The sequence below is a fragment of the Myotis nattereri genome, assembly GCF_964212035.1.
Source record: "Myotis nattereri genome assembly, chromosome: 1".
In the NCBI taxonomy this organism is placed as follows: Eukaryota; Metazoa; Chordata; class Mammalia; order Chiroptera; family Vespertilionidae; genus Myotis; species Myotis nattereri.
Window position 1 is genome coordinate 36,879,392 of NC_138075.1, and position 72,089 is coordinate 36,951,480.

The 72,089-nt window shown below is 39.8% G+C and overlaps 1 protein-coding gene and 1 pseudogene across 3 annotated transcripts; both read right to left on the bottom strand.

Annotated features, from left to right (window-relative positions):
• Positions 1-13,419: 13,419 nt before the first annotated feature.
• On the bottom strand, positions 13,420-40,040 carry NAA30 (N-alpha-acetyltransferase 30, NatC catalytic subunit). 2 transcript variants are annotated; one of them, XM_081096215.1, is made up of 6 exons: positions 39,874-40,040; positions 38,846-39,608; positions 33,854-33,977; positions 31,156-31,211; positions 15,889-15,976; positions 13,420-13,637 (listed from the first exon to the last, which is right to left on the bottom strand). In XM_081096215.1, exons 2-5 carry the CDS (start codon positions 39,605-39,607, stop codon positions 15,920-15,922), a joined length of 999 nt encoding a protein of 332 aa, XP_080952341.1. In that variant the 5' UTR covers position 39,608; positions 39,874-40,040; the 3' UTR covers positions 13,420-13,637; positions 15,889-15,919. The 2 variants fall into 2 exon arrangements, with proteins under 2 accessions (XP_080952341.1, XP_080952340.1); XM_081096214.1 differs by lacking the exons at positions 13,420-13,637; positions 15,889-15,976 and adding an exon at positions 18,866-22,241.
• Positions 40,041-69,681: 29,641 nt separating this feature from the next.
• Positions 69,682-69,995, bottom strand: LOC308515919 (large ribosomal subunit protein eL36-like; annotated as a pseudogene). Its single transcript has one exon. The product of its transcript is annotated as a large ribosomal subunit protein eL36-like (transcript).
• Positions 69,996-72,089: the final 2,094 nt, after the last annotated feature.

The window sequence follows — 72,089 nt, forward strand, 5'->3', positions numbered from 1 at the left end:
GGTATTGGCATCTTAGGGGAGTGGGAGTGGGGTGGAGGGGCACTTGCTGTAGCTCTGTCTGATCAATCAGGGTTCTGGCTTTGATGCCACCCCTTTTCAGACACATGAGCACAGACTTGACCCATGAATATTGATAAACAGCTGGCACATTTGTCCTGTGATTGCAGGTGTTGGCAGCCAAGTTTCAACACACTGATTTGCTTGTTGATTTTGAAGGCTTGGACAGGTTCTAATGACCAATTCAACCTTGCATAGGACCAGGAAAAATCAACTGTAGCTTCTAAACTAGAACTCCCCTGGTCTTGAGTAAAAAACATGCCAATCCAGTGTTTCTCAAGGTGTGGTCCCTGGGTCACCCACTCCTGACCTGCTGGGGATCTCATTAAGATGCAAATACTGAATCAGAATCTCTGAGTGTGGGCCCAGGTATCAGCATTGTTAACCAGCACCACAGGAGTTTGGATGCTCATTCCAGTTTGAGGACTGGTTAAACAAACCGAGGGTCAAACTACTAAAGCTATCCTATCTAATAATAGAGAAATATGGTAATTAACCATAACTTCGCTACCCTTCCCATTGGCTAATCAGCGAGATATGCAAATTAACTGCCAACCAAGATGGCAGCCGGCAGCCAGGCAGCTGAAGTGAACAGGAGGCTTGCTTGCTCCAGTGATAGAGGAAGCCAAGGTTCCCCGCCTGCCGCTGCCAGCCTCTGAGCTTGCACTCTAAGCAACTATGTTGCAATTACAGAAGTTAAACAATCCCCAGAAACCTGCTTTCAGCTGTCAGAGCTGGAGCAAGCAGGACAGAAACAATGTTACAATTATAGAACCCAAACAAACCCAGATACCTGGCTCTCAGCTCCAGTGACAGCCATAGAAAGTAAATAAATCCCAGAATAAAAAAAGAAAAGAAAAAAAGGAGAGATTGGGAGCTTCAGTCACCCGCCAGCCTGAAAACGGCCCTCAGCCCCTCACCCAGACTAGCCAGGCACCCCAGTGAGGACCCCCACCCTGAAGGGGGTGTGACCAGCTGCAAACAGCCATCATCCCTTCACCCAGGCTGGCCAGGCACCCCAGTGGGGACCCCCACCCTGAAGGGGGTGTGACCAGCTGCAAACACCCATCACCCCTCATCCAGGCTGGCCAGGCATCCAAGCGGGACCCCTACCCTGATCTGGGACACCCTTCCCATGCACCAGGCCACTATCCTATATAGTAAAAGGGTAATATGAAAACTGACCCTAACAGCAGAAAGACTAGGAATGACTGATCACTATGACACACACTGACCACCAGGGGGCAGATGCTCAATGCAGGATCTGCTCTCTGGTGGTCAGGGCGCTCTCACATGGGAGGAGCTCTGCTCAGCCACAAGCCATGCTGATGGCTGCCAGTACAGCAGTGGTGGTAGGAGCCTCTCCTGCCTCCTTAGCAGCACTAAGGATGTCTGACTGCAGTTTAGGCCTGCTCCCTGCTGGCAAGTGGACATCCCCCGAGGGCTGCCGGGCTGCCAGAGGGATGTCTGATTGCCATCTTAAGCCCAATCCCCCAGGGAGCGGGCCTAAGCCAGCAGGTGGTCATCCCCTGAGTGGTCCCAGACTGCGAGAGGGCACAGGCCGGGCTGAGGGACCACCCCCCCCCCGCCCCCCTGAGTACACAAATTTTTTGTGCACTGGACCTCTAGTCCTATATAATAAAAAGGCAATATGCAAATTGACCATCACTTCAACACACAAGATAGCCGCCCCCATGTGGACACAAGATGGCCGCCACCAGTAGGCCTGCAGGGGAGGGCAGTTGGGGGCGATCAGGCCTGCAGGGGAGGGCAGTTAGGGATGACTGGGCCAGGAGAGGAGGGCAGTTGGGGGTGGACCCAGGCCTGCAGGGAGGGCAGTTGGAGGCGACCAGGCTGGCAAGGGAGGGCAGTTGGGGGCAACCAAGCCGGCAGGGGAGGGCAGTTAGCGGCAATCATGCCAGCAGAGGAGCAGTTAGTCGTCGATCAGGCTGGCAGGGGAGTGGTTAGGGGGTGATCAGGCTGACAGGCAAAAGCGGTTAGGGGCAATTAAGCAGGCAAGCAGGCGAGCGGTTGGGAGCCAGCAGTCCTGGATTGTGAGAGGGATCCCAGATTGGAGAGGGTGCAGGCAGGACTGAGGGACACACACACAAACACACACCCCTCCCCCATGCACAAATTTTGTGCACTGGGCCTCTAGTATAATAAATAATATTTCAAGCTAGAACATTTAAGTATATTGAAGTGTTGAGTCCCAATGATAAAAAAAGAGTGCAATCTGAGAATTTTAAGCTGTGGCAAGCCCTATCCAGTTTGGCTCAGTGGATAGAGCATTGGCCTTTGGACCAAAGGGTCTCAGGTTCGATTTCAATCAAGGGATGTACCTTGGTTGTAGACTTCTCCCGGGCCCAGGCCTTGGTCAGGACTTGTACAGGAGGCAACCAATCGATGTGTTTCTCTCACATCAATGTTTCTCTCTGTCTTTCCCTCTCTCTTCCACTCTCCCTAAAAATCAATGGAAAAATATCCTCAGGTGAGGACTAACAAAAATAAAATAAAATAATAAACTGGTGGCAAAATCTGATTTTCATAATTTTACATACATTAATTAAGCATATTGGTTGCACTAAAAAGGGCATATCTGTCTATTATGCAATGAAATGATTGACTTTAATGGCTTCAACAGGGTGTTACATTGCCTCAGATAATAAAATTAAGCAGAGCAGATAATCACTTACCAAGTCAATCATTAACTAACAATTGAATGTGAATCTTCACTTTGCATTTTTACTTGTCTGTTTTAAACTTAGAATTTGATTTTAGCAGGAAAAACACTTATATTACATTGAGCAGCAGAACTATTTTAGGCTTCATTAAAGAAAATGTATACCATCTCTTCCCCTTCCATTTCCCTTAGTCAAGGTCAAGAACTTGGCTGGTGTAGATAGCATAGTCAGTGGGGCTGGGGTCAAAGAGGTAGCCGGTATGGTTAGGACATTGATTACACACAGGAAAAATGACAAACTAAGCAAACATATTGAAGCTAATGGGAGCCAAGTTTTTTAGTGCTGAAGAAGGGCATTACAAATAGGTAAAAGAGGAAAGCATAAAAAGCCCTGTGGTGTTGGATTGGAATTGAAGGTATCAAGTGTGAATTCGTGGTATTTTAATATAGACAGATGATAGAGAGATAGATAGACAGATATGGATATCTGCGAGTGTGTACATACGTATTTCCTACTCTGCTGAGAAGAATTAAAAGTAATTACACACCCTGCAGGGCTGGCATGGCTCAGTGGTTGAGCACTGACCTATAAACCAGGAGGTCACAGTTTGGTTCCCAGTCAGGCCACATGCCTGGGTTGCAGGCTCGGTCCCTGGTGTGGGGCAGGCAGGAGGCAGCCAATCAATGATTCTCTTCCATCATGGATGTTTCTATCTCTCTCTCCCACTTTCTTCCTCTCTTAAACCAATAAAAATATATTTTAAAAAGAAAGTAATGACATCCCAATATCAATGAGCATTGAGATCATGTTTTCTAAATTACATTCTCCCTTAAAAGGAACCAGGACTCTTTAAAGAAATGACTGATTCCAGGGCTGTGACAGGAAATGGCAGGTGAGCCTGGAACATTGTGTTGTGCCAGAAAGTAAGGAAATGCTTCAAAGAATGATGGGAACACATTAAAACAACATAGGAGCCAGCTTGAGAGGGCTAATAAATAATCATAGTAACAGACAATAACATATGGAACAAAACAGAAGCCCAGAAGTCCATATTTATATAAATAAATGAGAGGCCCAGTGCACAAAATTGGTGCATGGGTAGGGTCCCTAGCGGCTGCCGGCCGGGGCCTTCCTTCATTCTGCACCACCCCCTGGTGGTCAGCGCACATCATAGTGAGTGATCGAACGCCTGGTCTCCTGGTCGAACTCCCAAGGGGACACTTTGCATATTAGGCTTTTAAAAATATAGATGAATTACTGTATAAATAAATGAGGAGAAAGGAAAAGTTCTACCTTATAAGAGAATGCCAAATAAAAAAACATAAAGGTAAGCCCTGGCTGGTGTGGCTCAGCTGGTGTGAGTGTCGTCCCATACACCAAAGGGTGGTGGGTTAGATTCTGGGTCAGGGCACATACCCAGATTGAGGGCTTGATCCCCAGTTGGGGCATGTATGGGAGGCAACTGATCGAGGTTTCTCTCACACATCAATGTTTTTTTTTTTCTCTCTCCCTCCCTTCCTCTCTCTAAAATAATATATCCATGGGTGAGAAATACATATCTATAGAGAGGGGGAGGTAATAATGAAATTATAAAATTACCATTTGGCGACTGTCATTATAATAATTGATTTAATCATGAATCGTCACTAGCTGTTAAAACAAGTAGGTGAAAATTTGATGAGGGGCAGGATATTTACATAATCTCATAGCATCTCTCTACAAGATGCTTATTCGTTGCTTATTAATAAAGAAGTACATACTAGTTAACAACTTTATAATAGAGTATCCAGGCAGAAACCATCTTAACCAAGTGATAAAACTTAATATCCAGAGTAATAGCACAGGTAACTATTATGTGCCTCCTAATACTATACACTGAGAGAATACAACATCACTTCTGTAATATTCCTGCCTGAGATGAATAATCTGAATCCAATCATGAGGAAACATCAGACATACCCAAACTGAGGAGCATTTTACAGGGTAAATTTTAAAAACTTTCAATACCATTAAAAATAAGAAAACACTGGGAAACTGCACTTGGTTGAGGGAGACTAAAACGAATGATAACTAAATGTAACACATGATCCTAGACTGGATCCTGGACTTATGAAGAATATTATTGGGTAATTACTGAGGTAATGGGCAAATTTTTAGTGGGTTCTAGGGCTTAGATGATAGTATTGTGGGAAAGTGTCTCTTTTTAGGAAATACACTTTGCAGTATTAAGGGGCTATGGGATGTCATGACTATAACTTTCAAATGGTTTAGAAAAAATAAATATATAAAGAGACAGGAAAGATAAGGCAAAATGTTAATGTAGAGGAGGAAAAACTTGTACTCTATCCTCTTATGTTATATCTGAGGCCTGCAAATTAAACTGACTGAAGACAGATTAACAGGAAAAAAAAAGATTTATTCACATACACACGGGAGCCTGCTAAAGAAATAGCTGGCTCTTTATATGATTTAAGTTGAAGACTTATATACCTAACTTAGGGGGAAAGGAGAGGGGAGAAAAGGCTTTTCTGGGAAGAATAAATAGGTTTCTTTAGGAAAGACAAATGGGTTTTTAGGATAACAATCAAGAGATAAAGAAGTTAGCCAATAATGCTTGTCTATACAGATATGGTTTTTTGTCTCCTTCACAGCCATAAAACTGCCCCTGAGAAGGAATTTGGGGAAGGTTTTATTCATGTTCCTCCCTGTGGGCATAGATGTGCCCATAGAAGAAATTTATTGCAGCTTTACTTCCCAGAAATTATTGCTTTTAGTTAGATAAGGGAAGCTTCAAGAAGACTTCTTTCCATCTGTTGATTCTCAAATGTCTTAAGTTTAAAATAATATTTATACCAACTCTGGAATTCTGAGTGGGTCCCTACATTAAAGATTGGGAAATGTTGATGAGAGACATATAGGAGTTCTTTGTACCATTTTTTTTCCCAAATTCTATGTTAACTTGAAAGTATTTCAAAATAAAAAGTGTTTAAAGCATGTATGCCCCATCCTCACAAATGGGGAATTTAATTTTAAAAAATACTGCCAGCCTATTTACTTTATTAAAGAGGTGCCACCTCTGAAGGGCAGATTGGAGGGAGTCAATGGGGAGAAGAGGGGGGCATCTGTAATACTTTCAACAATAAAGATAAATTTTTAAAAATATGTAAAAGAAAAGATTTAATTTCCATAAATAAGTGAGTGTCTATTGTTGAGGAAGAGAGGCTTGTAAGGAACATTAGTAACTCAATCCACGTGGAACAAGGCAGTAGCCAGGATGGCCACAGCTCTTCGGGAAGAAATGCAGCAACTTCCTGTGGGACCCCGAGCTCAGGCTGAGTGTAACACAAACACTTAGCCGGTTTATAACCCTGGCCAAGATGATCTGTGTCCACAGTTTGATTTTCTTGCCATATTCCGATCTTAGAAAGTAGCATAATGTTCAGGTATTCGTGCTAAAATAACAAGTTCTTGTTTTTCAATTTTGTAAAATAAAGGTCCCCATATTTCCACTACTAATAATATAAGCAACTCACATGTATGAAATACTTACTCTGAGTCAGGCCCTCTCCTAAGTATGTTTTGTGCATTGTTTTGCTTAATCATCTTATTTCCCTGTGAAATAAGCATCATTAATATTCTCTTCATTTTAGAGATAAGGAAACCAGACACTCTGAGTGATGTAACTCTCAGGGATCACAGAGCTATAAGTGGCTGCATCAGCATTTGAAACCAGGCTTTCTCATATCAAAGCCCATAAAAGTAGCCACTATATAAGATGCTGTGTGATGCCTCAACATTCTGTGGTTCCCTCTAGACTCCAGCTTATAACAGGGTCAAAATCCTGAGATGCCCAAATGGAAAACAATGTAAGGTAACCATCTCGATACAAACCTAAGAAAGAGGGGAACAGCTCTACACAAAAGAGCTACCTTACATCATAGCTGACTCACATTATACTGTGTAAGGCCTTTGGTTGCCTCACTGCTGTGGCAAACTGATGAGTGTTTAATTTTAGTTGCTTTGGTTAAAGGGCAGGAAGGAGAGATTGTTCACAAAAGACAATGAAAAATACTCAACTCCAATTTTAATTTATTTCCCTTTCTATTCTGAACTAGAGAATGGACTCGATCATCATTCTTTCTTTCTCAGTTAAATGTTAAATGTGTCTAATAGCTATTCCCGAAGAATATCTACTAAAATAAATGGGGACATCCAAGAGCCAGGACCCCCCTAGAAGAAAATCATGACCCTTACCTCCTAGCCCCGTCCCAGGAGCTCTCAAACTTTCTGCTTCAATACACAGTAGTCAAAATGGTCCACAGACCCTGGCATGTTTTCTGGAGGATCAGCTAGAACCCTACTCATTTCTCTTTCAGGCAAGAAAAAAATATCAGGCTCAAGTAACATTATTATAGGATGCCACTGACTCTAACTTATAAAAAAGAATACCTTTTGTGAACTTTTATGTGTCAGCTGTTATCAGTAATAAGTCATAGGTAGTAGCTATGTGATATACATCATATAGCTATATGGTAGATAGTCTAGGTTAAATCTCCTTGTTGCTTCCTTATAGGGCTATCACATTTTCCCCATCTTCTTTTGCAATTATTTCATTTTACCTAGATCCCTACCATAGCAGATCTGAGAGAAGGATGAAGAAACATAGGAGTCTGCTAGAAATTGCTCCAGCCCAAGAATACTTATCCAAAGTCTAGACCTGTCTCTCATCAGCTGGAAGACAAGGATGGTGAGCATTGGGATGTGGAGAGCAGGCCTAAGGACTATTTCTCTCTCTCTCTCAGCTTTATTGAAGTATATTTGACAAAGAAAAATCATATATATTTGATGTGTACAACTTGATGTTTCATGTACACATACATTGTGAAATGATCACTGAAATCAACAAATTAACAAATCCATGACTTCATATAGGTACTATTTTCTTTATTTTTTAAAATGTGTTGAGAACACTTAAAATTCTAAGTATACAATACAGTTAACTATAGTCCCACTTGCTATATACAGGGGTGGGCAAAAGTAGGTCTACACTCTGTATCAATGTGTGCTCAAGTATAGGAAGCAGACTACAAGAACGTGTGAAGAATGAAGGCCAGCAATGAACTGTAAAACTACTTATGCCCACCCCTGTATTAGATCTCCCAAACTTACTGATGTTATGTAACTGAAACTTTGTACCCCTTGATCAACATTTTACATTTCCCATACACACACACACACACACACACACACACACACACAGCCTCTGAAAACCACCATTCCACTCTCTGCTTCTATGAGTTTGACTGTTTTAGTTTCCATATATAAGTGAGATCATGCAGTATTTGTCTTTCTATGTGATTAATTCTATGTCTTTCTATGACCAAGGGCTTCTCTGATTGTAAAACATTATTATTCAGGCCCAGGTGGCCTGACTTTGGTAACCACATTTGACTCAAAGGTGACAGAGGTCAAGGTCCAACAGGATCAGAGAATGGGCTCCTCAGCCCACATGGCACCACTGCTTGTATACACTTATTCTTGGATCCTACCCTTGCATTCCCAGACCCCAGAAAGCTGGAAAAGTTGATGCCACAAGTGTCATCTCCAAGCTCTGCCCTTGATCTCCCTATTTGAAATAGGCTCTAGTAATAATGAAAATAAGTTTGAGTACCACATGTTACAGTGACTGGTATTTAATCATCACCATAAAAATGTAAAATAACTTTTATTATCCCTTTTTCTGGGTGAGAAAGTTGAGGTTTACAGTATTTAAATAACTCATCCAAAATAAAACACAGACATGATTCTGAACCCAAATCTCTCTCTCAGACGGTGCTTTTAACTCCAAGACCTAGTTTTGATCCTACTGAGCTCTTCCATTGTCCTCCTAAACTTAGAACCTTGCAGAAGCTTTGGTTTTCTGCTACAGCCCCCCAATATCCCATCAGTCCTTGATGGGAAGAAACACAAGGTGGCTAGTATTGAAGCCTCAGTCTTGCTACAAGTCTCTGACCCCTGCAGACATGCCATATGCGTGTATGTGGGTTCTTTGGGAAACAGACTCTGAGATGGAGATCAGCCTGCAGGAAGTCATCAGGAAGCACTCTTAGGAAGCAGCTGAACTGAAAGGGAAGTTGAACTGAGAATCAGCCTCCTTGAAGGCCCAGCCAATCCCATGGGGAGTTCTGGCACCCAGAAGGCCCTTTAGAATTGGGGCGGGGCAGCCAGCCCTTGACAGGCCCACCTCAACCTCACTTTGAAAATGGGCTGCTCTGGGAAGGGCATTACATTGGGTAAAGCCTCTCTCTTTGGCTGAGGTACTTCCTGACACTGAGGACTGTCTGCCAGCAGCACTCCCAGCAATGGGGGAAACTGCGGCCCCAACACACACACACACACACACACACACACACACACACACACACACACGTGCTCAAAATCCAAGGCACTCACCAATGTCTTTTACATTTTCTTTTTTTAGGAGAAAGGACAGAGAGTTGCTACAAAATGCTGATTATGAACTGAAAGGAGAATTATTAGGCTGCTGACAAGATCCAGGCACATTTGCATCACAAGTATTGCCCAGTCTTAAACTGCTTACAAGGAGGGCTTCTCCCTTGCTTCCTAATTAATCTTTCAAAATTGGCCTCCCATAGCTCTGACTCACCAGATATCTGAATGCTTTTTTAAGTGTTCCCAAGCTTCCCATTAGAATTCTGCAACTGCTGTCTGCTCGAAGAATACAGATAATGCCAGGGCCCCTTCGGCCTTTAATTAGTGCTTCCTCTTCCCTTCCCTAGACTTCTGTCTCGGACTTCACACACTATTTGATGCTAAGAGTGGAAGTTTTCCTCTATAGTCACAGGTGCATTTTCTGGCACATAGTAGGTGCTCAGTAAATATAGGTCAGATGAGTAAATGGTGTGCTCTAGTTGGGAATTACACATCTCTTCTGATGCTAGCAATGCTCCACCAGTGTTTGTGCTGCATGGTTTCCCATTGACTACCCAACGCAGAGCCATTTGCCAGGAGTTATGCTCAGACTTGGAACCAGAAGGATTACTTCCCAGGCATCCCTCTACCTGAGTGTCTATAATAATAAAAGTGTAATATGCAAATCGACTGAATGGCCAAACAGCAGAACGACAGACCAGACGACCTTCTGGACGAAGCTGGGGCTGCGAGGACCGAGGCAACCGGGGCTGCAAAGGCTTACTCTTGCACGAATTTTGTGCATTGGGCCTCTAGTCCAAATATATAAGCTGGTAGTAGTTCAGTCAAATCCCTGAGGTTTAAGAAAAAAGAAGTGAGGCTCACACATAGTTACTACTACCTAACCATACAGCACTTTGCAATTAAGTCAAACGTACAGAAAAGTCAACAACATTTTCCCCTGGGTAAAGGCAATTTAACTTCTCAAAGAAGCCACCTTTCAAAGTAGATGTAATGATTTTAGCTGACATAGAATATATGCCTTCTTATAACATTTAAAAATATCTCTTTGTAAAAATAAAATCATTCTGGATTAAGACTCAGACTTTTCTACTTCAATCCACAAAAATCGCTAATATTCTTTCCCCTTCTTCTGCCTGTTTAAATAACCGGACTCATAGCCCTGCTGGCTGGATCCCCTTTGCTTCTATTTTTCTCTTTATAAATCTGACTCTGTTTTTGGCCTTGATTCTCCTTGCTGTCAGTAGGCTGATTTGACTGAAAAGTGCATTTATGTTCTTGTTTTTGCCAGCAAATTGACTTTACAGCTGACTTGGCAAGGCTCTCTGAGTGGGGCAGATAGAAGTGGTGTACCAGGTGGACAAGGAATAGGAAAATTTGGGTTACAGATTAGAAAAACTTGAAAATGTACACTGAGTTTTAAAAGCACTGTTGGTTTTAAAGCACTGAAGTTATTTTTTATAACTGAAGGTATATGCAAATGATTTTAAAACAAGTGTCCAATTGCCTTGTTTATAAAAAATTACTTCTTTGCAGCTAAAATATATAAATTCAATATCTTAATTTCCATGAAACTTTCTTGTTTAAATTCTTAGGTCTGATTTACAATTCGGAGTTAATTGTATTTGGATTTATGTGTCTGAGCAACTGATATAATAAAAAATATTTACATTCACAACAAATTAAGGTTTTTGCATCTTTTCTTAAAATACAAAAAAAAAATCAGAAATATCTAGGGTCGTGCTGATCTACGAATTTTTTACCTGGTCAACATCTCTGGCATCATAAAAAATAATTTAGCGATCACCTCTGCATATCACACAGAACTTTGGGTAGGTCTGTGAGTCCCACAAGAGCCATTCAGTTGGCTCTGTCTCCTCAGTGCCCAGCATGATGCCAAGCCTAGAGCGGGTTTTTAGTACAGAACATTAGCAGATGACGCAAATTTCATGAATGGCGTAGGGAAGGAGGGAGAAAGAGCGTGAGGAAAATACAGATTGCCTGCCAGTTCACACTTTGGACACCTGATGATTTTAAGTCTGAATATTTTTTGTAGTGCACTTCACAAAGTATTCTGCATCAAGTAATGCATTTATGTTATCAGCATTTATTTGATGCCAGATGTGTTCCAGGCACTGATCTAGGCAGTGAACAAATACAGCCATGAACAAATTTCCTACTGTCATGGAATTACTCGAGTGGAACCCACATCACTACCCTGAAAGGCACATATCGATAACACCGTTTTTATGAGTAGGAAAATAAAGATTTTCTCTCACAGTATGCTTGGCATCCCTGACCTGTCCAGTGTTTTAAGTGGCGTAAGTTTTGTGTAGTAGCATCCTACTCTATTTGAAACCAGCTTTAGAGACCGGCACAGTCATTTAACATCGTATCACCAGCAGCTGATAACCTAATTCAAGCAAGTTTTTGCCATCAGGAAAAGGATCTAATACAAAACACACACACACACACACACACACACACGTATATATATATGCACATATATACATATATACACATATTTACACACACACATTATTCACACATATATACATATATACACAAAAATAATTTCCTAATGTTTGCATTTTTGAGACTTAGCATTACAAAGAAAATATGTATAATCTGATTTTGCATAGTGTTTTTAAAATATTTTACATATTTTAATTAGACTTTAAACTTGAATCAAGGTAGTTTTTCTATAAACTCCTTTCTTTCCCTTAAAAACATATTTCTACAGGCTTATTTGAAGTTTGATAAAGTAAAATTTACTGGAAATACAGCAAGAGAATTATATACTAGAGCACAATACTTCAAAAGTTTAAAATTAAACATAAATAATCTAAATAAGAGTATTCATTTCCATTTTTATAGAATGAGACAATATGGAAGGCAAGTTTTGCTTTAAAAATAAATCAATTTCAGTCCCCCTGAAAGATATTACAGGCCTAATTATTAGAAACCAATTAGATGTTAAGAAAAACCACTTAATCCTAAATGCTTTAATGGATTTTACAAATTGGACCTATTAAATAATTTAGTAGGATTCATTAAAGTTTTAATTTTATCCAACAGAATTAAACATACTGGACTCTGCCTGTCCCCTTTGGGTTTCATCAAGCACCAGGTCAGATAGGAAGAAAACTAGGAGACTCAAGAGTCCTGGGTTCAGGTCTCATCACTGTTGTGACCTTAGACAGAGATGTCATTTGTAAGTGTTGGTTTATCTTTCAATCCCAAAGGATCTTTTTAAAGACTGAGTAAAAGTAGGTGGAACTACTTTAACAACTGTAAGGAGGCAATCTCACTGCATGCTATTTACTTACTACTAGTGGCCCGGTGCATGAAATTCATGCACATTAAAAGGGAATTAATGAAAAGAAATATTTTAATATTGCTACTTGCCCTTTCTCTATAATAGAAGTGTCAGAGATGAAAGAAAATTAGTAAAATGTATAAAAAATCTCCCTCCTGTCAGAGTCTGGGGCATGCCAGGGGACCTAGAGTCAAGACCCCGCCCACCACCCTCACATGCTTCGAAAACACAGGAGACCCAGACCTGGCAGGCCCCACCCCCGTCAAGCCCCTCCGGGTGAGGAGCACAGCCTCAGGTCCCCCAGCCTGAGGTCCCCCGTCAAGACCCACTGGGCGGGGGGCATGGCCTGAGGTCTCCTGGTCAGGCGCTGGGATGGGGGGATGCAGTCTGAGGTCTCCCAGCCTGGAGCCGGGGCTGGGGTCCCCCATCAAACCCCACTGGGTGAGGGGCATGGTCTGAGGTCCCCCATCAAGACCCACTGGGCTGGGGGTGCGACCTGAGGTACCACGTCAAGCCTTGCTGGATGGGGGGCACAACCTGAGGTCCCCTGTCAAGCCCTAAGGGTGGGGGGGTGCAGCCTGAGGTCTCCTGTCAAGCCCTGCCAGGTGGTGGTGGTGGGGGGTGGCCTGAGGTACCCCATCAAACCTTGCTGGGTGGGGGGCACGGCCTGGGGTCTCCCAGCCCAGAGCCAGGGCGGGGGCGCAGTCTGGGTGGCCTGGAGCTGGGACAGGGAACGTGGCCTTAGGTCCCCGTCAAGCCCGGCCCTCTTCCCACCCCCCCAGCATTGTCATACCAGTGCTGAACGGGGACCCACACAGGAGCACGCAGGCAGCCTGACATTAGCGCTGGGGGCGGAAGTCCCTGCCCCTGGCCCTGCCCACAGACTAGTCGTGACTGGGACACAGTAATGGGCAAATTGGCATATTACCTTTTTATTATATAGATTACTCTATTGCCCTCCCGGCAATGAAGAGAGGACATTAACCACAGGTCTCTCCACCGGAAGCTGAGGGGATCACATCCCAATAGCTGCAAGCATCCTGTGATCAGCCAGACCCCAGTGATCCTCTGCTCAGCAGGTTGTGCAAAGATGTCCAGGTGTTCTTGTCTCCAGTCAGGTGCTCCTTTAAACAATGAGAAAATTGGACTCACTGGTTTGAGAACCATGATTCTGTAGCTTATACTGTACATACACTTAGTGTAGTTGCTGTATAAAAACTCATAAAATCACTTCCCAATTGTATGTAATCTTGGCAATTCTATTTAGCCATGTGGTATAGGGTTTCTTTATAAATTCAAATAATGGCTGTGATTAGTTTATCCTGAATTATTTATGTCTTAATCCCCTTTAACCATAATATTGGGGTGTTTCAATATAGGGTGGCCCTAATCCTTTTCCCACCCTATTTTTTTTAATGTATTTTTATCAATTCCAGAGAGGAAGGGAGATAGAAACATCAATGATGAGAATCACTGATAGGCTGCCTCCTGCATGCCCCACACTGGGGATCCAGCCCACAACCCGAGCATGTGCCCTGACCAGAAATTGAACTGTGACTTCCTGGTTCATAGGTCGACACTCAATTACTTAACCACACTGGCTGGGCTCCCCACCTTGTTTTCTTAAAAAAAAAAAACAAAAACTGAATAAAATTGTGTCCCTAACTCAGGGCCTTCTTTTGATTCAACCCTTCCACCTGAACAGGAAACACCCTACAACAGCACCAAATTACAGGTGCTAGGAAAGCAGCAATAAAATGGGGGGAAAGTCACCTAGAAGAAAAAGCTTTGCTGAATGCACTAAGTATGGTACTATCATCAACCAAGTCACTCAGAGCATTTCTCGCAGTTTTCTTATAATGTCCTTGCAAAGGGAGGCTGCTGTAATTACTCCATAAAAATATGAAGACCAGCCCTGACCGGTTCGGCTCAGTGGATAGAGCATTGGCCTGCAGACTGAAGGATCCCAGGTTCCATTCTGGTCAAGGTCATGTACCTTGGTTGTGAGCACATCCCCAGTAGGGGGTGTGCAGGAGGTAGCTGATCGATGTTTCTTTCTCATCGATGTTTCTAACTCTCTATCCCTCTCCCTTCCTCTCTGTAAAAAATCAATAAAACAAAAAAATATGAATACCAGGCACAAGGAAACTAAGCAACTGGCCTGAGATCATAGGTAAACAATGCAGAAAACTGGGAACTAAAGGCAAATATCTCAATTATGGGGAAACCCTCCAACCATCTTGCTGTCCTAAGGGCAATTTATGAAAAGAAATGCAAAATCACTTTGTCTTTGAGGCTGCGAATGCTATTGAGTCTAAAGCCATTAGTTCAGCATTTAAGACTTTAATCATTGATGGCATGACAATTATGTCAAACCCTACTGGTATCTCCTTGAAAGTATTGTTCTTTTCCAAAATAACTTGGTTAAGATTTGGGAATTTGTGTTTAAAAATGTGTTTGGGAGAGAACATCTATAAGGTTTCAGTTTCTTTAAGGTAGTCCATGGATCAACAACCGTTTGGGGAGAGTGAGGAAGATTGTGTCCCTATATGACCAATTTTTCTCTCCTGCTCACCCAATATCTTACCTGCCATGCTTCACTGATTGTACTTCAAAAACCCAACCCCTTCTTCTAAGCCTTTATTTATCAACTCCTTTTTCTTACATAAGAAAACACTAGGCACTTGGGACATACAAGGCAGCCCCTCCGTTCAACCTTAGCTCTACTCTTCTACTTTTCTTTCCATTTGCGCCTCCAAATTTACCTACTTAGGTGTCTACTGTCCTTGTAACAGAAAACTTTTATCCTCTTTGAGTGATCTCTTTTCTAGTCATATTTACTCTCCATTTCTTATGCATCTCAATACTGCTGTCAAAAACAATTTCCTAAACACTGAAGCATTAACACTGGTTATATAATGATTAAATATTATTGTATAATAGTACTGTGGTTTTGTTATTTAAAATTAGGCCTTACCATTTGAAATAAGTACTAATATATTTATAGATAAAATATAATCTCTGGGGTTTGGAAAAAAATCTGAGGGCAGGTGGGGAATGGATGGGACCAGATAGGCCATGGGTGTTGGGCCTGGTTAAGTACATAGAGAGATCATTATATACTTCTACCTACTTTAGTATTCTCCACAATAAAAAGACAAAGTTTGCTCTCTTCACTTACTAGTTTAGGCTACTCTCATAAGAGCTAATGAAATATGTAGATGATTTGCCATTAAAATGATGCTATAAAACCCAATACCAAAATACATTATATACTACTGTTACATATATTAGTAATAGTCACCATTTATTATTTACTCTACTAGGCTACTAGGCACTGTTGCATAAATGATATCATTTTTACAATGAGCTTACCAGGTAGTTACCACTAAAGGCTCAGAGAGGTTTAAAAAGCTTGCCCAGTATCATCAGGATGGAAATAAACCCGCTGAATGTTCATTATCTGTTCCAAATATGAAGAAAATAATGATTCCCACAATAACTCAAACACAGTGCTCACATCCATAACGATGTACTTCATTTCCAAATAATCATAAACCATCAGGTAGATTTGGCCAAAGACAAGGTTGAAATCAGTTTATATTTACCTAGTTAATTTAATACTTGATGGACTTAAAATTTTTATTTGCATTTACAATAAAATCAAGTATAACGCTAGCTGACTGCAAAGAGTCACTATTTACAGCCACAATTGGAGGGGGGAGGGAGGTAGCACAGTTTAAAGGCAGCAGGTTTAGCTTTAAGACAGCTGGTTCAGCCTCCTTAAAATTATGAAACTAACCATGTACAATCATGGGAATCTGGCCCTAAAAGTGATAGCGATCAATCCCCTATGTTAGAGCATTGAATCCTGAACAATTCATAAACATACATGAAATTTAGGAATTACTTTATATCTTATATCAGTTTGCAAAGTTTTATGCAATTGTGGATTGTATTATAGAAACAGTTCCTTAAAATTGTCAATACTGTTTCCTTAATGGAACCACTGCATTCCTAAAAGCACATGCATTTTTACAAATTATTAATAATTGCTTTAATGAAACAAATGATTATTTTCCTCTGGAAAAATATTTATATCCCAGGAAATAAAACTTCTTAAGCATGCCTACTTAAGGAGCAAATTCTTTTTTCCCCCAGTTGTTGCAACCTGCTGGCTTTTAAAAAGGGTTTCTTTGGCATGAAAGTAAAACATAGGAGACATACAAATCTTTGCAGTTTTAAATGAACAAATGAGGGTGCACACTTCCTGGAACACAAATCTCACTAAATAAGATTATTTACTGGAAAAAAAAAAAAACCCTCAGTCAAGGGGGTGAGAAAAAGCTATAAGACATTTTGAAATTATTGATTCACCGCATAACAAATCCCATAATAAATGTCTTTATACAATTTCTTTAAGAGCCAGGTCCTTCCCCTAGCATATGGTAAATTATTTTATTTACAAAAACATACATACAGATTCTCAGGAAATTGAGGTATCAGAAAATTGAGATATAGTCATACAGCAAAAGAGGTAGTCATGAAAATCCATAACTAAAAATGAGCTTATTTCTTAGCACTTTAAAAACCTTACATTATAACCTCTGTATTGTTTACATTTTTTAAAGTAGATTTTGGCACTTTGGTGGTCTGTTACTCTGCCATCTTTTTCATAAGGTTAAACAGTGATTGCTCTCAACAGAACACGTGCTCTGAGCTTTCTCCCCAGCGTTTTCAGGCTGTACCAAGCCTGGCACTCCCAACCCCACTTCTGTCCTTTTGATGAATCACTTAGTAGATGACCAGCTTGAACCAAGGATGACACACCGTGGCCAGAGAACATAGAAAAATTAATCTGGTTCTCTCAGAAACAAAAACACTTGCCTTTGGATCCACAATTGATCTTCAAGGATTTAAAAAATATTAAGTATAAAAATGATATTCCTCCATGTTCCGGTATAATCACTGGTAATGAGAAATCGACCTGTTAGAGGTCAAAGGATTTCAAATTCATCTAAAATGAGAAATTATTAGGCTAAACTATGTAAAATGTTTTAATGTTAAAAATATGACAATCTCATCAGAAACTAATTTTTGGCATTTGAGTTTGTGCATCTCTGCAACTCCAAGAACTTCCAAATAAAATCCAGAAAGGGCAACTTTCCTCAGAAGCACTACATCCTAACAACAGGGGCAGTGAGAGAGGTGGTCAGTCAGAAACTGTTTTAATGAAATAGATTGTCAACATAAACAGTGCAGCTACACTCTTCTGCTCAGAGACAATTTTCAATCATGATCCTTGTTTCATATTTCAATAGATAGCCTGGTCTTAAAACTCCTATCCAAAACATGCTTTCCTCAGCTTTTACTGCTTAAGTATTATCTAACGCGATGTTGTCCAATACAGTAGCCACTAGCCACATATAGCTATTTAAATTTCAGTTGATTAAAAATTCAGTTCATGCTAGCCACTCTTCATGGGCTCAAATACCTACATGTTACTGGGTGCTAGCGTATTGGAGAACATAAAGAACATTCTTACCATCATAAAAAGTGCTATTAGCACTGATCTGAAGAAAGTGCAGCGTGCCATATGCTCCTGAGACTTTTCAAACTCATCTTTTTAATAAGTTGTTTAAAAGTATCACTCTATTTCTGTGCTACAGGTTAATACTGATCTCTGTTCATAGGTGTGAAAGAACAGTATCAAATTTCTGGTCCTTATTTAAACAATGTATGAAGTATTTAAAGTGCCATGTGAGGCACAAAACATGAACTCAGATATTTTCAAAACATGACTATAAAAGAAAATTGAAGATTTGGTATACATGATGAAATTTAGCAGTCATGATTAAAACAGATCTCTTCCATTAATATCCATAAATCTTGATGAAAGCATAAATACCATTTAAAGCTTCTTACAAAAATGGGAGAAAAAGCCCTTTACATAATGCTCTATTTTACTTTGGTGTCTCAGTATGGGTAAAAAAAATTACTTAAATACAAATAAAAATGGGAAATTGAAATAAAAACTGTCTTAGGAATAAAGTGCTATGAAACAAGGACAAAAAAAGTTTTGGTTTAATATGCTCATTTGTATTGATATCTGATATATGAGATGATTAACTTTGAATACTTTCAGGAAACTTAAGTTCATGTTGCTATTTTTCTAATTTACTTTGTCAGAACACAAAGTAGAGATAAGAACTGTCTATCACTTCTTCCAAATAACTCTGAGATGAGAGGCAGGAAGTGGGGAACAGAGTAGATTGCTTGGATTTTTTCTTAGTAAGTAAAACAACTCAATCATAAAATGCACACAGCTGTATCTAAAAGAAAAATGCAAACACAACGTAACCATACTTTATTTGACTGCACCTTATTTAGACAGCTTGCACATTTCAAATCCCATTAAATCTCTCTCTCCAAAAGGATACGGGACAATAGAAGAAAATTATGCAGCAATATCCAGTCATCAAACAGCAGTCCAATATTTTGAGATACACGTGATATTTTATACTCAACTCATATCTGACGTCAATATAATTTATAGTTATGTTTTTACAAACCTGAAAGCCCTGTAACGTTTTAGCACTCATTTTAGTGATGTCATGGTGCACTGAAAAGTAACTCTGATGCACTACCAATTTGCTTTTATCTATGCCCCTGAAAAGTGATGAATTTCATGATTTTTAGACACCATAATATACACATCCAGTCTTATACATGTCAGCCAATACCACAACACAGGGCAAGGTAAAGTTAAAACATGTGACAAACAAACTCCTTTACAAAGATTTGTCAAGCAAGTGGAGAGGGTGATTTGGGGAAGAGGCAGAAAATATTAAAACCAAATTTTTAATATTTTGTCTTTCTTATTTTAATTTTGCTGGCTTCAACTTCAAAAACTATTGTCTGGTTACTGACCTGTGGATTTCTCTTGAGTAGTTTTATTTTAACATAATGGAAATTGTAATCAGTCCACATATCAAAAATGGTAGTATACCCGTTAGCTTCTTCAATACTAACATATATAGCTTCATGGTAGCATGTATAAAAAATGTTCAGCAGTATTAACTGCCAAACCAGTGTCAGTGGATAGCACAGTCAGTCTTAAAGAGGCAGCACCCCTTTAAAAGAAAGTTGCACCAATTTTGCTCAGGTTTAGCCAAGTGAACTCACACTATCAATTTTAAATGGAATTTTTTAGATTATTCAAGAAAAATAAAAACCCAATATCAAAAAGTAAATTAATGTTTGATTCCCTTTTAATTGGAATAGAGACTTAATTTTGGTTATCATGTTAAAAGTTAAAATTTTAGTGTACTTAACAATTTTGGCATACCCAATTAAAGACATAAAGTAGACACTATTATTTAACATAAACTAATCAAACAATACAACAACCATATGACTTTTTATCACATGGCTATGGTCATATTTATAAATACCCAATTTGGCAAAACTTAAGTCAATTCAGAGGGAAAGGGTCAGTAGTGATGGTTTCATTGACAACCTGCCAAAAACATAATTGTTGAACTGAAAATCCAGCATGTGTCTACTTTAGAACTGTCCCCTTTAGTGAGTCAAGCAAATGTATGTTCATCAATAATCATTACCTATGAACCAGCAATTCAAATATAAAGTGGTGAGAGAAAAACTGGTGATGTAAGTACTGTACTGTTTTTTTTTTAGTTCAATTCCCTCCATATTAAAAATAACAGAAGCATCACAATAATTGGTATTCCTCTAAATGTTAGAGCCCAAATGAAGTTTGACCAAAATCATACTCAAATGGTCAACTGAAAAGCTGAGTATTATGTGGTCATATTTTAATGTAACCAGTATTCTGCCCATTAAACTTTCAAGAGCAATATAAAATGGAAAGAAAAAGGTTTCTTTAATAATAAGGAACTATAAATGATCCCACCAGCAGAAAGATTTATTTTCACCAAATCTGTATATCTTTATTTTAAAAGTACTTGTTACCATGTTCACTTTCAAGACATTACACTGAGCAAAGAGCAGCTTTCCTTTAAAAAAATAAAAAAAAAGGACAACAAACTTTCCTGAAAGGGGGCTTTTACCAACTGTTAATGGAGGTAGGGTTTTAAAAAAATACAGTAATCATAGTCATAAAATAAAATTCAAACCAAATACTAGAGAAGAAGTAAAGCATATCCAAATGAAAGAAAAAAGCATAGTTTCCTATAAAACATTTTTCACAGAGAATGAATTTTTTTTTCCCATGGGTACCTAGGTTTTCCAGTTAAATAAATTATCATCACAGGTTTCCTGACTCAATTGAAAGCAATTAATTTTAAAATTTGTTATAGTACAGACTGGCCAAAACACAATTTAAGTTATGAGCATAGTGATGGCTATTGAAAACCCATAAGCACTCATTCCAAAAAAAAAATTCCATTTCTCACTTTTGTTTTTCTAGGAACTAAGCAAAGTTTCCCCAAGTATTTGCTCAAATAAGTGGAAAGTAAATAAAATCAGTTTAAAGTGGATACAATGCACCTTAAGAGACCAAGAACCAAAAGTGAAACATTTCAAGAAATGAAAGCAATGTGAATCCTAATCAAGTGGGAAAAAACTTCCACCTACATTGTAAAAGCTGTTCTTCACAGCTTAGCAATAATTTTGATTAAATAAAATCATATCAGTTTACATTAATTTTCTATTCTTTTCCAAAAATTCCCTCTCAAAAAAAAGTGCATCCAAAACCCAGCAATTCCCGGCTCCACCAACTTTCTCATCCCCTTTGGAGCCATTTCTCAAAGATTTTCCGAGTAAATTCAACTTCTTACTGTAAAGTAAACCACTCTGTCACTCACCTGGAAAAAGTATCCAAATTATAAAAATCTGAAATAATTTATTATCAAATTTAGAATTTAAATTAAAAAAAAAGTTTGCTTGCAAAGGCCTTAAAAAAAGAAAAGAAAAAGGTAGCATGCATTAAAAAACTAGAGATGAAGACAAATATACTTATCTACACAAGCACTGGCAGACGCAATTTAATTGTTATCTTTACTCATTGTAAGACACAACCAACCCTAAATTTTTCATTCACTAATCACTGAGGTACCAATATTCAAGAATGGAAAATTTAATATTGAAAAAATAAAACCTAAAATTGAAGCTTTCCCCCTACCTCCTTCAGAAAACTATGGCAGGTTTCATGTGAAATGTTAGTATACTTAGAGATTTTTACAATCTACATTGGCTTTTTTAAGGAACAAAAATAATGTTCCACTTACTGGTTCTGTGGTAAAATGATCACTTTGTTATTAATTACATTGTCAGCAGACTTTGCAAATGAACAAACAAATCTTGGCTATCAACTGGCACATCTTGCTGGTACCAAAAAAACTCTTTAAGTTTAAAACAATCTCTTTTAATTCAGAACAAATGCGCCATGCCAAAGTGCAACAAATGTTGTGCGACACTCAATGAGACACTGACAGATAAGAACTGCATGGAAATTACTAAATCCACCTGCAAAGCAATTCTGTACAAATTGCATTGCATGCAAAGGTCGATTCTGAGTGGTTGAAGAGTTGTTCCTTGATGTCAGTTTCTCAACGCAGCCATAATTTAAGTCGCAGTGCATCAACTCCATTTAAATAGTATCTGAACAGCCTCTTATCTCGAACAAAACCAAGATTTTCATAAAGTTTCAAAGCAGACTTATTCGTTATTTCTGTTTCCAAAACAACCTTCAAAAAATAAGAAAAACTAAGTTATGTTATATATTTGAAACTAACTTACAATTTCATAATTTGACAAATCACTTATAAACAATTAGATCAAATATTTTTTTAAAAAAAACATACCATACTTAACTTTTTAAAAATTGATAGCTAAAAAGATATACAGAAAAAAACACACAAAAATAGTCATCAAAAGTTTAACAATAATTCTTTTTGGGGAGGAAGGGGGTGGAAACATGTTGTTCTATTGATTTTTGTGATATTTAGAATTTTTAGTAATGAAAATATGTTTCAAACTAAAACAAAGATAAATTATTTCCCTGTGGATAATAGCAGTGTGACAAAAAGAAAAGTGTGGAAAGAAAAAAAAAAATCAATGGTTTAGAAAATAAACCAGTATTTGAAAGTGTTCACCATTGACCTCCAACTCCTATTTTTTTTTTTTTTAAATAACTACAGGTATTTTACTGTATTTATGTATGTAAAGAACAAGATTAAATATAGGTATGTTATAATCTACTTATAACTTTGTCCTATATGCAGGAAGTTTTCCTTACACAATATACAGTCAAACAATAGGTTTACATGCTTTGTTGGAGGGGTGCTATATTTGGAGCATTAATTTGTCATCATTTATCCTGATGACAACTACCACACTTGTCTAGAGTCCAGATCAGAATCTGCAAACTACAGCCCTTGGGTCAAATGTGCCCATGTCTATTTTTGTAAATAAAGTTTTATTGGAACACAGCCAAGCCATTTGTTTACATGAGGTTTACAGCTGCTTTCTCCATTTACAAGGACAGATATGAGTAGATGCACCAGAGATCTATGGTCTGCAAAGCCTAAAATATTTACTACTTGGCCTTTTGCAGAGAAAATTTGCTGAACCTAGACCAAAAGTACACAAACTTTAGTGTACATGGAGGGCTTGTTAAAAAAGATTGCTTAGCCCCATCCCCAAAGTTTCTGAGTAGGTTTGGGGTGGGGCCCAAGAATATGTACTTTTTAAAATTGCCAGATGATGCTGGTCAGGAGACTAAATACAATACTTTAAACAGAAAAACACACAAAGTATTATTGCCTTTCTGGGTTTTTTTTAATATTACTGTAGCAATGGCCCTGACGATGAAGAACTGATACTTTTGAAAATTATGTATTATCTTTCCTTAATTTACTTTTCTCTACCAATACATCTTGTATCCCACCCTCCCAACTTTAATATTCATAGCTCTATTGCTTTTCTATTGATTCTAAACCTACCTCACTGAGAATTATCAATAGAGTGAGCCATGGTTACTGTTAGGATGTTATAACCCTCAGGTGTTTGGAGTGGAATAAAAAGGGCAAAATATCATTAAACAAAGGCCCAAGTGAAGCCTTTGAGCATGTTCCTATTCTAACTCAAGCTATCAAAAATCTGACAAGAATTCAAACAAAAAATGAAACTGAGAAAAGACTGTACCTCAACTCATATCCAAAAACTGAACTCATGATTAACTCCTCCTCCATGATCCCATGTCAGTAACAAGATATCCATCACAATAATGCCTCAAGCCTGAAACCTGAGTCATCCTAGAACAGTGGTTCTCAACCTTCCTAATGCCGCGACCCTTTAATATAGTTCCTCATGTTTGGTGACCCCCAATTTCATTGTTACAAATTGAACATAATTAGAGCATCGTGATAATCACAAAAACAATATGTAATTATATATGTGTTTTCCAATAGTCTTACGCGACCCCTGTGAAAGGGTTGTTCGACCCCCAAAGGGGTCGTGACCCACAGGTTGAGAACGGCTGTCCTAGAACCTCTTTCCTTTCCACCCCCCTACTATGTCCAAGCACTGAGTATTTCCACTTTTTCCCTTAAATCTCTCTCAAACTGGTCCTCTTCTTTCTATCCCCATTGATACCACTCTAGTCTGAGTTGCCATCAACTTTCACTGTAAGTACAAGAGCTTCCTAACTCAAAGATCTCCCATTCTCTAAGAAGTGTGATGCTCTTGTTAATTCTCTGCTTGTCCTCAAGATCAAGTCCATAAATTAAAAATAATCTAAAGAAATCTAAAAGTCCCATCAAAATTTGGTCTCTACCTACCTTGCAAACTTTGTCTCTCCCGTTGCTCTCCACAATCAACACTAAACTTTCAGTTTCTGGAATCTACTGAGATCTTTCCTACTTTAAACCTTCATATAATCTGTTTTCTCTATGTAGAAGTATGCTCTTCCTACCCTCCTTGCTTTTGGCCTTAGCTTGTCACTTCCAGACTGAATCGAGTATATCCCTTTCCGTTTATACAACCTCACAGCACTCTGCACCACTCCTTACTCCACTGCACTCTCATTTAACATTTGATAAGTATGCCATCTCTCTTAGTTGGTGAGCCCAATAATGGCTGTGATTATGGATGGGTACCTCCTTCACAGTTATTTTCTCTGCACCTAACACACTGCCTGACATATAAAAATATCTTAAATATTTATTAATTATATACGTTCTCAGCACCTTTTATTATATTACATAAATATTAAACAAACAAAAGTATTGCCAAGCTTGTAAATGACCAGAGTACTTAAAGAGAAAGCACCATCTTAAGACAATTACCTATGCAATTAAGTCATAGAAGCAAATCACAAGCTAAATACAAACTTTTAAAAGATCTAAAAAGCAAGGATCATGAGAAAATTTTCCTAAGAAGGCTTAAAATAATAGTTGTGTAGCAAACATACTGCTTTAAAATAAAAATAAGAAGTCACATCTCTCCGCTCTTTAAATAAACACAGAATTTAATGGCTAATTATTTTGTGTCTACAATCTGGTAATAGGTTTATTTTGTATATAGTAAATAAATAAATAAATAAGTAGAATTCTTTTTAAGTAATGTAGGCCACCTAACACCCCAGTCTGATCAATACAAGTTTTCAGTTTTGAACAATTCATTTGGTTAGTTCCTAGAATTCTGTTTTAGGCCAGCACCTAATTACAACAACTAGTAAAATGTTAAATCAAAACAATTAATATGAGAAGCAATAAAGCTGCAATGACACAAAACTTGGAACTGATTTCACAGAAATAAAAAGGAGTGACAGTTTTAATAAAATAGCTCATATTTATCAAAGATTTACTAAATGTTATGGAAAGCATTTTATATGCATTTGTCATTATGGTATTTTCACACTAACCCTATAAATAATTATTTTCTCTAATTTACAAGTGAATGAAACTCAAGGCCAGTCTCTAAACCTGAACTAGAGCTTAATAGTATTCACTCATCTATACTTCCCATGATTGGTTTCCAAAGTAAAAACAATGCAGCAAATGGGAGCTCTAACATATTTAAAACATGATGAAGGAGATCTAAGTCCATGTTCATTAATATTTGGCAATCTAAAATATTCAAAATATCTGCAGCTAACCACGGCTACATAAATAAAAACTTGAGGTGTTGAATTACATAGAAAAAAATTTCACAAAGGGCTAACCTTTGCTAAAATTAAGAGTCTCTCCGCACACTCACAATTTCTAAACCAAGAGATCATGTATTATTTGACTCAATAAAAGATGCTAGGAAAAAAGTAACTACTTTTTAATACTTAATCACTTACATTCTTGCCGAAACCGGTTTGGCTCAGTGGATAGAGCGTCAGCCTGCGGACTGAAAGGTCCCAGGTTCGATTCCGGTCAAGGGTATGTACCTTGGTTGTGAGCAAATCTCCAGTAGGAGATGTGCAGGAGGCGGCTGATCGATGTTTCTCTCGCATCGATGTTTCTCTCGCATCGATGTTTCTGACTCTCTAACTCTCTCCCTTCCTCTCTGTAAAAAGTCAATAAAATATATTTAAAAAAAAAAAAATTTCACAAAGGGCTAACCTTTGCTAAAATTAAGAGTCTCTCCGCACACTCACAATTTCTAAACCAAGAGATCATGTATTATTTGACTCAATAAAAGATGCTAGGAAAAAAGTAACTACTTTTTAATACTTAATCACTTACATTCTTATATGAAAAGAGAATCTGGGCTTATACTGGAAATTCACTATAATTCTTTTAGTGCATCTCATGGGAGTATTACATTGGAAGCCAAAGGATAACAAGGTTATTTGGTCCTGAAGAAACTAGGCAGTTGAATTATAGTGAACTTCTACGGATTCTCTTCGCAACAAACCATTGTTAGATTATGCCAAACCATTACAGTTTAGAAAGCCCTTTCTAATATTATAGGCTGGAAGCTCCTAGAGGGAGGACAGGCTTGTTCACTGCTAGAACCTAAGCACTAGCTCACTGTCTGGCACCTCACAGGCTACTCACACTGATACTGCTGAATGAACACCTTTATTGCTCTTCATAACATTCCTTTAAGATCAGAATTACCATCACATTGCATATAGACAAAGAGAGAAATTTTAAAAAGTTAAATGACTTGCCTACAATCACACAACTATACTAAGTGACAGCAGATGGATCTGGAAGCCAGGCTTCTCATACACAGTTCTTTATCAGGCTAAATTACTTAACCAAAAATCCCTTCAGTTTAAATAACTCCATTTTACTCTGTTCTTTACCTAGAAGCCTCAGTGTCATAGCCAAAATATGTTTCCAGTTAAACTAAAAATGTTAAATGTATACACTGAGTGGCCAGATTATTATGACCACTTGGTGTTTGTAGGCAAATGAGCTATAATTTTGCACTGAAGTTGCTAGAGGGCCAGACCATTATAAATAGGGAAGCAGGTTGTTTACCATGACAGTAGAAGTGATTTTTTTCTGAAGATATGGGTAAACAACGCGATTTAACCGCCTTTGAATGTGGGATGGATATATATATATATATATATATATATATACATATATACATATATACATATATATATATACACATATATATACACACACACACACATACATACATACATATGTATATGTATACACACACACACACACTCTGAGTGGCCAGATTATTATGACCACCCGACGTTTGTAGGCAAATTAGCCGTACACTGCATCGTATGGGATATGGAAGCCAAAGGCCTGTTCAAACACCTTTGCTGTCTGCAGTTACCAAGATAAAATGTCTCCAATTCGCACAGGAACACAAGGATTGGACAGTTGAGCATTGGAAAAAAGTCATTTGGTCCAATGAATCACGTTTCCAGTTGCATCATGCAGATGGCAGAGTGAGAATTTGGCGGAAACAGCATGAAAGCATGCACCCCACATGCATGAGTACAACCCTTCAAACTGGTGGGGGCAGTGTTATGGTTTGGGGCATGTTTTCCTGGCATGATTTGGGCCCTTTAATTCGTGTGGAACAACATCTGAATAGCACAACATACCTAAGTATCATTGCTGATCAGGTTCATCCTATCATGTTGATGGCTTCTTCCAACAAGACAATGTGCCATGCCATGGTGCTCGTATTGTGCAGGAGTGGTTTCAAGAACATGAAGGAGACTTTACCTTGCTTAGGTGGCCCCCACAATCACCAGATCTCAATCCAATTGAGCATTTGTGGGACCAAGTTAAAAGAGCCATCAGGCAGCTGGTTCCACAACCATCAAATCTCATAGAACTGGACAGTGCTATGCATCAGGCATGGTGTCAGATTCCTCGCATCACCTTTCAACATCTTGTGGAGTCAATGCCAAGAAGAATCGCCGCAGTACTGAAGGCAAAAGGTGGCCCTACGAAATACTGATGGGGTGGTCATAATATTCTAGCCACTCATAATAATATATATCTCACGTTCAAAGGCTGTTAAATCGCGTTGTTTACCCATGTCTTCAGAAAAAAATCACTTCTACTGTCATGGTAAACAACCTGCTTCCCTATTTAAAATGGTCTGGCCTTCTAGCAACTTTAAGTGTGAAATTACAGCTCATTTGCCTACAAACGTCAGGTGGTCACAATAATCTGGCCACTCAGTGTATAGATCTCAGCAACCTCAACATACAATTTTTTTTCTTTCCTTAGGTTGAGAGCTTTCACCTTTTCACTTGGAAACACTTTTGACTTCTCTTTGGCATATCCGCATTACCAACATTATCACTCTTGCATTTGGGGGCCATTATTAAGTAAAATAAGGGTAACTGGAATACAAGCACTGCAATACTGCAACAGTCAATCTGATAACCTAGATGGCTACTAAGTGACTAATCTGTGGCAAACATACACAGCGTGAACATGCTGGACAAAGGGAGGATTCCAATGGAGCAGTACAACAATAGTGTAAGATTTCATCATGCTACTCAGAACTGCTGGCAATTTAAAATGAATGAATTGTTTATTTCTGAAATTTTCCATTTCATATTTTCAGAGCCTAGTTGACTATGGGTTACTGTGAAACCACAGATAAGTAGGGACTACTATATTACAAAAAGGGAAGTAAAGAAAACCAGAGAGGTACAATTGATTCTGTCCAGAAGGATTAAAGAAAACTTTAAGGAGTTGTTGATATTTTAGTTGGGTAATAAAGACTGACAAGTATTTTAATAAGCAGAGGAAGATAAAGAAGCTACTGGGCCCTGACTGGTTTGGCTCAGTGGATAGAGCGTTGGCCTGCGGACTGAAGGGTCCCAGGTTCGATTCCAGTCAAGGGGATGTACCTTGGTTGCGGGCACATCCCCAGTAGGGGTTGTGCAGGAGGCAGCTGATCGATGTTTCTCTCTCATCGATGTTTCTGACTCTCTATCCCTCTCCCTTCCTCTCTGTAAAAAATCAATAAAATATAATAATAATAATAATAAAAAGAAACTACTGGATCAAGCAAATACATCAGTGAGAAAGTAGTTACAATGGAGTGGAAGGGAAAGAATCCAAATGAAATGGGATGAAATGGCAATATAAAGTAGAACCAACAAATACACTACCATCCAAAAATAGAAGGGCCCAGCTAGTGTGGCTCAGTGGTTGAGTATTGACCCATGAACCAGGAGGTTATGGTTCGATTCCCAGTCAGGGCGCATGCCCAGGGTTTTGGGTTCAATCCCTAGGATGAGGCGTGCAGGAGGCAGCCAATCAATGATTCTCTCTCATTGACTTTTCTATCTCTCTCTCCCTCTCCCTTCCTCTCAGAAATCAGTAAGAAATATATATTTAAAAAAAAGACAAGACTATTTCTACAATAATACATAGATCACTAATTTAGGATTTAACCTTGAGACTAAAACAATATAACCAAAATCTCCATATCATCCCTTTAAACTTTCGAAGTAAAACCAATACTATTTAAACATCTGATCAATTAAGTGAAGCATGTCTCACAGGTAGTGATTATGGAAACTCAGAAAAGGCTTAACCGTAAGAAGGTAATATCCCTGATCATAGCATCCTTGTTCACTGGAAATCACTCCACTCAGTAGCAGTAGAGGATCAAAACATAGTTTTATCATGCCAAAGATTTCTCCAAACTGTTACACTACTTTTGCAAAGCGTGACTTTCTTCTGGATGAGCTAAACCAGTGTGGCTATGGTCCAAACACAGAGACTTAAAGTAATAAATGTATGTAAATTTTAGTTACCAGCCATGTAAATTATCAAGGTCACTGTACCTTTTACTTTTTTATATTAAAAAATGCAAACAATATGAGATCCTCCACCATGAGTAATTATCTTATTTGGAGTAAAATTAAATATCGTTAAATCCTAGACTTCTCTGTGCTGCCCGGTATGTCTGTAGGCCTTCCCATAGAACCACCATTTAGTGTGATCTGTCAGAATACAAACTAATGTAAACAAGAAGCATGAGAATACTCTGCAGTAAATCTTTATATTCTGACAATGAAATGTGTTCATGAGATACCACTGAATGGAAAAACTATTACAGAATAATTGTGATTTCATTTTTTATAAAAAAGGTATTACACAGTTGCATACAGGTGTGCTTAGAAAATGGGAGGATGCACATCATAAGATTAATAGTAGCTTTAAGTGGAAAGATGAAGAGTTAAAGAGCATGAGGACAGTGGAAGGTATATTATACCAAAACACACACACACACACACACACACACACACACACACACAAGGTTAATTTTTGTGTCTAGATTTTGTACAAAAAAGAAAAATTTTTTAAAAAGGCAAGTTACTTATTAAGGTCAGCATGTTGTTGAAAAAAAAAATTACTTAATTTCAAGTATTTTGTGAGCTAAGGCACATCTGCCCTCCAATAATAAAGACAACTGTCACTTGTATCACTCATACAGTTACTATACATAAAAATGCAACTTTGTTCCTTCTTAGTCATCATTGCTATATAGACATTTATTCTTACCCTTATTTATACTTATTCCCTCCCAAATTATTCAATAGTAAATCTTAACAGTCCCAACTATCACCATTATTTACTGAGCACCTAGCATGTTTAAAGCCCAGTGCTATAACATACAAGAAATTATACCTGCTATAAGGCCTTAGAAAAAAAGCTGAAAAGAGATGCTCTGAGGTTAATATGTAGATTGCTCCAATTAAAAAAGTAGCTGTCTTCACCTACCCTCCAAGCCTTATCATTATTTAATGCTGAGAGATGTTTGTCAAATGTGAAATGTCCTTCATATGAGTTGACAGTTGGCCCAGAGTTAAAAATAAAACTTTTATTTAGAAAGAAACTAAGGCTAATATGTAACTTACAGTAAGTGATAACTGATAACAAGTCCTCTGAATACAAATTCCTCTGAATACCATTTATTTACTGAAAATGTCTAAGATTTCATCTTTACATTTTGACAAAAAAACAAATTTTAGCTCCCATTATCACCTTAAAATTTGTTCTAGGTCAAAATTCATGTGTTTAAATGATATATAATTTCACTACAAGTTGCATTTGTACATTGCTATAAGACCTGCAGTATAATTATCATGGGATATTTATAAAAATACACAGAATACTGCCTAAAAGGTCTTAAATATTTAGAAAGACTTACCTCATCACAGTCTCCTTCAACCATGGCATATATAGCTTTCTTAACCAAGTTAGTACCTAGAATACAGATCTGAGTATTAATGAAGGAAAAATGTAATTAGTTTCTTAAAGATACCTAAATTATAACATCATAATAAGCATATAAATGTCAAATGCTGAGTTCTACCTTGAATGCAGATACACAGATTATCTTAAATTAAGTGAGAAAAATTTTAGATTTAAAATGAGAGGCCAAGAGAACCTACACATAGCAATTTAAGTTTCCTCTTGAAAGAGCTAAGCAAGTCCTGATATATTCCTTTTTCTCAGGTGTAATTACTTGCTCCAAGCAGGAGTTTCTGCTATTCTGTTTGAAGGGAAAGGGGAAAAAAGAAAAAGGCAAGATATAATACGGCCAAGCAACCCAGGAACTTCTTGAGCTGGCCAGAACTCACTGCATATGACCCTTGAACCAATCTTGCCAAAGATCACACTACAACTGCTGTGACCCAAAGTAGGCCCAAGACACTGGGTTGGTTCCTACAAACCTTATAGTGAGCATGGGGCACACTTAAGTCTGGTATTCCCATACTAGAGGCCTGGTGCACCAATTCGTGCATGGGTGGGGTCCCTAGACCTGGCTGACGGTCACTGGGCCTGGAGCGGAAGGAACAGATGCAGGACACCAACATCGGTGCCTCACCACCACACAGTCCCCACCTCCCTCCCTCCTCCTCCCCTCACCGCCATGCTGCCACTGTGGCAGGCGGGCGGCAGGCCGACTAGGGCCTGCCAGCAGGGTGGAGGGACCATGGGAGACTGGCCAACTGCAGGAGGTTGGCTGTGGGAGTACACTGACCACCAGGGGGGCAACTCCTGCGTTGAGCATCTGCCCCCTGGTGGTCAGTGCACGTCAAAGCGACTGGTTGTTCCAATTGTTCGGTCTTAACAGCACTTAGGCTTTTATATCTATACTAAAAGGGTAATATGCTAATTAGACCAGGAGACCTTCTGGGAGACCTTCCAGTCATCCTTCCGGACAAAGCCATGGTGGTGGGGCAGAGGCAGTTAGGGATGATCAGGCCAGGAGGGGAGGGCAGTTAGGGGTGAGTAGGCCAGCAGTGGGGGGCAGTGGGGGCAATCATGCTGGCAGGGGGAGTAACCGGGGGTGAGCAGGCCGGCAGGGGAGTGGGGGGGGCAGTCAGACATCTCTTGAGGGGTCCCAGATTGGAGAGGGTGCAGGCCGGGCTAAGGGACACTCTCCCCAACCCCCCCGCATGAATTTCATGCACCGGGCCACTAGTATATATATGATGTCAGTGGCGTGTCTGCAAATGTCTAGCAAAATATATCTTAGGTTAGGGTCAGATATATTTAGTACATTAAAGGGAAAACAACTGCCAAATGTGAATTTTAAGAAAAAAATCCAAATTTTATAAAAAATCTCTTAATTCTCAAAACATGAGCAAAAACACATTATTTGGGCCAAACAAAATGTCTGAGGGCTAAGACGCAACCTTCAAGCCACTGGCTTCTGCCTTCCGAAACAGCCAGATAATTGCCTATCATTTTCTATGAGTTCTTACCAGCTCTTTTTAATGCATCAAAGTCTCAATCCTGGCTTATATAACAAGCCTGATTCATTAAAAATCTTGGTGGTAAACTATAACACTGTAAGTTGGTTAAACTTAATGTAGTAAGTGAACCTATTCTTAATGATTTCCCAATATAAATAAGATTGTCTTAAATTGGACAATAATACTAATAGTTGAGAAAAAACTGTTGGTAATTAAATACTGGTATAGGCATCAAATATTCTTTCATGAATACTAACTTCGCTTCAGTACATCCCAGAATTTGACATGCCCAGACAAGAGTACTTGTCAATCTGCTCTTACATCTTAAACGAAGAGCTAGTAGGTCCTAAGTATTAGGACAGGCTTAGATCACAGTCACCTGGGGAAGCTTCAGCCCTCCTTCTAACAAGACAAACAAGATTCTCAGTGGGAGGGGCCTATGTATTTGTTTTTTAATCACCCAGATGACTCTAATGACCATTGTAAGATTAACTGAAAAATGCCAAAAAAGGTAGACCTAAGAAAGAGATGACTGGGAATGGTAAGAATTCCTTTTCCTGGTCTTCTTTGAATTGTTAATACAATTACTAGTACTAAATAATGGTTAACAATTTCTCCATTATTTTGCCTTCATTGAGGTCCACTTCAGCCAAGCATAGACAGCTTAAAGCTATGATCAAGTACCCTAAGCCTGCTATCAAAACTGCAGTACTTGGTATAATACAAAGCATTCTGAACATAGTAAAGAAATGTTTGGAGACAAAAAATGGTCACCTGCTACTTATTAAAAAGATAATCTCTCAATTTTAAAAAATCATTAAAAACATTTTGGTTCCCTGGCCAGTGTGGGTCAGTTGGTTGGGGGTCGTCCCTTGCACTAAAAGGTTACCAACTTGATTCCCCTGTGAATTTTGGGCTCATTGCGGGGGGGGGGGGGGGGGGGGGGGGGGCAGCTCTCACTTCAATGTTTCTCTCTCTCTTAAAAAAAACAATGCACATCTTGGAAATATTTTTAGGTAAAAACAATTTTGATTTTCTTCCCTTGGCATCATGCTCATTTCCACATATTTACACTTAAATCTTCTGATTCAAAATACAAAAAAGAACTCATACATTCTTTTAATGACATAATATTTTCCTTACCAATGCCATTTCTCCTGTATTTGGAATCCACGGCTAACATGGCTATATAACCTCTGCGGAACATCTTTTTGTGCATGTCCAACTTGCAAACGATGGCACCTACACACTCCTCCCCTACCACGGCCTTAAAAATAAACAAACAATTATGAAGAACATAATACCACCAGGTACTGCACCCAGGGAAACAGCAACCAACCACTGGTCAGCATTTTTGAGGGAGGAAGAGATAATGAGAATTCTAGCAAGAGAGCAGAAGTTTCAGAAATCTAAATCCTAAAGCTCCTTCAAATGTTCTAGTTTTAATATTTTTCAACATTCTTTAAAACATGAATTTCTTATGATTATCAAAACATATGGGGGGAAAAGCAAAATTCCATAGGTAAACATTCAAGTGCTTTTTAAAGGTCTCTAGTTATAATTAGTTTTATAAGAGGTTTATAATTATATTATTTGCAATAAGTACATATTTAAGATTTGGGAAGGAGGAACATGTGAAAATAGCTTTTTAAAGAAAAAGTCTTCATTAGGATATGATAAAATATTGTGAAACTTGCTTACTGGCAGAGTACAATAACTTTAAGTTTATAATAAAGCTTTTGTGAAAGATATGACATGATTTATACTTGAACAGTAAATTTTGATCAGGAAAGAAATGTAAAATATTTTCAGAAAAAGGATTGTTTTAAGCTATTCCTTGGATCCTAATCAAGGGGTTTTTGTTATTGAGATACTACGAAGAGTAGATGTATATACAATGGTCTAATTTTTAGGACACTCTTGACAGTGAAGTCATTATCATAAAGCTCATAGTATATCTAGAACTCAAAATCAGAGCTTTCTATTTAAACAAAAATGTACAGCTTTCCAGAGTAATTAAGATTTCCATATTTTTTTGCAAACTAAAAATATGGCTTTCAAACATTCTATCACTGATAAAATGTTCTAGTAATACTATATATAGTCTGGTCAATATAAATAGGGCAATAGCTCCAATTGTTTAATAATGTGTAAGCCAGAAATACTTGCTGTTAAAAGCCCTTATTAGAAAAAAATGAAAACTTCAAATTATCTCTTAATAATATTAACTTTTCAGAAGAAACTATTTCAAAAACAAGAAACAGGAATGGGTTAAAAAATTAGTAAGAAAAGCCCAATTTATACTTAATACCTATTTTAATTTAAATCTGTTGTAATATAGTTTTAGTCCATCATTCTATAATTTGATTACAAAACTCTTTTAAAAAAAAAAACTGTGGAGAAATCTTTTAGGCACGATAATTCTAATCCATTTCATGCAAATCTAAATTAGGTCAGAAAAATCCTTTTAAAGGAATATTAAATTCAACAATCCACACTAATTAATTTATGTTTTATCACACAATCCAAAACCATTTGGGGCCATTTTCATTCATGATGTATCAATCTGGTTCTTTCAAAATCTTTTGAAAACCTGAAATTTATGCAAAAATTGCTTGGTTGAACTTTTTAAAATGAAAACTCACTTCAAATATATATGTGTGGTTGTGGTGCGCATGTGGACATACCACAGACCAAACGGTATATTAAAAAAAATTAGGGCCTGATCTCATTAGCTAGGGAAAGTGGAAATCTATGTAAATCTCTGATACAAAACTGTAGAATAACTACTTTCAACAGTGAATAAACCATCTAAAAGAGGACAATTTTAAAACCACTACATACAATACAGCTGGACAATACTTTCAAATTATATAGAAATTTCAAACAAATCTTCTTTGTCCTTTGACCAAGAAAATAACAAGCAAAGTATATTAGTTCCCTCTTGGACTAGATTGATTTCTTCCTAATTAAGAATCTATAGGAGCAAGAGTCAAGTTGTACATATCATTTAAAAATAAAAGCCCAATATATAATATATTATTATTAACAAGATGTTGGTAGTGAGGAAGGCCAATGCTATTTTTTCTTGATAAATTGCTGATGAATATACACTTACAAGAATTACTAAATTATTTGTTAATTTTTTCCAAATAAAAGCTTCTGCTATTAAATGTGTTCTTTTTTCAGATGGTAACTGAAAAATTCCTGGCAAGACTTAACTCTAAAGACCAAAGGCTTATCAATCTATAATATAGATATAAAATATAAATTGTGTGAAACACAGAGTCCCAAATTCCAGAACACTACAAATAGGAAAGAAGCGACGTTTTCAGAGGAAGCCAGAAAGTTAAATTTAGAACAAATAAATGGAAGTAGCATACATCACTGGTAATAAGTTTAAGAAGTTCGAAAACGCACCAACTACAGTTCAAAATATCATGAACTGCAATGAGAAATTAGTTAAGTACAGAGTGACAGTGCCTCCAAGTTGTACAGTACTCTACTTTCACATGTTACAATTATTAGAAAGAATCAGAAACTATCATTTGGCCCTGGCCGGGACTTTCAGTTAGTTGGAGCATCATCCTGTACACCAAAAGGTTGTAGGTTCGATTCCCAGTCAGTGCAAATACCTAGGCTTCGGGTTCAACCCCCGGTCAGGGCTCATGTAGGAGGCAACAAGATGTTTCTCTCTCTTCCTTCCCTTCTCTCTAAAAATCAATAAAAATATGTCCTCCAGTGAGAATTTAAAAAAGCAACAACCCTGTCATTTGTGTTAGTCAAATATGGTCAACAATTGGCAATTTTCTAAGGTTCAACCTCAGATATTTCATTTAATCCATGACAGGTTACTCATGAAACCAGGAATATTTTGGAGGTTTCTAATCACTTGAGATTGATGTTTGTAAGCACATCTGTCCCTTAAGAAGTATAACTTTGTGACATAATGATCTTCACTGAATAGACCAAGGGTATGCCATTTTTCAGGTTCTTGTTTCCATGTGGCCAGGAGACCTGAGTTCTAGCTTTACCTTCCTGCCACTGAATATCTAGAGATTTAAACATTTTAAAGTCACTCTGGCCCATAATTTTTTCATTAATAAAATAAATCTGAGCTAGATTATCTCTAGGATCCTTTACAGTTCTAAAATGATATGATTCAAAATAAACATACACATTATATTTGTTTTAAATTAGTTCTTATGGGAAATTCTAATTTTTTAAATGCCAATAAAAAGGCCCGAGGCTACATAGCCTCTAATTGTTCAGCTATCATTTTATGTTCTACACCACCAGATTCATACTTGCACTAGTAAATCTTATAGGTCAACCACTTTTTCATATTTCGATTTCTAGATACTCAGAATTTAATGTTAAACAAATTGACTCTTAAGGGTCAAAGCACAAATTAACTGGCGAATTGGGAGGAGTCTATATAAAATCTAAACTAAAGTTTAATAATAATAAGTTTATCAGAGTCTAAAATGGCAGACGAGTTGAGAGAGGTCTAGGTAATATCAGAACTCAAAAGTTGTCTAAATATCATATACAGTGGTGGGCAAAAGGTTTACAGTTGTTCGTATGGAAAAAAAATAATTAATAAGTAATAATATAAGAATAAACTGTATTTCATGTATTCACAACTGTAAACCTATTTTTACCCACCCCTCTATATACAACTATTTTCTGAAATTTACAAAATAAATACACTATTTCAATTTAAAGTGTACCTCAATTGTATGCTTCTGTGGGTCAATTTACAGTTAAAGTCAATCTATAATATTTAGCAATTACAATGGAATGTGATATGACATTTATAACACTGCCAAAAAAATCATTTTCCCATTTTTGGATACAATGGTTAGACTCCTAAGAGGAGTTTCATAGAACATAAAATAGTTCCCACAGTTTAAAAAAAAAACACTAAAGTTTAGCAAAGTGAACACTTAGAAAATAGCAGAACAACCATTATTTACAATACTGAGAATATACTTTTAGGTTATCACTAAGCTACAGAATAAAAAAGATGGATTTCTTCAGTAATGTTACAATGTCTTGCAGGGAATCACCAAGTGCAACTAAATCAATGCTGAAAACGATAAATAACAGTAGTAGCTTTTCCCTTTACATATCATAACATGCTCCTTGAAAGCATGTTGCATTTCAGTAAAATTCAATGGAAACAATGTATTTGTGAGTATATGACACAAAGCATATACCTGCCGTTAATCTAAGTGAAAGGTTTCAAAAGAAGTGAAACTGGTCAATGTAATTGGAAAAAACTATTGGAACCACGAGTATTATGTAAAGTTTAAAAAAATTGTTCCGCTTATTTGTAGCCCCGTCTTTTCTCCTTACATATAAATAAGAATTTTGTCAATTATACTTGACACAAGCCAGTATTACTACTAGCATTTGGGCATATCTATGACCAGTTTCTTAAAAAAGAAAAAAAAAATTAAGTTAGTAACAATTTCACACTTTAAGTTTCCTACATTTCACAAAAGGGTATTTTTGTTCAAGTTTCAGGAGTTTTCTAGCCACCAGAAGTGTTAGTAGCACCATCTGCAATCACGTACCAGAAGGCAGTCTGGCTACAACTGTTAACTGTCCTGTTGAAGTAAAGGAAACAATCTCCGTAATTACAGAATATGCTAGTGAGATTTCATTCTCCAGTGCGGCCGCGGCAAGTTTACTGACAAATCACGTTTCCCCAAAACATGTTTATGCACACACTCTTCCCCGATTAGAGCTGTAATTGAGAGATTAATAAGGTCTGCATCCGAACAGAATCGTGTTCAAATTAAATGACTGCAGCGCGCTCGGAGGAGGGAGGGTCATTAAAGAGGTTAAACAGTATTACAAGCGAATGCAAACCGCATAGAGGACCCCCGGCACGCAGCGGCACGGGCTTGCTGCACTGAACATGGGCATCAAGGGAACCCGGGTCACGACTGCTTACCTGCCGAAGTTCCACCGAGTACCTGGGAGGGAGCACACGCACCTGACACCGCGTGGCACGCACTACGCCAGGCGGGTAGGTCCACGGCCACGCTCTGCCCTCACACTCCCTGCCCTGCACGGCCTGGCTCGCTCCGCCGCGTTCACCCTCCTTTCCTGCCATCCACTTACCAAGAAACACAGCTGTGGCCAGTTGTGGATAAAATATCTATAGGTATAAATGGAGTAGGGTTCGGACAGATCTTTGGTGATCAGTCTCATGATATCGGGCATTTGCAGCTCGGATTCATATCGGACATAACGTATCGTCCGATCCTCCCCGGGCTCCGCCTCCCGGCTGGAGGGGCTCCTCAAACTGCAGCCGGCGGTCAGGGAGGAAGACAGCAGCCGCACCTGCTCGTCCTCCTCCTGCTCCTGCTCCTGCTCCTGCTCGGCGCCCTCCGCCAGTCCATTGCGGGCCGCCGCGGCCGCCGCGGGGCCCGGGAGCGCAGTTCTGGCGTGGCTGGGGAGGCAGCGCGGGGGGCTCTCGCCCGAGCGGACCCCGGCTCCTTTGGTGGCAGTCGCTCTGGGGCCCCCGTCGGGGGTGGCCGTGGCCGCCTCGGCCGCGTTGAAAACCTTGCTCTTGAGCGAGGCGGCCGCCCGGAGGTGCCGCAGTTCGGGGCTGATCAATCCGTTGAGCTGCTGCTGCTCCTGCGGCGGCTGAGGGCACCGGAGGCACGGATGCCCCTTGGCCGCCGCCGTCGCCTCGCCGCCCGCCCGACTCCTGCCGCCGCCGCCGCCGCCGCCTTCGTGCTCCTCGTCGTCCTCCTCGTCCTCGCTGCAGCAGGCGAGGGCGGCCCCCGCCGGGAAGGGGCAGCGGGGCTCAGCCGCCGCCGAGGCCGGAGGTGCCGGGGGTGGGAGCAGGCTGCTAGGCCCAGGCGGTACCTCCGCCATCCTAGAGGCAACACACACCGAGAGGGGAGGCCATGAGAGCCGGCCGGCGAGCGCCGAGCCCAGGGGGCGCCGGGCAGGGGGCGGCGGAGGTGGGGGGAACAAAGGCAGAAACCGTCCCTCACCGAGGTGCCCCCCAATTCCGCGGCGCCCCCCCGTCCCGCTCTTCAGCGCCGCCCAGCTGCTCCGCCGGCCACCGTCCCCGTCCGCCCCGGCCCATCCGCCAGCCCTGTCACCGCCGCCCCTCCCGGCCCCTCCGCGAGGCTCACCCGGCTCGGGTCCCCGCCGCCAGCGCCGCCACTCCTCTTTCTCCTCAGCCGCTGCCGCCGCCTCCTTCGCCGCCGCGGCCGCCTCCGCCGCCCAGGCTCCCACTCCGCCGCCGTCGCCGTAAAGCGCCGCGGCTGTTACCCCGGGTAAAGTTTCCTGGGCCTGGCTTTACGACACTTCCCTGCCTGCCGGCTGCCGGGGCCAAGGGAAAGGGGCGTGGAGGGAGGTGACCTGTGGAGGGGCGGGGCCGAGGGTGCGGCCTGCGGGTTTCGGGGGCGGTGCGTGCTGGGGGCGGGGCTGTGGGGCGGGAAGTGCCCAAGGCCTGGAAGTCACTCGCCGCGGCCCCCTCTCCCGGCCTTTAGGGCTCCTCGCCCGCGGAGTTGGCCACGCGGGCCGGGGAGGGGCGGGCCGGACCGGCGCGCCGAGTTCCCCGCCCGCCGCCCCCACGGAGCTGCCGCCAAGCCCGCCCCGCCATATACCAGACTCGTAAAAATGCGTTTCCTCCGCTGTGTCTTTTTGAACGTTTGTCCTACGTGGTGGGTGGGGAGAGGCGGGGGGGTGGGAGTGGCGGTTACCCGAGGTCTTAAAAATGGAACGAATCCGGGGAGAAAATCGAAAAGGACGGAGAGTCAGAATGCGAGTTAAGTTTCACTGGTCTTTGCCCCTTTAAGGCGAGGGAAGGCGGACAGGTGGTCGCCTTCCTCTGAGGATCGCCCCCGCACCCCGCCCGGGACACTGGAGGGAAGTGTGGTTTGCAGGTGTCGGGCTGCAGCGCGCCCGCCTGCGGAAGGTTCGGGTGGGAGAGTGACTGAAAGCACATTCCAACGCAGAATACAGCCTGTGTCATAGAAACCTACACTTGGTGAATATACTCTCATTAACCAATGTCACCCCAAGGAATTTAATTTTTAAAAAATCAAAAAAGAACTAAAGTCAATCGGCTGGGGATTTTTAAAAAAGAAGAAGAATCCATTCCTAAACCTGTGACACCAGTTGCAATAGGGCCGGGACCACCGGTCCAGAGGCACCCCCTCTCCCCCCGCCCCGCCCGCTCCCTAAGGGCCTGGCTGCGTGAACGCGAGGAAAGACCTGCAGCGCTCGCCCTTTCGCTCTCCGTTCTATGGGGAACGCAGGGAGAGTAACTCACAGCACATGGGGCAAATCAGCTTTGCAAACAAGTGATTTGTAGAACTGGTCAGGTGTGCAGCAGGTGGACGTTTTCAGGGATAGAATTCTATGACTGGTTATGTTTGCAAGTTGCCATAATCGAAGCTATCAAAAGCGGGATGCACTGAGCATAGCTGCTGTTAGATACAATCGTGAAGGTTCTTATCACCAAAGGAAAAATCACTTTCCACATAAAAGTTCAGCTTGTACTGATTTAAAAAAAATAATAAAAATTAGTTAGTATATGCCAGACACTATTTTAAGTATTTTACATGTACTTATTAATTCATTTATAGTTTTTATAAAAATACTGACATTTGTGTACATGTAGACCTAGAAGCTTCTTTACTTCAGCCTTGTTTATAATAGGAAAAAATAATTCCTAAGTATCTATCTATACAGGAATAACTAAATAAACTTATAATCCTCCTTCCTATCTAGTAAAAAAGGAACATGGTAATTGGTGTACGACCGCTACCCTTCCCATTGGCTAATCAGCAAGATATGCAAATTAACTGCCAGCCAAGGTGGCGGAGGGAGCCAGGCAGCTTGAAACTAACATGAGGCTTGCTTGCTTCCGTGATAGAGGACTGCAACGGTCCCGCCTGCCTTGTTGGCTTCTGAGCCTGCAGTTTTAAACATTGTAACAAATATAGAGCTAAACAAAACCCCAGAAACCAGCTTTCAGCCGGCTGAGATCTCAGAGCTGGAGTTGATACAGAGTTTCGACTGTAGAACCGAAACAAACCAGATACCTGCTTTCAGGAGCGGAGGCCTAAGAGCTGGAGCCTCAGAGCTAAAGCTGGCCCAGAATAAAAAAAGAAAAGTAAAAAAGGACAGGTTGGGAGCTTCAGTCACCCACCAGCCTGAAAACAGCCCTCAGCCCCTCACCCAGACTGGCCAGGCACCCCAGTGGGGACCCCCACCCTGATCCAGGACACCCTTCAGGGCAAACCAGCCAGCCCCCACCCATGCACCAGGCCTCTATTCTATATAGTAAAAGGGTAATATGCCTCCCAGCACTGGGATCAGCGGAGCTGAGAGGCCTCCTGGCACCAGGATCAGTGTGATAGGGGGTAGCGCCCAAAACCCCTGATCGCCCTGCGGCTCTGTGTGTGACAGGGGGCGGGGCCAAAACCTCCCTATCCGCCCTGCTCTGTTCATGACTGGGGAAGGCGCCCCAACCCCCTGATCAGCCCTGCTCTGTGCCTGATAGGGGGGAGCTCCCCAACCCCCTGATCGCCCTGTGGCTCTGTGTGTGACAGGGTGCGGCGCCCCAACCCCCCACCCCCCCACGGGCCCTGCTCTGTGTGTGACAGGGTAGAGCCATAACCTCCCCATCGGCCCTACCCTGAGTGTGACAGTGGCGGTGCCCCAACCCCCTGATTGGCCCTGCTCTGTGGGTGATAGAGGGTGGCGCCCCAACCCCCTGATCCGCCCTGCTCTGTGTGTGACAGGGGGCGGTATGCCAACTCCCCTATCAGCCCTACTCTGTGAGTGACAGGGGGGAGCTCCCCAACCCCCTGATGGGCCCTGCTCTGTGAGTGACAGGGGGCAGCGCTCCAACCCCCTGATTGGCCCTGCTCTGTGCATGACAGGGGGTGGCAACACAACCTCCCCATCGACCCTGCCTTGAGTGTGACAGGGGGCGGTGCCCCAACCCCCCAATCGGCCCTACCCTGAGCATGACTGAGGGTGGTATCGCAACCTCCCAATCCACCCTGCTCTGTGCATGACAGGTGGCGGCGCCCCAACTCCCCAATCGGCCCTGCTCTGAGCCCTACCAGGGGCTGCACCTAGGGATTGGGCCTGCCCTCTGCCACCTGGGAGCAGGCCTAAGCCAACAGGGCGTTATCTCCAGAGGGGTCCCAGACTGCGAGAGGGCACAGGCCGGGCTGAGGGACCCCCCTCCGCCGCCCCGAGTGCACAAATTTTTGTGCACCGGGCCTCTAGTACATAAATAATATAGGATAATACTGTTCATTGCTATTATTTAAAACATTGACATAACCCGGCCTGTGTGGCTCAGTGGTTGAGCATCAAACTATGAACCAGGAGGTAATGGTTTGAATCCAGGTCAGGGCACATGCCTGAGTTTTGGGCTCAATACCCAGTGTAGAGCGTGCAAGAGGCAGCTGATCCATGATTCCCTCTCATCATTGATGTTTCTATCTCTCCCTCTCCCTTCCTCTCTGAAATCAATAAAAATATATAAAAAAATAAAACACTGACATAGATATATAGGTCCTCTTCCAGTTACTCTGGCTGCATTGCAAATTACCCCCACAACGTAGAGGTATAAAACAACCATGTATTATGCTCACAGATTCTGTGGGTAGGAATTCAAACAGCACAGCAGGGATGACCTTTCTTTGCTCCATTTTGCATAGGGCCTCAGCTGGAATATTTGAAGGTTGTGAAGGGGAATCATCTGAAAACCTTTCACTCTCATGTTGGTGGTAGCTGCAAGCTGGATGCTGCAGTCTGGAGACCTCAGTTCTATTTCATGTAGAGCTCTTCATGTTATCGCAATATGGACTGGTTTGAGCTTCCTCACAGCATGATGGCTGGGTTCTAAAGATAAGAGACTGAGAGAGACACACACACGGGGTAGGGGCAGGGCCAGGAGAGAGAGAGAGACAGAGACAGAGAGAGAGAGGGGGAGAAAGGAGGAGGAGGAGGAGAAGGGGGAGAAGGAGGAGGAGGAGGAGGGAAGGGGGATTCCTTTTTATGACCTAGCCTTAGAAGTCTTACAGTCTCAATTCAATTTTGCTGCATTCTATTTATCCACACCATTACGAAGTCTCATTCAGGTTTAAGAGGTGGGGAAATAGACCCTACTTCTTGAGGGGCAGAGGCAAGGTTTTAAAGAGCATGTGAGACCAGAAATATTGCTGTGACTATTTTGGAAAATACAAGTTTGCCATAGGTACTTACATTGAAAGACCTCCTAAACACCTTAAGAGGGTAAAATAAATGAGGTGCATAATAAGTAAAATATGATACCATTCATGGTTTTTTAAAAATACAAAACCCATGTTTCAAATGTTCATAAATTGCTTAAGATACATATTTTCCAAACTGAGGCAGGATGGTAAGAATCTGGGGAAATTGCTTGACAGGTGGAATAGGGAAAACTGAGACAAAATCATTAAACAAGCTAAACAATTTGAGCAATTCACAGCCAGCTAATGAATCACAAGGGTTTATCTTCCCTAACCAAGGACATTTAAGAAAAATTTGTTTACACATTCCAGACCCTCCCAGGGCAGACTGGCTTCAGATCCCAGTCCCTCTTCAATCGCATTCTTTAAAAATAAAACTAACCAGAAAAAACCCTGACCCTTCTATTCACGCATTTTGAATCAACATATTGAAGGCCACACCTGGAAAGTTAATGAATATTCTGTTAAGACCCTCCCCTGAGACCTCCCCTAGGATTCCCACTGGCTATGAAAAGATAAAAAGCCTCCAGACAAAGAACCCACAGCACACCCATGCCTTGTATCTCTGCTCTCTTTCTCATCGACCAGTGACCAGTGGTTCTCAACCTTCTGGCCCTTTAAATACAGTTCCTCATGTTGTGACCCAACCCTAAAATTATTTTCGTTGCTACTTCATAACTGTAATGTTGCTACTGTTATGAATCATAACGTAAATATCTGATGTGCTGGATGGTCTTAGGCGACCCCTGTGAAAGGGTCGTTCGACCGCCAAAGGGGTCGCGACCCAAAGGTTGAGAACCGCTGTCATAGACTCTAAGCATCCCCACGGGATTTGCAACCAGGGGAGCAGCAGGCAGCAGCAGCTCATCTGAGCTTACCTGCTGAACCTGTCTCCAAGACCCCTCCTTTCTGACTTTCTGTGAGCTAACAGCAACCCTGCACAGGCTCTCTCCTGTTGCTCCTTCTACCTTAAGCCCTTCCTTTGTTTCACGGTCCCCAGCTTTCATAAACATACTCTAAAAGTCACTTGGGCTCATATTGTGAAATCTTTCCTGCATGATGTCAAGAACCTACACACTATCAGCCCATCTGAGGCTGTGGACCCGGTACCTGTCCTGTAAAAAAATGAAATGGTTTCTAACTGTAACCTGGGTGTCCAGCCAAAGAACCAATCTGTTCAAGTCATGCAGGAAAAACTGACAAGATGGCCACCACACAATTCCTTAAGACAAGTTTAAGGGTAAGTTTTACTTAGAGAAATGTCTATCACTTGCTAACTGTGGAATATTGCCCTCTTGTAAGAAAGATGTGACTCCGTTGTAATGAATGACTGGTGGCAAGGCTGCATGTTCTTTCCATATTGTAACTTGGCATTGAGCTTTCCCACACTGAGAGGCTGACCTGATGTCGCAAAGTTATTTTCAGAAAGATGAGAGTTATAAAGACCTTCCTGAGGTCAGGGACTGAGTCTCCTTCACTTTGTATTCATATATCTACATATGAAAGGGAACTTGTTAAGTTTTTTGACTGAATTATGCTAGTCTCTCATTCAGCAGTCCAGGATGTTTATAATTAAGCAGAGTAAATTATGGCCTCTTTACTAATTAATAAGCTAATAAGAGTTCTGATCTCTAATCCAGGGTGACTCTACTTCATATCCCAGTATTAAAATCCCAATAATAATCTTCTAAGTCAGATGATATCTCTAAGAAATCTGTACTTATACTTATGAAATCTTTTCTTTCTTGCTCATGTTTATGAGTAATATGCTGATACGATGGTCACATTATTTTAGAGATAGAAATGAGATTAGTTCACTTATGATTTAGGCAGGGTGTCCCAAAAAAATGTATACACACCGATAGCTGATAATTCTTTATGTTAATAAACACTGCCTTTATAATTATTTGAAGTGTGTGTATACATTTTGGGGGGACACCATATATTTGCCTATTATGAGACTGAAAAGACAACTATCTCCATGAGCAATGACTTCATCAGAAATGGTCTCAGAACAGGTGAAGTGTATCCAGTGATATTCTTCTATCTGAATAATTGGTATTTTTTACTATTGTCTTTGTTCTCTTTTGAACAACAAAATAACACACCTTATTTTTTTAAGAAGAAATTAAATCAACGAAAATAACCACTAACAATTTCAAAACAAAATCCTAAAGCAACTTCTTGAAGTTAGCTTGGAAGGAGAAAATTGCCTTCCCAATTCTTTCTAACAGCTAGACATTTCCCTCCTTTGGCCAGGTTTAGAGGGGAAACCTCGCTGTGTACCTACCTGAAAGGTAATCATGGGAATGGAGACGTTAATACTGGAGAGATGCTTTAAGTGCCCTTCACTCAGCAGGATGTCATGTTATGTGCCATAGGCATGCGTTCTGAATAATTTAAATATTTGTGTAGTTTTATTTTACTTGCCATGTGGTTCTTAATCCTACTAATCCCATCTGTTATGCATAAAGCCTTGAATATGAGTGACCTTACTTTGTTTTATCCCAGATGAAAGGAAAAGCATACATCACATTTGAGGGCCATATAACTTAACCAAAGACTGAATATTAGATTATTGTTTTACTACCTGTAATCCTGGAGCACTGTGTGATTCCCAGGTAAAGTACTTTAACTAACAATAGAATTCTTTTTCCCTTTGAATTTTGGGGTGTTCTTTAACGCTCTTTTCCTTTGAGAACAGTGATTGGCAGTCCCAATTGCATGCTCAGATTTTGTTTGTAGACCTGGGACCTCTGGGGAGTATGAGGAACCAAAGGGGACTATGGTCAAATGGTCCCCATTTCCATTACTTTTAACCTCATACTTACTTTCACAACCTACCCGAAGACATGGACAGGCTGACTCTCAATCTCCACCTGGGTGGGCTTGTGAGTGGTGCTGGAGAGAATCATATATTCCTACATGGTGAAAGCCATTGGCAATTCGTGGTCTCCAGCTTAACTCTGCTGCAGCTGTCAGGGCTCTAGAATGAATTTATCAGGATAGCTCCATCCCACAGCACCTGTTCTCAACCACTACTTTCTTCACACTCTCCCTCTCAGCAGGTGACCCTGCTTTCATTTCACTAAAAAATATTAGCTATTCCATGGGTGCACTCTCTCAACTTCCACTCCCTCCCCATACCTATACTAGTAAATGCATCTATATCTGAACTTACACTTACCTCCTTCCCCTCAGTCTTAGAGGAGGATAGATAGGCTGATTCTCCCAGAACCATGGTCGGCAAACTGCGGCTCACGAGCCACATACGGCTCTTTGGCCCCTTGAGTGTGGCTCTTCCTAAGCCTTAGGAGTACCCTAATTAAGTTAATAACAGTGTACCTACCTATATAGCTTAAGTTTAAAAAATTTGGCTTTCAAAAGAAATTTCAATCATTGTAACTGTTGATATTTGGTTCTGTTGACTAATGAGTTTGCCTACCACTGTCCCAGACTAAAACTTCACTCTGCCCATGGACTTGATGCCATCTCTCTCAGTCTCCCTTGGGACCTGTCCCATCATTGTTTTCTCTTGAATTTTCAACATTACCTCTGCTAGTTACTGCCTCAGAGTTTATAAATGTGCTGCATCTGAAAACTTCTGCTACCATCCTTTCTCCATCACAGTGAAACTGCTCATCTTCAATAGGTAGCCACTGTCGCCACTCAGGTGCAAGTTTGCCCTTCAACCAATCTATTGGCTTCCTCCTCAGCTCTTTCACTAACAACTCTCTGGCAAAAGTCAACCATTATGTCCCAAAGGCTAGACCCATTAGACTCTTTACAGTTCTCATGTCAACTTATTCCTCCATGGCATGGGATCCTGCGATGCCCCTTTAGAAACTCTCCGCTTGGCTTCTGTCTTACCTCTCTCTTTGCCCTTCTTCTCTGAACATTTATTCTCAGTTTTTCTTGATAATTATAGTCTATAATCATAACAGCAGTAGCTAGCATTTAAAATGAGCCTATCACATTTTAGTATGTTAAAAGCAATAGCCCATTTCGTTCTTATAATAACTCTATGAAGTATACAGCATGAATTGGTGGTTAGAAGCCAGGCCAGAATTGAATAACTAGCCTATTCCTGAGGCAATCACTGAAAAGGAGCTGTGTTTGCTTATATTAATTAGGCCCGTTTGAGGCTGAGAGTGAAATGAGCTGCTTCTGAGACTATATATATATATATATATATATATATATATATCTGGGAGTGAAGGAATGTGTATAATAAAATTGAGGTTACCACTTACTATCTTCGTGTTTTTGGACAATTTAATATCTCTGGGTTGCAGATTCCTTTTTTTTTTAATTTTATTTTATTGATTTTTCACAGAGAGGAAGGGAGAGAGATAGGGAGTTAGAAACATCGATGAGAGAGAAACATCGATCAGCTGCCCCCTGCACATCTCCCACTGGGGATGTGCCCACAACCCAGGTACATGCCCTTGACCGGAATCGAACCTGGGACCTTTCAGTCCGCAGGCCGACACTCTATCCACTGAGCCAAACCGGTTTCGGCAGATTCCTTTTATTGAATGTGGATAATATAACATGCTTCATATGGTTTTGGAAGGGTTAAATGAATTAATATATTAAAGTGTTCAGTACAAAGCAATAGTCAGCTTTCAGTAAATGTTAGCCAATCACCCATTCCACCCATCCATCCTCAGCATTTCTGCCACTACTGTCCTCATAAATTGCCAACTGATAATGTCAGTCTCCTGCTTAAACATCTTCAGTGACTCCCTATTGCCTAATAATAAAAACTAAACTTAGGTTAGTGTGTTTTGGATACAAATAAGAGAAAACCAATGCAATATAGCTTTGAAAAAATAAAAATAAGGGAGTGAATTAGATCATGCAAAACACTACCAGAGGCAGTGTGAAGTTCAGGGTTAGTTGGTTCAATGATAATATTGAGAACCCAGGTTTGTTTGTTTTTTTCTCTCTCCTACTATTTATAGAGTCAGTTCCATGTTAAAGCTGGGTTTCCTCATAGTTATAATATGGTTGCCATAAGTGTTTGGGGCCATGTGTTTCATGACTTGTGCTCAGTGAAAGGAAGGGAAAGGCTTTCAGTGACTTATGTGAATTACTTTCCCAGAAACCTCTAGCAAACCTCTCTTGGTGTCTCATTGGTCAGAATTGGTCATGTGTTATTCCTGACCCAGTCACTAGAAAGAGACTAAGTTTCCCTCCATATAGGCTACCTAGGGCTAAGCATGGGTGAACTTCTTTGGAGGCATATGGGTGTGTGGGGAAGAGGTGTGTACTAAATAAAATTAAGTTTCTGGAGTGGATGCTGCAAAGACCACATTCTATGTTGACTACATAAACAAGATCCTCTTGATTATCTTACCTTGAAGCACAAATTATTTTTGCCATGCACAACTTCAACTCAAAGTTTTCAATTAATGATTATTGTATATATGAATGAATGCACTTTGAACCGAACTACTGCTTGTAGTTCCCAAAAGTGTAAGATAATTTCTGGTCTCTTTGTCTGTGTTCATACTGCTATTGGTCCTTGAAAAAATCATCACCCCCAACACACCTAATCTCTCTCTCCCTGTCTCTCTTACACACACACACACACACACACACACACACACACACACACACGTCTCTTCATCACTTGCAAAAGTGACTTTTCCCTGCTGTGAGTGCTTTAAGGGTGGGAATTATGTCTTTTTCCTTTTTTATTTTACTGGTAGATGCTTAATACATTATTCTGAATGTATGAATCAAAGATTGACCTTGCTCTACACCTTTTCAGACAGCAGATATCTCCCTCCCCACCCCCCCCCACCTCTCTCTCTCTCTCTCTCTCTCTCTCTCTCTCTCTCTCTCTCTCTCGGTGTAAATGCCTTAAAAAAAAGTTTAATTATATAGGACTTCTCATCACTATAAATGATAGAAGTGTTTTCTAGAGTCTTAAGGGTCTAGTAGTCATATAATCTAGGGTGTTTTGCTTAAGATTGTTTTCCTTAAAATAGTCACTTACAGAAGCATTTTTTATTATTAAAATGAATACTTCGAGGCAGTGTAGTCAATGACAACACGCACACATGATTAGCTGAATTGTTTGGGCTGTAAGTCACCACAGCTGGAATGAGATGGTATTTTAGTTAAGAGCGGATCTCATCAATGTGGGGACTGAGTCTGTGAGACCAGTTCAGGAAAGGGAAGTGATTTTGTAGACTTCGTTTGAGAGCGCATTAAGACACAAACTATGTGAAACAACATGCTGTTTTATTACTTTTTTTCTGAATGAGAAAATATAGAAACAAGACATTAAGAAGCTAGGTTTCGAGAGCACAAAAAAAACATAATGCTAAGAATAGTGCTTCAGTGCTCATTGGGGGGTGTAGAGGTCTCTCTAGTCCTAATATACAGTATTTTGGTTTGTTTCTCAATATTTATACAAAACTCTAAAACCTTAAATGCAACCATAGTAAGGAAATAAAAAGAATATGGCAACCAAAATATTTGTAATGTTATATGTATACACTGTGATGGAAGTCTCTGAGTAATCTATAAACCCGAAGCTGCTTCTCTGAGTTCCCATAGGATAAACCTTTGAAGTTCAGGGAGTGGCTAATGGTTCCTTTGATCTTCTGAGTCTTTTTGCACTTCAGGGAGATTTGAAGGAGGGCAATTTTGCTTATCACTGTACCTATTGTTAAGCAAAAGAAAAAGCAACTTCCTAGATCTATTGAGATAGGCGGTGCAGGTGAGGAATTTTCCCAGACAACTTGTCTGAACTGCTGCTTTTGGTCTACTTCAAGAGGTAATTCTGCCCAAGTTAGCCTCTTCCCAACCCACTTCAAGTAACTACAGTTAGTTAATTACCTCTATCCTAGCCTTTAGTTTTTTGGTGTTTTTTTAATGTCATTGTTTTTTGTACTTGGCATAATAAAATGTGCAATAATTTACTTTCAAAACCATTTCATAAAATAAAATTGTCTTCCCTTGAGAAATATGAAAAACTCTAAATATACGGATATATGGGAAGTCAAATTCCAGATGGTTACAGTTTCTAGTAGTATAGTTTCTAGAGTATAGTCTTCTAGTAGCATCTGCATTAAAGGTCATTGCATTATTAAATCTATTCTGTATAAAATATTTTAAAGTGTACATGTGCTCTATGAGCAAATATTCATGCCTAGCCTTTAGTTTTAAAACAATTTTTGAAACAACTGCGTACACATGAATTAATTTTATTATGAAGAGTTTTTGATAACTCTTGATGTTTTAACAAAAGTAACACATGCTCATCCGAAAGAGAAATACTGAAAAGCTTAAGGAAGAAATGATGGCTCTCAGAAATAATCACAATATATTTTTGATGCCTTTCCTTCCAATCTTTTCATTATGTAAATATGCATAATATGTACATTTCATGTGGGAGATATTAACTTATTCTGCATATGTAGTTTGTGTACTTAAAAACTATTGTTTTATTATTAATAGTAGTAGTATATTATTTTTACTATGTATTAAAGATTATTTATAACTCTTTTATGAATTATAATTTATTTACTCCCCTATTTTTAATGATGATGTCTTTTTTAAAAAAACTGTCTTTATTTTTCAAAGATTAGAACAATTGGTCAATAATTCAGAAATTTTTTTCCATGAAGGGCTTAAAAAATTAATTTGAAAAAAATCTTGAAATATATGCACACATACACATATATCTGTTAACTGAGGGCAAGGTTTAGGGTCTCAGTGCTGAATGAAGAACTCACAGAATCAAAACATGTTTATCATTTTTATTTTGATATGCACTTGCATCAATTAGAGTGCCTCTTTAAAGAAAGCTTGGGGGAAGTTCAATATAATCAGACTGTCTCACTTATTCATCCATTTATTCATTCATTCAGTAAACATCTGTTGTTACCCTGTTAGGCATTGTAAGTACCAAGGTAAACAGGGCCTACCTAGCCATTGCCCTCCTGGAGCCTACAGTTCAGATGAAGACAAGCCAGAGATTTTAATAACATACAGAAAGGACTATGTTAGGGAAAGCCGTGATTACAATGGGTGCACATGGCAGTGTAGCTAAGTTTTCCCAATGAAGGCAACGTTTAACCAGAGACTTGAAAAAATAAGCAGTGAGAGACAGGGTGGGTCCCAGAGTATACCAGAGGCAAAGCCTGGAAGATAGAGGGAGGGAGGCTAGAGAAGTTAGCTGAAGCCAGATCATAAAGGGCCTGTCAACCACCATACAGAGTTTAGAGTTTGTCCATAGGGGCACTGGGAGTCGAAGGTTTGCTCTCTGAGATCATTCTCACTGCAGCATGGAAAACGGCTAGAGATGGGAGGTAAGGGAGGCAGGGGATGTGCAGAAATGCAGATAGGAAGACCAGCTCATTAGCTACAATCTAGCTGAGGAAGTCCTACAGCATGGAGGTGAAATTCAGTAATCATCTTTTTTATTCAGCCATCCATCACATTTAACTTCTGACCCTTTCCACCAACCTAACGCATATGCAGCATGTAATAAGTAGTTGTGACTTTGCTTGCTCTTTTATATCACCTGTCTATTTTTCTCTTCTTCCAACGTTAAGGAGTTGGGAGAAAAAGTATCCACCCTAAGGACCTTACCCACTCTTTGATCTAGGGGCCCCTCCACTTACCTACAATCACTCAACTGGATGCTATAGCCTGAGCTAGCTGCTGAAGTCCTGGTTGTCCTTATAAAAGCTTTCTGAGCTTGCATAGAAAGTCCACAGAGAATTCCTGATTTCTATAAAGAGGGCAGTACCTGGACTCTATTCTGCTAAAGTTAGGAACATGGAGACTTCCTCCATTATAACAGTAATTTATATTCAGCATAAATACGTGAAAAATACACGTGAAAAATAAAGAAAAAAACCCATCATAGTGCTATTCCCAAATGACAACCACTATAATATTTGGAGACATTTTATTTCAGTCCTGATTTTTTAAAACTTAACATCATAACATAGAAAAATTTTATTTTAAACATTACGTTAAAAATTTAATAGTTGTGAATGATTCCACTGTATGATTGCATTCCAATCGAATTCAACACATGGCCATCATGTTTAGGCTGTTACTGATGTTTATGCTATAAATTATGCTGTGATGAGCAGTTTGGACATAAAATTCCTTGGGTAATTAGGATTGCACTCTTGAGATAAATTCCTAGAAGTAAACCTAATAACACTTTTTTAAAGGCTTTTATTATATACTGCCAGTTTGATTTACAAAAAGGTGTACCAGATTTATATTTTTACCAGCAACACTTGAAAGTACCTGCTTTAATTAGGCAACATTAATAAGAAAACTTTGCTGATTACATAAACAAGGAATTTTTACAAAATAATTAAAAATGTTAATAGTATATTTATATATCTATAATAATTAGGTACGCTAAAGGGAGAAACTGATTGCAAGAATATTAATCCAGACCTATGCTATAGACTAATTGGCTGCATCATAACTTGATAATATGAGTACCGGGGTTTTAGTATTCCTTGACATTATTCTAAATTTTTCTTTATGTATTTACTTCTTTAGGCCATAGTATTCTATAAGTTAATTATGAAATTTGAAAGAATACTAGTAGAGTGTACCACAAACCCAAACACTAACATTAACTTGTGATCTGTATGGTTTCAAATGTACACCTTTGAAATTCATTTAATAGTTAGTTAATTTTAAATGGTAAAGTTAAAAGTTGAATATTAAATTGTTAAAATAATGACTTAACTAAAGAAAACACAAGAGGGCAATCTTGCACAACAGTAAAATATGTTTGCATAAGATAAAAAAATTCAGTATTTTTAATGAACTGTGATTTTGTTCAATAAACAATTAAAGTCTTGTCATATTATCTTTATATTCACAATGATAGAAAGGCGACTTTGCAAAGAAATGTATTATCAGCATCCATATAGTAAATTAGTAAATTTTACATGTATTTGATTATATATATATATATATATATATATATATAATATATTTTTATTGATTTCAGAGAGGAAGGGAGAGGGAGAGAGAGCTAGAAACATCAGTGATGAGAGAGAATCATTGATTGGCTGCCCTCTGCCTGCCCCCCATGGGGATTGAGCCCGCAACCTGGGCATGTACCCTGAAGGAGAATCGAACCGTGACCTCTTTGTTCATAAGTCGATGCTCAACCCCTGAGCCATGCTGGTTGGGCTGAGTTATAATTTTTAATACTGGAAGGAAATGAATCTATTTTCCATTGATCACTGCATATTGCCTGACTTCAGTTTATAGAAAAGCAAGGAAATAGATCTGCTACGGAACAGACACTATTAATATGTATTTTCTCCTGGACTCAATATATATATATTTTCAAAATGAAAATAGTTTTTTTTTCTAATTAGGAGTGTGTGATCCACTAAATATCAATGAAAGAGGCTATTTTTTAAAATAAAAAAGTAATAAATTGCTAAAGGAAGAGCACGGTCTTATGATTAGATTGGAAACATGTATGATCTTTTTCATACTTTAACTCTCCCTTTTTTAAAAAAATATGTTTTTATTGATTTTTAGAGAGAGAAGAAAGGAGAGGGAGAGAAACATTGATTGGCTGCCCTCTGTACACCCTCTACTAGGGACTAAGCCTGAAACCCAGGCATGTGCCCTGACCAGGAATTAACCTGCAACCTCTCAGTACATGGGAGGGCAATCAAATGAGCCACACTGGCCAGGGTCATACTTTAATATTCTGACACTTGAATACAACTGTAATTTAGGTTAAATCACTAGAATGAGAAAGTGGGAAATTTAAGGCAATTGCATGTACTTTTGCATATGCAGATTCTCAGATCTTAATTTCATCTACAAAGCAAAGACAGAGATAGCATCTGTGTCATCTTACTCCCCATACTCCCAAAAACCATCTCAAACTAATATGGAGTTTAGAGTGCCAACCAAGAGAGAGAAAAAAAATAGAAAGTAGAAATAGATGTTTTTTTAAGCATTCTGGTAAGAGAAAGCCTTAATAATTCTGTGATCAAGTACCTGGTACTTAGAAAAGCAATATAGCATAGTAGTTAATCACATGGAGTTTGACTCCTCATTTTCTTCCACATACTAGCTGTGTGACTTTGGGCAAGTTCTTAACCAATCTGTGCCTTTTTTTTTTTTTTTTTTTTGGTATAATGCAGTTATAATGGTACACATCTCATGAGACTTAAATGAATGTATAAAAATAGGAATATATATTAGATCAGTGTCTGGTACAAAGTAAATTTTATATAAATATTTGCTATTATGCTAGGGAGACTAAGAAAATCTCTAATGGAAATAAGAACCCAGATATCAGCATCTGAAATATAGGTGGGATCCCTATAATAGAAGAGTCAGCAGAAATAAGAAAAATTTAGATAATAACCATTTTCAAGCTACACTTAGCTCATAGTTTTCCCCCAGTTCCTAGGAATAAGGAATTGGCAATTAGCAATAGCAATTTATTGAATGCTGCAAGAGTTTTGCTTATGTTAACCATGCAGAAAACCAAACCTGCTTTATCCTCCACTTTGAAAAGTAGTCATTCTAGAGTACTCTCTTTCAATGTTCATATTCACGAGCCCATGAGGCCTAGTGCTATTATTGACAGGATCTGAACTGGTAGGTGTTATTTGAATGGTGGATTTACGATATGGGTTCTCCGAGAGAGCAAATGAGATGTGCAGCATCTTATAGAAGGAGGTACTTTAACAAAGTTTAGTTCTGTCATATGCCACGTGACTTGCAGTGGAAGATTGTTCAACTAGGTCACTTTCATATTATGGAAAACTCTCTTTAAAAAACAACAACAACATACAACTGAAGTTAGAAACCCAAGACCTATGAGTTAGAAACCCAAGACATGGGGTAACAAAAAGATTAACTGGATAAAGGGTTATCTCAGGGAGCTCACAATTTAATACAGAAAATGTAGACAAAAAAGACATGCTCTTAAAACAGTATTATGAGGCTGTAGGAAAGTGCAGGGGTTTACTTTAGACAGACTGAAATCAGGGAAGTTTTAATGAAGTAGGTGTCATATGAACTGGGCCTTAAAGGACACATGTATTAGTTTCTCAGAGCTGCTGTCACAAAGTACTACCAACTAGGTGGCTAAAACAGCAGGAATTTATTGTCTCGCAGTTGAGAAGATTTGACATCCAACATTAAAGTGTTGGCAGAGCCATTCCCTCTGAGATCAGGGTAGAATCTTTCCTTGCCTCTTCCCAACTTCTGTTGGTGGCCAGCAATCCTTGGCATTCCTTGGCTCGTGGCTGCATCAGGCCAATCTCTGCCTCTGTCTCACATGGCTGTCTTCACATCATCTTTCCTCTGTGCACGTCTGTGTCTGTGTCTGAGTTTCCCCTTTTTATAAGGGCACCAGCCATAATGGACTAGGACCCACCCAAATGACCTCATCTTAATCTGATCATTTGCAAAGTAAAGTCACATTCACAAGTACTGGGGTTAAAAGACTTCAACACATTTTGTGGGGAAGGGATTCCATTTTAATTCATAACAATGGATAAGATTCCAATAGAAGAGAATGGGGGCGGGGGGCAGTGGGTACAGGGTAGATATCCTAGGAGAAAAGAATCAAATGAGTAAAGACTTGTGAGTAGGAAGCACAGAGCATGTCCATAAAACATCAAGTACTTTGTCCAGCATTTATTGATTTCAGAGAGGAAGGGGGTGGGGGTGGGAGAGAGAGAGAGAGAGAGAGAGAGAGAGAGAGAGAGAGAGAGAGAGAGAGAGAGAAAGAGAAACATCAGTTATGAGAGAGAATCACTGATGGGCTGACTCCTACACACCTCCTACTGGGGACTGAGCCTGCAACTTGGGCATGTGCCCTTGACTGGAATTGAACCCGGAACCCTTCAGTCCGCAGGCCAACACCCTATCCACTGAGCCAAACCAACTAGGGCTGTCCAGCTTTTTGAGAGCATGTTGCAAGTGAGGAAACTGGGGGAGAAGGTGCAATGCCCATTAGATTCTCCAGAGAATGGGCAATCACTGAAGCTTTTGATCAGAGAGTGCCAGGTTAAATCACTGGTGCCTTAGGGAGATTATGCTATAGCTGGGTGGAGGATGAATTGGATGAAGAAACTAGTGGAGGCAGGAAGACTAAAGCGCAAATGATTGCAGCTGCCTCAGAGAGGTCAGGCAGCAAACAGTGAACTTGTAAAGACAATGGGTTAGACCAGGGGTCCTCAAACTTTTTAAACAGGAGGCCAGTTCACTGTCCCTCAGACCGTTGGAGGGCCGGACTATAGTTTAAAAAAAAACAACAACTATGAACAAATTCCTATGCACACTGCACATATCTTATTTTGAAGTAAAAAAAACAAAACGGGGGGGGGGGGGTAAGAGATCAACCAAAGGACTTGTATGCATGCATATAAGCATAACCAATGGACATAAGACACTGGGGGATAGGGGAGGCTAGGGGACTGTCAAGGGCGGGGGGAAAAAAAAGGACACACATGTAATACCCTTTGTAATACTTTAAGCAATAAAAAAACAAAAAAAAAAAACAAAAAAACGGGAACAAATACAATATTTGTATTTGCATGTGGCCCGCGGGCCGTAGTTTGAGGACCCCTGGGTTAGACCCTCTCCAGCTGGGGTACAAAAGTGCTGCTTGCTTGGATCTGAAAATTTCCATAATCCAGAGGGATCGCCCTGCCCCATCAAAAAAATTGCTTGACATATACTCATAATTTCTTCATCTGACTAGGTTGCTTTATGAGTGGCGGGATTCAACTTTGACCAAGGTTACATATGTTGCTCACTCTTTGGTAGGCCTTTGGTAGGCCTTTGGTAAGTCTTTGGTAGGCCTTTCTTTCTGCTTTTTCCCCTTAGCATTTTCATACTGACTCACCAAAACATCTTGGACCAGAAAATGAGATTTGGGTGGAAAGCATCTTCTCCTTTCAATTTTTAGGAGCTTTTTCCACACCTTTTGCTCAGAAGAGTGTATAAAAGTGGGTTAATGGCCGAAGTAAGCAGTACAAGCCAGGTAGATATTGTCTGCATCTGTGGAGGAAGCATTCGCCCACTGTTTACCATTGTGCTTGCCTGTCTTAGGCTTATAATTATGTAGGAGATCCAGCAGCAAAAGAAAATAAGAGTCACTAGAAATAGGTGAAAGGTACCATTATATTTAGGAGCAGGGGCACTGCACATGTCAAGATGTCCTGTTTTCTACTCCAAGGAATAAAGCATCAGCCATCCTCTAAGACTAGGTAGTATTCCTATCTGGGCTGTTTCTATTAAGAGCCTCAAATACATTTAGAATCTTCTTGGCTCTTCTTTACAGAGAAGGTTGTACTTGGCCACATCTTTCTCAGCAGTTTATTTTCAATGTCAAGTAGCCAGTTGGCTTGATCCGAGTTACTTCTGCTGCTAGAACATAATACAGTGTGCCAACACACAGGTAGGGAACAAAAAGCAAAACTTTGCAAGCCTGACATAGGTTACCCTGAGCATGCAATGTTGCAAGTAGTTGGCTGATAGTCAAAGGCGACCATTTTAAAAGGAGGAAACCTTGAAAAGGCAACTTAAATTGAGAGCCAAATCCCAGTGTGAATGACTTGTTTTAAAGCTATTTTGTGTGCTAGGCTAGACACACGAATCTTTCTGTACACAGTGTATATGCTCAAGGTATGCAATAGACCAAAAAGCTATTGTCTATAATGGCACAAGTGAATGCAATAGGCTGAGTTCTAACTGCTAACATGGCATTTATAATCGAAAGGTGGTCCTGGTGGTAAAGCTGAATTCAAAACAAAAATTACGCTAAAAATGTTAGTAACAAGATTAGGATTCTTGATTATCTTGTGCTTGGATCCCCCACATTTTCTTAATGCGATGTTACAAATAGCTGTATTCATTGCCCTCTCCAAGAGGTAGACATCAGTTTTTCAGAGAGCAACTTGACCTAAGATAGAAATGGCTTTGTAGACACGAATCTACAGTTTATCCATTTGTTCATCATTTTTAGCACCTTTCATTGGTGGAAGTTTAAGTATACCCTAAGGTCTTCAATTATCTTTTAGAATAAACCAATGTATGAACACCTTAACAGCAAATATCAGCTTAGGAAAATCTATACAAGCAATGCTTGTTTTTTTTTAAACCATAAATAACAACCACATTACATTATCCTTGTCTTCAAGAATTGAGAAAAGATCATTTTTAAAAAGCTCTTTTTCTTTAAACATAATAACAGGAAAGAAAAGCACTCAGGACCACTTTTCTTAGTACTGTGTGTACTCAGGACATAAAGACATTTATTTAAAGAAGGATATATATATATTTTAAAGTAATAGCAGCAACAATAGTAAGATTTATAGAGAATAATAACTTGATGTTTACACTTTCAATATAAAAGTATATTGTGTTTGTATTGAAATATCAATTCTACGCAATACTTTTTTCTTTTTACCTACATCCATCTCTTTTATCTACTTTTCTTTCTTCTTTTTCTTTCATGTTCTTCCTTAATTTGGGTACTTTTTCCTTTTGCTTCCATCTTCCCTTGTTAGAGATATTCCCCCTCCCTTTCTCTTTTTTTCTTGACTTTTCTTCTCTTTCTCCATCATTTTAGAAATATAACTTCATATGCCATGTACTTATTTTATTAAATATTAAACAAATATTAAATAGACCATTTTAATAAAATCTTCCCACACCTGAAACAAAAGAATAAAACTAATCAAGAAATTAAATAGAGAGAAACCAAGATGGCGGCATAGGTAAACACTGGAGTTTGCTGCCTCGCACAACCACTTCAAAAATACAACTAAAAGACGGAACGGACATCATCCAGAACCACAGGAAGGCTGGCTGAGTGGAAATTCTATAACTAGAAGGAAAGAGAAAAGCATACCGAGACTCAGAGGAGGCGCAGTGGAGAAGTAAAATACTAAGCTACAGAGGCGCACGCGGAGCGGGCTGGTGGCTGAGGGCGTGGTTGTCGTTTTCAATCGGGAGGGAGTCTCAGGCTCTGAGCTCCAGTTCCGGGTGAGTCTCTGGGGACCCAGACTCATACAGGAGAAGTGGGACTGTCTGGCATCGGTCAGAACTCAAGGGCAGCTTTCTCTCGGAGGGGCTTGCAGCGATTTCCAAGACACTGAGAAGCAGAGCCTCTGAGAGCAGCCATAACTGCTAGCCCCGCCCTGTGATCCCATGGGACCCACCCCGCCCAAGCCCTGCAGGGAGGCTTTTGCTGGATAGCCTCAGGTAGAGGCTAGATTAGCACCTCCCTAGAGATCCAGGAGCCAGTGTACCCAGAGGTCAGAGTGGGACCATCCAGTTTGCAGCTCCATGGAACCATAAAGGACACACTCAGGGGGCAGACTCAGTGAGCATCAAAGCCCCATTGAAGCAAGTCTTGCCCTGGAGGGGTGTCTCCAGCACAGAAGTTCTCCCACTGCAGACACAGCTGATTCTCACAGCCAATTGGCCTGGAGGTCAATTCCTCCCAGTGATACCTACAACAATCAAGGCTTAACTACAACAAGATTGTGCACAAAGACCACAAGGGGGTGCACCAAGAGTGTCCTCCTCATGTAATTGGGGAGACTGAACCACTGGGCCCTAGAGGACACTTAGCACAGAAAACCACTTTATCAACACAGGGAAGCATAAAAAATGTGGAGACAAAGAAAAAGGACACAAATGACAGAAATGGAAGAAAGCAAACTACTGGATATAGAGTTCAAAACCACACTTTTAAGATTTTTCAAGAATTTTCTAGAAACTGCCGATAAACTTAATGAGACTTACAAGAAATCTAATGAGACCCTTGAGGTTGTGATAAAGGACCAACTAGAAATTAAGCATACACTGACTGAAATAAAGAATATTGTACAGACTCCCAACAGCACACTAGAGGATTGCAAGAATCAAGTCAACGATTTGAAATACGAAGAGGCAAAAAACACCCAACCGGAAAAGCAAAATGAAAAAAGAATCCAAAAATATGAAGATAGTGTAAGGAGCCTCTGGGACAGCCTCAAGTGTACCAACATCCGAATTATAGGGGTGCCGGAAGAAGAGAGAGAGCAAGATATTGAAAACCTATTTGAAGAAATAATGACAGAAAACTTCCCCTACCTGGTGAAAGAAATACACTTACAAGTCCAGGAAGCGCAGAGAACCCCAAACAAAAGGAATCCAAAGAGGACCACACCAAGACACATCATAATTAAAATGCCAAGAGCAAAAGACAAAGAGAGAATCTTAAAAGCAGCAAGAGAAAGAAACTCAGTTATCTACAAGGGCGTACCCATACAACTGTCAGCTGATTTCTCAACAGAAACTTTGCAGGCCAGAAGGGAGTGGCAAGAAATATTCAAAGTGATCAATGCCAAGAACGTACAACCAAGATTACTTTATCCAGCAAAGCTTTCATTCAGAATTGAAGGTCAGGTAAAGAGCTTCACAGATAAGAAAAAGTTAAAGGAGTTTATCACCACCAAACCAGTATTATATGAAATGCTGAAAGGTATCCTTTAAGAAGAGGAGGAGGAAGAAAAAGGTAAAGATACAAATTGTGAACAACAAATACACATATATCAACAAGTGAATCTGAAAATCAAGTGTATAATCTGATGAAAAGAATGAACTGGTGATTATAATAGAATCAGGGGCATAGAAAGGGAGTGGACTGACTATTCTTGGGGGGGAAAGGGGTGAGGGGGATGCAGGAAGAGACTGGACAAAAATCGTGCACCTATGGATGAGGACAGTGGGTGGGGAGTGAGGGAGGAGGGTGGGGTGGGAACTGGGTGGAGGGGAGTTATGGGGGGAAAAAAGAGGAACAACTGTAATAATCTGAACAATAAAGATTTAATTAATTAAAAAAAATTAAAAATAAAAAAGAAATTAAATAGTTTTTTCTGGCTCTTTCTCATTTTACATAATGTTTACAGACAAATGAGTCCAACTTTCTTATTATTCTCTACAAATACCAGGAGGTAACAATAAAAAGAAATATAAAATTATCATTTAATCAAAGTTAGTTATAATGAGCATTTAAAAGAAATCACATAGCTTCAGTGACCTTGTTTCTCTTACCTTTTATTACCAAAGATAACATATCTGGCAAAATATTTGCCCATATTTGTCTTCCTTGGTTCATAAGGAATAGTGACATTATGGAATAAAAATACTTGGTGACAGAAAATACAAAAATCATGAGAAAGTTCTCTAGGAAAAACGGTGCCTACAGATGAAAGCAAAGCATTTTAGCTACCAGCAAAGCATAGTAACTTCAAAGGTTGTTCTCTGCACAGCTGTGCATCTGCTTTAGGTATAAAGCTTGCAGGAACTTGAGCATCCTGAAAATATTCCAGATTGACTTCCCAGTTTGACAGAAAGCAATTAGAGACTCTAAAAAGGAGGATAGTTTGAAACTCAAAGCCCCAAATATTTCTAAGATAGTCCTTTCTCCAGGAATCTTTTTCTCAGATAAAAGCATGACTGGACAATTAGGAACTGAGTTTACTAAACGATGAATGTTCAAGTGGAAGAAGAATGATAGGCATAGATGGATTCTCATTTGTAAATGCATTAAATACCAAAGATGACACCAATAATACTTGATGTTCTTTCCTTTAGGTGTTTTTAAAAATATGTTTTTATTGATTTTAGAGAGAGAAAGGGAGAAGGAGAGAGAGGTAGAAAAATCAATGATGACAGAGAATGAATCATTGATTGACTGCCTCCTGCACACCCACTATTGGGGATCGAGCCTGCAACCCCAGGCATGTGTCCTGACTGGGGATCCAACCATGACCTCCTGGTTCATGGTTCTATGCTCAACACTTAGCCACACTAGCCAGGCTTTTCCTTTAGGTTTGCTGCACAGATGACTCACTACCTCTTCATCTCTTTTATTACTTTTGATCAGATTGCATCAAGCTGCTTCATTACCACCTTTCCTCTAACTGTTTACTTTCTGGGACTTCCTCAATATGCTCCAAGGACCACACTTTTGTTAGGAGACTGGGGAACATATAAAGTATTGCGCAGAATTGATATTTCAATACAAACACAATATACTTTTTATTGAAGTGGAAGGTATGTTCATCCCCCTGTGTGCATGCACATCAATTTCTCTATTTCCTTCCTTTTGTTGCAATGATGCCATTTTTCCCTCTACAAACCTCAAGAGTTATTGTTTGTGCTGTGCCCAGCATGTACCTACTAAGATTTACAAGGTTCTTTTTTCCTGTGGTTCCCTTCCCTGCCAAATTTAATTTTGATTTTCTGTATATTGGGCCTTTTTTCTCCCTTGCTCTCATAATGCAGCTCATCAATTGTCCACAATAATTCATCAATGAGGTAAATTGTCTTCATTATATGTTTTATTAACAGTTGAATTTTCCAATTAAGAATAGCCTGGCTGGTGTGGTTGAGTGGTTGAGCGTCGACCTATGAGCCAGGTTGTCACAGTTCGATGCCTGGTCAGGGCACATGCCCAAGTTGTGGGCTCCATCCCCAGTGGGGGGTGTGCAGGAAGCAGCCAATCAATTATTCTCTCTCATCATTGATGTTTCTATCTCTCTCTCCCTCTCCCTTCCTTTCTGAAATCAATAAAAATACATCTTAAAAAACGAATAAATTGTTTTGTTAACAGGAACACACTTGCACAGATATTATAAATACATATAAAAACTCAAAGGAAAGTGCCAGGTGAACCAGAGTGGTTAGTCAAGATAAAGAAGGAATAGTATTTGGTCTCCTGACTTAAAGTCTAGTGTACTTTTTGTCCCCGCCACCTAGTTTTATTGAAATATAATTGACATATGCACTGTATCAGTTTAAGGTGTACAGCATAATTACATGACTTTCATGTGTTGTGAAATGATTACCACAAAAACTCAGATCATGAATGTCATTATACATATAATCCCCAAAGCTACATCACTGCCACTTTCCCCCAGGTTTAAAGAACTCAGGACATTCAGAAGTTTTGGAATTTGGCACAACAAAAAGCAAACCCCCAACCCTTTAAGCCACTATGTTCTGAGTAGTCATTTGCATCATTACTCTATTTGGTCTCTCTGAGTGACTTTGAAAAGTATAAAAAGTTCATTAATTGCCCAGAATTGTTTTACTCCTTTTGAATGATTAATTTTTCCTTGGGTGTTAAGAATGTTTATAATCTTATTTTTGGTATTATCACAATGTGCTGGAGTAATAGAATCATAGGCCTATTTTGTTCTTTTGACGCTGAGAGTAACTCTACACATACTGACCCTGTTCCTATTTTTTTAATCCCCATGAGGTTCTACAGCTTTATAATTCAGCATCCTATCTTTATATGCTTACTTCTGTCATAGATAGCTCTACTAAATTACTCAATATGACCTTATTTTAAAGCCTATTACACATCCTATTAAAGTTATGTTCCAAATTCAACTCGTATCTTTTATCTTCTTCTCAGTTGAATAAATATCTAAAAACATTAACAATCAATATTGCACTGAATCTAGCTAAAGAGAAATAATGTCCTTTCAAAGATTCCTTAAAATGTGAATCTTATTTTCCCAGCTCTTTATAATCAATGGAAATGCCTTTGATAATTGTGAATAGAAGCAATAAAATAATTTTTTTAAACGTATAGGAGGGAAGGGTAATTCTATGTTTAACTTTTTGAGAAACTGCTAGCCTGTTTTCCACAGTAGCTGCTCCATTTTACATTCATACCAGCAACGTATAAGTGTTGCAGTTCTTCACATTCTTGCCAAAACTTGTTGTCTGTCTTTTTTATTACAGTGGGAAAATAGTATTTCTTTGTGGTTTTAATTCTCATTTTCCTGATGACTAATGATAGTGCACACATTTTCTTATGCTTATTGGCCACTTGTATATCATCTTTGGAGAAGTGTCTACCCAAATCCTTTGCCCATTTTTACTTGGGTTATTTGTCTTTTTGTTGCTCTGATTCCTTTTTGTGAGTTTGTCAAGAGCCAGACTCACATTCTATCAATACTGAAGTTTACAGGAAAACTACCATCATATGTATAGTAGGGAGAAAACAATTCAAATTTTAATTTCTTCCGACATAAAAAAGAAATGTTGGGCTTCCTTTTAAAATACAAGGCAAACCTCTGAACCAAGACGACAGCATAAGTAAATGCCAGTGCTCAGGTCCTCCCACACCACATCAAAATTACAACTAAAATACAGAACAGCCATCATTCAGAACCACCTGAAATCTGACTGAATGGAAGCCCTACAACTAGAGAATTAAAGAAGAAAGCACATTGAGACTGGTAGGAGGTGTGGTGTGTCTTTAATGGGGAGGGATCGCTTGGATGAGGAGCCCTCCTGTGAGGAGCAAGGGGTCCCAGCCCCACACCTGGTGCCCAGCCCAGGGTTCCAGCGCCAGGAAGAGAAGTCCCCATCACTTAGTACAGTTTGGTATATAGTAGACACTCAATAAATATATGCTGAATGAATTGGGAAAATACCCAGTGGAGTCTCACGAGCACATCTATGAGTTCCCTCCCCCTCCTCTTCAGAAACTTGAAGGAGGGAAGAACAGTCACACTAGCAGACCTCTTTGAATTATCTGGATTGAGGTACATTATTATGAGTTGTGTCACTTGCCTCCTAAATGCTGTGAAATGTGTGGAGCCCAGTGATTTAAAGCATGTAAATGCTGAAACTCCACCTGTTTTCAATGACCAATGAGAATTTGAACAATGTTGGAGAGTGTTTGGATTAGGAAAGAGGAAAAAGGCCCTCTAGACTACAGCATCCTAACATTGTGACACTGAGTCTCTCGTCAATGCATTTTTTGACTTGATGTTCTGAGTGTCTGACTTACTGAGCCCATCCTTGCTATGCCCTAAGTAGAGAGTGGAGAAGCCAACATGCCAGGCCATTCAGGACACGGAGGTGATTTGAAGACAGGAATGTTGCTTGTTTTTTGGAAATGGTTGCAGGGCTACTGTCATAATGGATATTTAATAATTGATACATTGATTGATAATTGAAATTCCAGGTAGCCTCTGTCTCATTAGCCACCCATCTAACTTGTTTTATCTTCCAGAAATATTAAGGGAATACTGCATAAATAGGGAAAATTCATTACTCACCCTCTAATATTATTTATGCCCATGCCCAGTTCAATACAACTTTGAAATGTCCTGTTTACACATCTTTACAAGTAGTGTTTAACTCTGGACTTGAGGGAGGGAGCTACTTACTGCAAACTGGAAATTTCCTTTTCTGTGATATTAAAGTGCTTGTTAGGGGCATGACAGTTTATAATACCTGGAAAGTAGAAATGTCTTACTCATACAGTTTAAAGTAATGTAACACAAATAACTGAAGGTACAAATTATAAATCATTAGTTTTTATATTTAAAATATAGAAAAAAAAGACATTTTAACTTTTAAAAAATACCCTTATAATCAACAAACTTCACGTTGCACTTTTTAAAAGAGAGGCTGATTTTTTTTTTTAAAGATGTATTTAACATTGCTAAACACTCAATAATAATCTTTCAAGCAGAAAGGAAGTTACCTCTTAAAGCTATCTGGCACAGGGAAAGCATTATGAATCTACAAATCTCTTTTAGTTCCAAACCTAAACTGTAGTTAATTCCTTTTCTTGGGGAAAACCAGGCAGAACTAAAAGACCATGATACTCTGATTAACTTGAACTCTCCAAGGTCAATGGTTAGGAATACAACCTCCAGCAATGACTGAAGGCTTTCCACCTCTGAATTCGGTGCCACTGTAAGACAGTTGTTATCTTCCTGAATCTGAAAAGCAGAGTTTCCTTTTAACCTCCAGTATTTCTTAACAGTTGCTGCCTGTGGGATGATCACCTGATGGTGTACTTTCAGCCAGATGTGTGTCTTCACAGGGGTTTGTCTGTCTTGAACATTCAAATAAAAGGAATGGTTAGTATCTTGTTAGCTAAGATTTAAAACAGATTTAGATTAAAAAAAAAACCAACTAATGGAAATATGTCTATTGTGGAGGAAGGGGTAGCAGATGTGATAATATCTGAAAAACCATTAAAAATAATACACTTGAAAAAAAATTATTTATGAAAACAGTTAAATGGCTGTTTTTGCTAGCGGTCAAATTCTTGGAAAACTGAAGCTATGAAAGATAATTATGTGGTTTTGCAAGCGCTCTATTACTCGGAAACAGCGGAGGGCTTTTGCCTGATAGGCTGCAGGAGCACGGAGCAGCGGATGATAGCCATGGAAACGCCATCCCTGCGACCACTGGGTGCGAGGAGGGCGGTCAGGGGGCTAGCGCAAGGCCGAGGCAGGCAAGCATGTTAACATGACCAGTCATGTCCCCGGCGCTCGGTGTAGCTACTTCTAAATTGAATTTTGCTTCTTGAGTGTTTTTTCACTTGGGGAAAATCTAAAGCAAGACCAACAAAAGAACTTATGGTCTTGGCATGTTTTAGATACTATGTGGAATAAATAAGAATCCTGAGGATTCAGGCATTTAAATCAATTCATCTGCTTTATTCCTCGGGGTCTTGATTATTTTTTAAAGCCTGCTCTAGATTTTATTTCAGGAAGTATCTGTTCCTCTGAAGTTTTATGTGAATGCTACCCACACAGCCATAAGGACATGACTTCAAGTATATGTGATAAAATTTGTCTCTTGACAGATAGTACTTTTGTAAATAGTATCTTTCCTCTTTTATAATAGATACCTGAGAATCTGGAAAGTTTCCCAAAAACATGTTCTTCAATGTCATGGCTTCCAGCAAGGATGATTATGCTTATTATACTTACAAGAGGCAGAAATGGAAATTGTTGAAACAATTTGTCCAAATGATCTAACAAATTCACGATTGAGCTGTAATTTAACCTGACTTGCTAGGGTTCTACCTTAATGATTTTTGCTGCTGTTTGTTCAAATAAAAGGATATTGATTTTAAGGCAATCACAACTGAGATGTAGTTCATATTTCTAATAATTTTCTCAGTAATACTGTTTCATTTCTCACCTGGAAGTAAAAGCATGTGCAAATGTGTTTAAATTATATATTTTGGTAGTACAGTCTCTAGGGTTTCCTAAATTAAAAAAAAAAAAAAAAAGATGGAGGCTTAGTCAGGAGTCAAAACAAGAAATTTAGGATATTAACATATAAGATCCATTTTATACTTTTTTATTTCTTAGAGGAATAGTAAGGAGAAGAAATCACAGTCTCAAAAAGATAAAATATGATATGGACACTGACTTCAAAAGTTAAACAAATACCTATGTTTCTATCAAATATTGTAAATCAAAGCAATGGGGTTTATTTAATTGGTTAAGTAAATTTTTAAATTTGAATTTGCAAATGACTTTCTCCATCAACTAGTCCATTTGCTTTAGCTGCAGTACTTTTTATAGGCATAGATTATTGACAGTGAACAATTATCCACATATTCATTTTCCTAAGATAAAAAGGGGGTAAAATAAATTATGCTAGAAAACCTCCCTGGAATACTATAAAATTACTAAGATTATGGTTAGGTTTAATTTTTATCCAGCAGGTAAAAACAGTTTTTTTAAATTACTAATTGAAATTAATAGACTTTTTGAGCAAAAACAGAAAGCAATTGCATAATTAAGCATATACAAAGAAATAATACCTTTATCAAAAATTCTAATAGAAAAGTTAAATTTTATATTGGTCTTAACATTAATGGCAAGTATATGTTAAATATGCATAACTTATTATTGTCAAAACCCCCAGCATCACATTATTGACACTATAAATAATAGCAAAACAAGCATTTTGATAAATACAAAATACCATGGAAAAGTACTTTGATAAAAAAGAACATTTTCAGTTCTCTTTTATCAAAGGGTTTTCATATTTATTATATCACTTTATTTTAAAATAATGACTTATTTTATCCCTCATACGTATTCATATAATTAAAAATCTCTTTAAAAAATATCTTTCTATTGAAGAAAAACCAAACAGCCTCTTCTACTAATTTTTTTTAATCTAAATTGATTATCAAATGTTGTTTGTTATTCACTCCTGTTTTACATTCTCTACTTTCCCTTGTTTTATGCTCTGGAAATACTGCTACCTCAGGAAAGCCTTTATCCTCATGATCAGAATTATTTTATTTTTTCTTTCCTTTTCCAATTGAATAGGACCACTTAACATCTTCCTTGGTAACTATGGCATGTTCTACTTTATATTAAACACCAAACATAGTGTTTTGTAACAAGACGTATTGTACTACTCAGATTATTTTCCAAAGTTCCCTAATTTGTACTTTTCATTCAGAACATAGAGCAGAGATAATAAAGATTTAATAAGGCATCAAGTTTAAAATCAATTCTCTGCTCTATAATAAAGACTTTATCTGTTCTAATTTCCTTGAAGACATCAGAAATGCTGTATTCCATATTTTTATGTTTTTATTACAACTACTCCTTGGTTGAAACAGCTATAAATGTGTAACGATATGTACTAAATAACTATTATTGTAAGCAAAAATATGTTATTTTCTTTCTTTCTTTTTCTCTTTCTTTCTTCCTTCCCCCCTTCCTTCCTTCCTTCCTTCCTTCCTTCCTTCCTTCCTTCCTTCCTTCCTTTCTTTCTTTCTTTCTTTCTTTCTTTCTTTCTTTCTTTCTTTCTTTCTTTTCTGGACAGGTTTTATTACACAGGGGATGGGGTTCAGGCCTTCTTGGCTGCTGCCTTCCTCATGGCTGCAAAGACATTGCTCAGCTCCTCTCTCTTCCTCTTGGCACAGCTGTGTGTCCCCACCCTTTTCTTGATCAACTTCAGGGCCCTCTTGTCCTTAGAGACCTTGAATAGCGCATGGTGCTCCGCTCATAGAGGGCAGAGCACACACTTCCCGGATCATGCCCTGTACCAACTTGATGCACTTGGAGAGGCACCCACTGCAGCGGCTGTGCCTCAGCTTTCTCACGTCCTTGGTCGCCTGTGGCCTTGTTGAGGCCCATGGCCATGGGGTAGTGCTGAGCCATGGCTGCTGCCGCTCAATGGCTGCCTGGGGAAGGGAAACAAGCAAAAAATATTCTTAAGATACTATCAGATGAATTGTCATTAAATATCTGTATGAAGCCAGAGACTTACCAAAATGTCTTATTTTTATGCTTCTTCCTTTAATGTTTCCTTGGCGAAAACTAACATCTTGTTTATTTTTGTGATGTTTTTTCAGAGGCAGATACTTTGGAGATTTTACTTCTCCAAAAATATTGGTTTTATAAACTCTTAGAACATGTGTTGTGTCTATTGGCTTATGACTGGACAAATTATATGAATTTATAATCTCATCAGTATTATAATACCTAATAGAGGCCTGGTGCACAAAAATTTGTGCACTTGGGGGAGAGGGGGCGTCCCTCAGCCCGGCCTGTGCCCTCTCGCAATCTGGGACCCCTTGGGAGATAACGCCCTGCTGGCTTAGGCCTGCTCCCAGGTGGCAGAGGGCAGGCCCAATCCCTAGGTGCAGCCCCTGTTCGGGCTCAGAGCAGGGCCGATTGGGGAGTTGGGGCACCACCCCCTGTCATGCACAGAGCAGGGCGGATTGGGAGGTTGCAATGCCACCCTCAGTCACGCTCAGGGTAGGGCCAATTGGGGGGTTGGGGCACCGCCCCCTGTCATGCACAGAGCAGGGCCGATCAGGGGGTTGAGGAACTCCCCCTTGTCACTCACAGAGTAGGGTCGATAGGGGAGTTGGGGCACCACCCCCTGTCACACACAGAGCAGGGCAGATCAGGGGGTTGGGGCACTGCCACTGTCACACTCAGGGCAGGGCTGATGGGGAGGTTATGGCTCTACCCTGTCACACACACAGCAGGGCACGTGGGGGGGGGGGGTTGGGGCGCTGCACCCTGTCACACACAGAGCCGCAGGGCAATCGGAGGTTGGGGAGCTCCCCCCTATCAGGCACAGAGCAGGGCTGATCAGGGGGTTGGGGCGCCACACCCTGTCACACACAGAGCCCCAGGGCGATCAGGGGGTTGGGAAGCTCTCCCCTATCAGGCACAGAGCAGGGTTGATCAGGGGGTTGGGGCGCCTTCCCCTGTCACGAACAGAGCAGGGCGGATAGGGAGGTTGTGGCCCCGCCCCCTGTCACACACAGAGCCGCAGGGTGATCAGGGGGTTTGGGCACTGCCCTCTGTCACGCTGATCCCAGAGCAGGGAGGCCTCTCGGCTCCGCTGATCCCGGTGCTGGGAGGCATATTACCTTTTTACTATATAGGATAGAGGCCTGGTGTATGGGTGGGGGCCGGCTGGTTTGCCCTGAAGGGTGTCCTGGATCAGGGTGGGGGTTCCCACTGCGGTGCCTGGCCAGCCTGGGTCAGGGGATGATGGCTGTTTGCAGCTGGTCACACACCCTTCAGGGTGGGGGTCCCCACTGGGGTGCCTGGCCAGTCTGGGTGAGGGGCTGAGGGCTGTTTTCAGGCTGGTGGGTGACTGAAGCTCCCAACCTGTCCTTTTTTTCTTTTCTTTTTTTTATTCTGGGCCAGCTTTAGCTCTGGCTCCAGCTCTGAGGCCTCTGCTGCTGAAAGCAGGTTTCTGGGGTTTTGTTTAGCTTCTATATTTGTTACAATGTTTCAAACTGCAAGCTCAGAGGCCGGCAAAGGAGACGGGGAACGTTGGAGTCCTCCGTCACTGAGGCAAACAAGCCTCATGTTAGTTTCAAGCTACCTGGCTGCCGGCCGCCATCTTGGCTGGCAGTTAATTTGCATATCACCCTGATTAGCCAATGGGAAGCGTAGCGGTCATATGCTAATTACCATGTTTTCTTTTATTAGATAGGATTGTTCAAGATTTGTGCATTTTCTATTCTATATGTTCAGATGTATGGTACTAGATTACCCATTACTTTATTCCTAAAGTCATCTTGTGTGGGAATTATCCAGTTGTGAATTTTCATAGAAATTATTTATGGCTAATGATTGCCTTGTATCTCTCAGAGGCATTTGCTTCCATCGCTGCCATTGGGGCTTCATACATGTCTCATGATGGCTGTGATGGTCCATACTGAAGAATTGTGTGATTAACCATGATTGAAGCAAACACAGTCATTTTTGCCTGTTTTATACATTTTT

What these genes read in the sequence shown, in the direction of transcription:
- NAA30 (XM_081096214.1), bottom strand. Translation starts at nt 39,607, where the DNA reads ATGGCGGAGGTACCGCCTGGGCCTAGCAGCCTGCTCCCACCCCCGGCA. An exon ending in ATACAGGAGAAATGGCATTG is followed by an intron (nt 31,212 to 33,853) that starts GTAAGGAAAATA and finishes TCTGTATTCTAG; the next exon opens with GTACTAACTTGGTTAAGAAA. An exon ending in TTGAAGGAGACTGTGATGAG is followed by an intron (nt 22,242 to 31,155) that starts GTAAGTCTTTCT and finishes TATTTTTTGAAG; the next exon opens with GTTGTTTTGGAAACAGAAAT.